The following is a 72,089-nucleotide window of genomic DNA, read 5'->3' on the forward strand; positions in this document are numbered from 1 at the left end:
AGCACTGTTAGTAGGGGCACGGTGGGAGTGAGATCAGCCTTTTAGATTGCATGGGAGCCAGGTGAGGCCTGTGATTGCAGGCTTTCCCCCTGCTTCCCTGAAAACCTGCATAACTCGGCAGAGCAGCCATAATCCTCCTAGGTACACAACTCCATTGACCTGGGAACCTCACCCTCATCCCCTACAGCAGCTGCAGCAAGACCAGCCCAAGGAAAGTCTGAGCTCAGACACTCCTAGCCCTGCCCGCACCTGATGGGCCTTCCCTAGCCACCCTGGTCGCTAAAGACAAAGGGCATATACTCTTGGGAGTTTTAGGGCCCCACCCACCACCAGTTCCTCTCCATACTACCACAGCTGATGCTCTCTGGAAAGCGCCAACTCCCGGCAGGAGGTCAATCAACACAAAAATAGAACATTAAACCACCAAATCTAAGAACACTCACAGAGTCCACTGCACCCCCCTGCCACCTCCACCAGCACAAGTGCTGGTATCCATGGCTGAGAGACCCATAGACGGTTCACCTCACAGGACTCTGTGCAGACAACCCCCAGTACCAGCCTGGAGCTGGATAGACTTGCTGGGTGGCTAGATCCAGAAGAGAGATAATAGTAACTACAGCTCAGCTCTCAGGAAGCCATATCCATAGGAAAAGAGAGAGTACTACATCAAGGGAACACCCTGAGGAACAAAGGATTCTGAAGAACAGCCTTCAGCCCTAGACATTCCCTCTGATACAGCCTACCCAAATGAGAAGAAACCAGAAAACCAACTCTGGTAATATGACAAAACAAGGCTTTTTAACACCCTCCAAAAAATCACACGAAGTCACCAGCAATGGATCCAGACCAAGAAGAAATCCCTGATTTACCTGAAAAAGAATTCAGGAGATTAGTTATTAAGCTAATCAGGGAGGCTATGCAAGGAAATCCAAAAACCGATACAAGAAGTGAAGGGAGAAATATTCAAGGTTTGATGGTTAATACTGAGCATCAACTTGATTGGATCGAAGGATACAAAGTATTGATCCTGGGTGTGTCTGTGAGAGTGTTGCCAAAAGAGTTTGAGTCAGTAGGCTGGGGAAGGCAGATCCATCCTTAATCTAGTAGGCACAATCCAATCAGCTGCCAGAAAGGCTAGAATGTAAGTAGGCAGAAAAATGTGAAAAAGAGAGATGGGCCTATCCTCCCAGCCTACATCTTTCTCCCGTGCTGGATGCTTCCTGCACTCAAGCATCAGACTCCAAGTTCTTCAGTTTTGGGACTCAGACTAGCTCTCCTTGCTTCTCAGCTTGTAGACAGCCTATTGTGGGAGTTTGTGATCATGTAAGTTAATACTTAATAAACTCCCCTCCTTAATAGGATATATATAACCTGTTAGTTTTGTCCCTCTAAGAGAGCCCTGACTAATACAGATTTTGGTATCAGGAGTGATTCTAGAGGAACAGAATATTAAGGATGGAGTGCTTTAATTGGTTTTGGGGTTTCTGGAATTGGCTGCTTAATATGATTAGACCCAAAAATGCTAAGGACTCTACTTCTAATAATATGGAGAACGCTGATAGTCCTTGGCATGAACTTTTTAGTGAGTTATGCAAAATAAATACATTTGACACTCCTGATTCATCACTCATGAGAGGCAAGGAGTTTATTGACTCTATACATAATGCCTTTGACCATATGTGGAGAACCAAGGAACATAATGAAGCTGGTTGGTTGCTTCTAAGGTCAGTGGTCAAAGTGGTGAAAGAAAATGATGAACTCAGGGATTCTGTCTCCTGGCTTCAGAAGCAGATACTGAGCCTCAAATCTGCTAAGATTGCCCTAAGTGAGAACATTATCTCCTATAGAGAAAGAGCTGAAACTGTGGAAAAACAGACATGAGCTTTTATCATGCAAGTGACTGATCTGCAATGAAAGGTACATGCACAGCCTCACCAAGTGTCTACTATTAAAGTGAGGGCGTCAATTTGAAAAGAATGAGACCCTACAACTTGGAATGGGGAAATGTGGGAGGACCCTGATGAAGCTGGAGATGCTGAGTTTGTAAACTCTGCTGAATCTGAATCTTTTTCATCAGAAGGAAGAGCTTCTCCATCCCCAGTAGTGGCAACATCCCCTCTCTGACCCATGCTGCCATTAGCCTTTCCACCTTCGTCTGAAGAGATAAACCCTGCACTGCCTGAGGCAACAATGTTGGCCTCCCCTGAGGCAGTTGCCAGGCAAGGTAATATTGATTCTCCTCAGAAGCCACCCCCAATACCTTTGTTTGCTTCTAGACTTATAACTAGACTAAGTCCCAGTGGGACCATACAGGTGAGGTTGAGAGTATGACCTATGAGGAGATGTGCTACACTTGAAAAGAACTGCTTTAGTTCTCTAATTTATATAAACAGCGACCTGAAGAGCATGCATGGGAATGAATATTAGGGGTATGGGATAACTGTGGAAGGAAATAGAGTTGGATCAGGCTGAACTTATTGATTTGGGCCCACTAAGTAAGGACTCTGCATTTAATGTTGCAGCTTGGGGAGTTAAAAAAAAAAAAAGGTTCTAATAGTTTATTTGCTTGGTTAGCTGAAATATGGATTAAAAGATGACCCACTGTGAGCAAGCTGGAAATGCCTGATCTCCCTTGGTTTAATGTGGAGGAAGGGATCCAAAGGATTAGGGTGACTGGGATGGTGGAGTGGATGTGGGCTTACTCATCCCACCGGGGAGGGTCCAGAAGATATACCCTTGACCGATGCCTTGTGAAACAGATTTGTGAGGGCAGCACCTGCATCTTTGAAGAGCCCTGCAATTGCTCTTCTCTGTAAGTCAGAGCTAACAGAGGGAGATGCAGTCACTCAACTATGAAATTTAAATACAATGGGAATAGTTGGATCCTGAGGTGTCAAAGGCCAAGTGACAGCACTCAACTGTCAAAGGCAAGGTGGGCATAGCTACCATAATGTACAGCAGAGACAAAGTGGCAATTAGAATAGTATGACTCATGTACAGTTCTGGCATTGGTTAATTAATCATGGTGTTCCTAGAAGTGAAATTGATAGGAAGCCTACTGTGTTCCTACTTAAATTACACAAACAAAAAACTTCCAGATTTAATGGATGAAAGACTAATTTGAATTACAAAAACAGAGAATCATGGCCTCTCAATCAATTTCCAGACCTGAGCCAGTTTTCAGACCCAGAACCCCTTGAATGAAGGAGACGCCTGGTGCCCTTAAGGAAGGACCCACTACATTACTGACAATTTATGCAGTGAATCTTTCTCCCATCCTTCCCTAAGGAGACCTCTGGCCTTTTATCAGGGTAACTGCATTGGGGAAAGGGAAATGATCATACATTTGGGGACTATTGGACACTGGCTCTGAACTGACTTTGATTCCAGGGGACCCAAAACCTCATTGTGATCCTCCAGTTAAGCTAGAGGCTTATGGAGGTCAGGTAATTAATGGATTTTTAGCTCAGGTCTGACTTACAGTGGGTCCAGTGGGTCCCCAGACTCATCCTGTGGTCATTTCCCCAGTTTCAGAAAGCATAATTGGCATAGAAATACTTAGTAGCTGGCAGGAGCCCCACATTGGTTCCCTGACTGGCACGATGAGAGTTATTATGGTGGGAAAGGCCAAATGGAAGCCATTAGAACTGCCTCTACATATAAAAATAGTAAATCAAAAACAATATCACATTCCTGAAGGAATTATGGTGATTAGTGCCACCATCAAGGACTTGAAAGACACACAGGTGGTGATTCCCACCACATCCCCATACAACTTTCCCATTTGGCCTGTGCAGAAGACAGGTGGATTTTGGAGAATGACAGTGGATGATTGTAAGTCACCAAGTGGTGACTCCAATTGCACCTGCTGTACCAGATGTGGTTTCATTGCTTGAGCAAATTAACACATCTCCTGGCAACTGGTATGTGGCCATTGACTTGGCAAATGCCTTCTTCTCCATTCCTGTCTGTAAGGCCCACCAGAAGCAATTTGTCTTCAGCTGGCAAGGCCAGGAATATACCTTTACTGTCCTACCTCACGGATATATCAACTCTCTGGCTTTGTATCATAATCATATTCACAGAGATTTTGATCACTTTTTGCTTTGGCAAGATATCACACTGGTCCATTACATTGATGACATTATGCTGATTGCATCCAGTGAGCAAGAAGTAGCGAACACACACTGGACTTATTGGTGAGACATTTGCATGCCAGAGGTTGGGAAATAAATCTGACTAAAATTCAGTGACCTTCTACCTCAGTAAAATTTCTAGGGGTCCACTGGTGTGGGGTCTGTTGAGATATTCCTTCTAAGATAAAGGATACATTGCTGCATTTGATCCCTCCTACAACCAAGAAAGAGGCACAATGCCTAGTGGGCCTATTTGGATTTTGGAGACAACACATTCCTCATTTGGGTGTGTTATTCCAGCCCATTTATCAAGTGACCCAAAATGCTGCCAATTTTGAGTGGGATCCAGAACAGGAGAAGACTCTGCAATAGGTCCAGCCTGCTGTGCAAGCTGCTCTGCCACTTGGGGCATATGACCCAGGAGATCCAATGGTGATTGAGGTGTCAGTGGCAGATACGGATGCTGTTTGGAGCCTTTGGCAGGCTCTCATAGGTGAATCACAGCAGAGGCCTCTAGGATTTTGTGCAAGGCCCTGCTTTCTTCTGCAAATAACTACTCTCCTTTTGAGAGACAGCTTTTGGCCTGTTATTGGGCTTTGGTAGAAACTGAATGTTTGACTATGGGCCATCAAGTCACCATGCAACCTGAATTGCCTTTCATGAACTGGGTGCTTTCTAACCCATCTAGACATAAAGTAGGTCATGCACAGCAGCATTCCGTCATCAAATGAAAGTGGTATATACGTGATCAGGCTCGAGCAGGTCCTGAAGACACAAGTAAGTTACATGAGAAAGTGGCTCAAAAGCCCATGGTCTCCACTCCTGCCCCCCTGCTTTCTCTTCCCCAGCCTGCACTGATGGCCTCATGGGGAGTTCTCTATGATCAGTTGACAGAGGAAGAGAAGACTAGGACTTGGTTTGCAGATGGTTCTGCATGATATGCAGGCACCACCCAAAAATGAACAGCTGCAGCCCTATAGCCCCTTTCTAGGACATCCCTAAAGGACAGCAGTGAAGGGAAATCTTCCCAGTGGGCAAAACTTTGAGCAATGCACCTGGGTGTGCACTTTGCATGGAAGGAGAAATGGCTAGAGGTGTGATTATATACTGATTCATGGGCTGTAGCCAATGGTTTGGCTGGATGGTCAGAGACTTGGAAGAAGCATGATTGGAAAATTGGTGACAAAGAAATTTGGGGAAGAAGTATGTAGATAGACCTCTCTGAGTGGTCAAAAACTGAAGATATTTGTATCCCATGTGCATGCTTACCAATGGGTGACCTCAGTGGAGGAGGAGTTTAGTAATCAAATGGATAGGATGACCTGTTCTGTGGACACCACTCAGTCTCTTTCTATAGCCCCCCCTTCATCGCCCAATGGGTCCATGAACAAAGTGGCCATGGTGGCAGAGATGGAGGTTACACTTGGGCTCAGCAACATGGACTTCCACTCACCAAGACTGACCTGGCTACAGCCACTGCTGATAGCCCAATTTGCCAGCAGCAAAGACCAACACTGAGCCCTCAATATGGCACCATTCCTCAGCGTGATCAGCCAGCTACCTGGTGGTAGGTTGATTATATTGGACCTCTTCCATCATGGAAAGGGCAGAAGTTTGTCCTCACTGGAATAGACACTTACTCCAGATATGGATTTTCCTATCCTCCACGAAATGCTTCAGCCAAGACTACCAACTGTGGGCTCACGGAATGCTTTATCCACCACTGTGGTATTCCACATAGCATTGCCTCTGACCAAGACACTCACTGCATGTGGCAGTGGACTCATGCTCATAGAATTCACTGGTCTCACCATGTTCCCCTTCATCCTGAAGTAGCAGGATTGATAGCTGGAATGGGCTTTTGAAGTCATAATTACAACACCAACTAGGTGACAATACTTTGCAGGGCTAGGGCAAAGTCCTCCAGAAGGCTATGCATGCTCTGAATCAGTGTCTAATATATGGTACTGTTTCTCCCATAGCCAGGATTTGTGGGTCCAGGAATCAAGGGGTGGAAGTGGAAGTGGCACCACTCACCATCACCCCTAGTGATTCACTAGCAAAATTTTTGTTTCCTGTTCCTGCGACATTACATTCTACTGGCCTAGAGGTCTTAGTTCCAGAGGGAGGAATGCTGCCACCAGGAGACACAACAATTCAATTAAACTGGAAGTTAATATTGCCACTTTGGGCTCCTCCTACCTTTAAGTCAACAGGCTAAGATGGGAGTTACAGTGTTGGCTGGGGTGATTGACCCAGACTATCAATATGAAATCAGTCTACTATCCACAATGGAGGTAAGGAATAGTACACATGGAATACAGGAGATCCTTTAGGGCATCTTTTCATATTACCATGCCCTGTGATTAAGACCAATGGGAGGCTACAACAGCCCAATCCAGGCAGGACTACAAATGACCCAGATCCTTCAGGAATGAAGGTTTGGTCCACTCTACCAGGAAAAAACCTCAACCTGCTGAGGTGCTTGCTGAAAGCAAAGGGAATACAGAATGGGTGGTAGAAGAAGGTAGTTATCAATACCAGCTACGACCACGTGACCAGATACAGAAATGAGGGCTGTAATTGTCATGAGTATTTTATCCTTCTTTGGTTAAACACGTGTTTGTGCATGTATACACTTGTACTAAGAAAATATCTTAATTTTATTTCCTTTCTCTTTTATCATGTGATATAAGATTTATTGACTTCATATCAGCATTTAAGTGTTGCTAACTTCATGAAATAGTGTTTGGGTTGAGGACTGATGGGTTTCTGGTTGTACAAAGGATAGTTGTCTTATGTTAGGCATAATTACATTGTCTTTATTTGAAGATTATGTATTATCTCAGGAGATGTATATGGGTTCAAGTTGACAAGGGGTGGACTTGTGATGGTTAATACTGAGTGTCAACTTGATTGGATTGAAGGGTACAAAGTATTGATCCTGGGTGTGTCTGTGAGGGTGTTGCCAAAAGAGATTAACATTTGAGTCAGTGGGCTGGGGAAGGCAGATCCATGCTTAATCTGGTAGGCACAATCTAATCAGCTGCCAGTGAATATAAAGTGGGCAGAAAAATGTGAAAAAGAGAAACAGGTCTAGGCTCCTTGCCTACATATTTCTCCCAAGCTGGATTCTTCCTACCCACAAGTCTGATATATATATTCTGTTAATTCTGTCCCTCTAAGAGAACACTAATATACAAGGAAATAGATAGCATAAAGAAAAAACAATGAAAACTTCGGGAAACACTGGACGCACTTATAGAAATTCAAAATGATCAGGAAAGTCTCAGCAATAGAATTGAACAGGTAGAAGAAAGAAATTCAGAGCTCGGAAACAAGGTCTTTGAATTAACCCAATCCAACAACGACAAAGAAAATAGAATAAGAAAATATGAACAAAGCCTCCAAGAAGTCTGAGATTATGTTAAAAGACCAAACCTAAGGATAATTGGTGTTCCTTAAGTCTGGGATTATGTTAAAAGACCAAACCTAAGAATAATCCATGTTCCTGAGGAAGAAGAGTAATCTAAAAGTTTGGAAAACATATTTGGGGGAATAATAGAGGAAAACTTCCCCAGCCTTGCTACAGACCTACACATCCAAGTATAAGAAGCACAAAGAACACCTGGGAAAGTCATCACAAAATGATCATTGCCTAGGCACATTGTCATCAGGTTATCTAAAGTTAAGATGAAGGAAAGAATCTTAAGAGCTCTGAGACAAAAACTCCAGGTAACCTATAAAGGAAAATCTATCAGATTAGCAGCAGATTTCTCAGCAGAAACCTTGCAAGCTAAAAGGGATTGGGGCCCTATCTTCAGCCTCCTTAAACAAAACAATTTTATCAGTCAAGAATTTTGTATTCAGCGAAACTAAGTATCATATATGAAGGAAAGATACAGTCTTTTTCAGACAAATGAATACTGAGAGAATTCACCACTACCAAGCCACCACTACAAGAACTGCTAAAAGGAGCTCTAAGTCTTGAAACAAATCCTGGGAACACATCAAAACAGAACCTCTTTAAAGCATAAATCACACAGGACCTATAAAACAAAAATACAATTTAAAAAGCAAAAACAAAAAACAAAGAAATCAAGATACACAGGCAGCGAACAGCACAATAAATGCAATAATACTTCACATCTCAATACTAATGTTGAATGTAAATGGCCTAAATGCTCCACTTAAAAGAACTGCAGAATGGATGAGAACTCACCAACCAACCGTCTGCTGCCTTCAGGAGACTCACCTAACACATAAGGACTCACATAAGCTTAAAGTAAAGGGTGGAAAAATGCATTTCATGCAAATGGACACCAAAAGCGAGAAGGGGTAGCTATTCTTATATCAGACAAAGCAAACTGTAAAGCAAAAGTAGTCAAAAGAGACAAAGAGGGACATTATATATAATGGTAACAGCCTTGTCCAACAGGAAAATATCACAATCTTAAACGCATATGCACCTAATGCTGGAGCTCCCAAATTTATAAAACAATTACTACTAGACCTACAAAATGAGGTAGACAGCAACACAATAATAGTGGGGGACTTCAATACTCCACTGACAGCACTAGACAGGTTATCAAGACAGAAAGTCAATAAAGAAACAATGTATTTAAACTACACCTTGGAACAAATCAACTTAAAAGATATATACAAAACATTTCATTGAACAACTGCAGAATGCACATTCTATTAGTGCATAAAACTTTCTCCAAGATAGACCATATGATAGGCCACAAAACGAGCCTCAATAAATTGAAGAAACTTGAAATTGTGTCAAGCATTCTCTCAGACCACAGTGGAATAAAACTGGAAATCAACTCCAAAAGGAACCCTCAAAACCATGCAAATACATGGAAATTAAATAACCTCCTCCTGAATGATCATTAGGTCAAAAATGAAATCAAGATGGAAATTAAAAATTTCTTCGAACTGAACGACAATAATGACACAACCTATCAAAACCTCTGGGATACAGCAAAGGCGGTGCTAAGAGGAAAGTTCATAGCCCTAAATGCCTACATCAAAGAGACTGAAAGAGCACAAACTGACAATCTAAGGTCACACCTCAAGCAACGAGAGAAATAAGAAGAAATCAAACCCAAACCCAGCAGCAAAAGGGAAATAACAAAGATCAGAGCAGAACTAAATGGAATTCAAACAAACAAACAAACAAAAATACAAAAGATGAATGAAACAAAAAGCTGGTTATTTGAAAAGATAAATAAATAAAATTGACAGACCATTAGCAAGATTAATCAAGAAAAGAAGAGAGAAAATCCAAATAACTTCATTAAGAAATGAAATGGGAGATGTTACAACTGACACCACTGAAATACAGAAGATCATTCAAAGCCACTATGAAAACCTTTATGCACATAAACTAGAAAACCTAGAAAAGATAGATAAATTCCTGGAAAAATACAAGCCTCCTAGCTTAAGTCAGGAAGAATTAGATACCCTGAACAGACCAATAACAAGCAGCAAGATTGAAATGGTAATATAAAAATTACCAAAAAAAAAAAAAAAAAAAAAAAAAATCCAGGACCAGGCAGATTCACAGCAGAATTCTACCAGACATTCAAAGAAGAATTGGTACCAATCATTTTCACACTATTACACAAGATAGAGAAGAGGGAACCCTCAGTGATTCATTCCATAAGCCAGCATCATCCTAATACCAAAACCAGGAAAGGACATAATCAAGAAAGAAAACTACAGACCGATATCCCTGATGAACATAGATGCTAAAATCCTTAACAAAATACTAGCTAACTGAATCCAACAGCATATCAAAAAGATAATCCACCATGACCAAGTGGGTTTCATACCAGGGATGTGGGGATAATTTAACACATGCAAGTCAATAAATGTGATACACCACATAAACAGAATTAAAAACAAAAATTACAGCAACATCTCAATAGATGCAGAAAAAGCATTGGACAAAATCTAGCATCTCGTTATAATTAAAACTCTCAGCCAAACTGGCACACAACGGACATTGAGCTCAATGTAATAAAAGCCTTCTGTGACAAACCCACATCCCACATAATACTGAATGGGAAAAAGTCGAAAACATCCCTTTTGAGAACTGGAACAAGACGAGGATGCCCACTCTCACCACTCCTCTTCAACGTAGTACTGGAAGTCCTAGTCAGAGCAATCAGACAAGAGAAAGAAATAAAGGGCATCCAAACTGGTGAAAAGGAAGTCAAACATTGTTACTCTTTGCTAACAACATGATCATTTACCTTGAAAACCCTAAAGACTCCTCCAGAAAGCTTCTAGAACTCATAAAAGAATTCAACAAAGTTTCTGGATACGAGATTGATGTACACAAATCAGCTCTTCTATACACCAACAGTGACCAACAGAGAATCAAATCAAGAACTTAATCCCTTTTACAATAGCTGCAAAAACAAACAAACAAGCAAGCAAGCAAAACAAACAACAACAAACAAAAGCACTTAAAAATATACCTAAGGAAGGAGGCGAAAGACCACTACAGGGAAAACTACAAAACTCTGCTCAAAGAAATCATAGATGACACAAACAAATGGAAATACAACCCATGCTCAAGGATGGATAGAATCAATATTGTGAAAATGACCATACTGCCAAAAGTGATCTGCAAATTCAACACAATCCCCACCAAAATACCACCATTATTTTTCACAGAATTAGAGAAAACACTTATAAAATTCATATGGAACCAAAAAAGAGCACTGATAGCTAAAGCAAGTCTAAGCTAAAGGAACAAATCTAGAGGCATCATAATACCTGATTTCAAACTATACTATAAGGCCATAGTCACCAAAACAGGATGGTACTAAAAATTGGCACACAGACCAATGGAACGAAACAGAGAACCCAGAAATAAGCCCAAATACTTACAGCCAACTGATCTTCGGCAAAGCAAACAAAACATAAAGTGGGAAAAGGATACCCTTTTCAACAAATGGTGCTGGAATAACTGGCTAGCTACACGTAGGAGAATGAAACTGGATCCTCATCTCTCACCTTATACAAAAATTGAATCAAGATGAATTAAGGACTTAAACCTAAGACCTGAAACTACAAAAATTTTAGAAGATAATTTTGGAAAAATCCTTCTAGACATTGGCTTGGCCAAGGATTTCATGACCAAAAACCCAAAAGCAAGTGCAATAGAAACAAAGATAAATAGGTGGGATTTAAACTAAAGAGCTTTTGCATGGCAAAAGGGACAGTCAGCAGAGTATACAGACAACCCACAGAGTGGGAGAAAATATTCACGATCTGTACATCTGACAAAGGACTAATATCCAGAATCTACAATGAACTCAAACAAATCAGTAAGAAAAAAACAATCTCATCAAAAAGCAGGCAAAGGACATGAATAGATAATTCTCAAAAGAAGATAGACAAATGGCTAACAAACATATGAAAAAATGCTCAACATCACTAATGATCAGGGAAATGCAAATCAAAACCACAATGCGGTACCACCTTACTCCTGCAGGAAAGACCATAATGAAAAAACAGTAGATGTTGGCGTGGATGTGGTGATCAAAGAACACCTCTACACTGCTGGTGGGAATGTAAACTAGTACGGCTGCTATGGAAAACAGTGTGAAGATTCCTTAAACAACTAAAAGTAGAACTAGCATTTGATCCAGCAATCCCACTCCTGGGTATCTACCCAGAGGAAAAAAAGTCGTTATACAAAAAAGATACTTGCACATGCATGTTTATAGCAGCACAATTTGCAATTTCAAAATCGTGGGACCAACCCAAGTTCCCATCAATCCGCGAGTGGATGGATAAAGAAATTGTGGTGTGTGTATATACATATATGATGGAATATTACTCAGCCATAAAAAGGAATGAATTAACAGCATTTGTAGCCACCTAACTGAGATTGGAGACTATTATTCTAAGTCAAGTAACTTAGGAACGGAAAACCAAACATCATATGTTCTCATTGATATGTGAGAGCTAAGCTAAGATGAAGCAAAGGCATAAGAATGATAGAATGAATATTGGGGACTTGTGGGGAAGGGTGGCAGGGAGTACTACAAATAGGGTACAGTGTATACTGCTCGGGTGATGGATGCACCAAAATCTCACAAATAACCACTAAAGAATTTACTCATGTAACAAAATGCCATCTGTACCCCAACAACCTCTGGAAAAATAAAAAAGATATAAAGAAGCTTTTGGATTGAATTGATGGGGTTTTCTAGATATAGGATCATGTCATCTGCAAACAAAGATAATTTGACTTCCTCTCTTATGTGGATGCCCTTTATTTTTTTCTCTTCCCTGATTCCTCTGGCCAGAACTTCCAATACTATGTTGAATAGGAGTGGTGAGAGAGGGCATTCTTGTCTTGTGCCTGTTTTCAAGAGAAATGGTCACAGCTTTTGCCCATTCAGTATGATGTTGGCTGTGTACCACATTTTTTTTAATCCAGTCTTCCATTGATGGGCATTTAGGTTGATTCCATGTCTTTGTTATTGCAATTAGTGCTGCAGTGAATATACATGTGCATGTGTCTTTACGATAGAATGATTTATATTCCTTTGGGTATATACTCAGTAATGTCACTGCTAGGTTGAATGGTAGTTCTGTTTTTAGCTCTTTGAGGAATTGCCACCCTGCTTTCCACAACAGTTAAACTAGTTTACACTCCCAACAACAGTGTATAAGCATTTCCTTTTCTCTGCAACCTTGCCAGCATGTTATTTTTGACTTTTTAGTAATAGCCATTCTGACTGGTAAGAGATGGTATCCCATTTTGTTTTTGATTTGCATTTCTCTAATAATCAGTAGTATTGAGCTTTTTTCTTTTGAAAAGTGCCTGTTCATATCCTTTGTCCACTTTTTAATGGGGTCATTTGTTTTACTTGTAAATTTGTTTAAGTTCCTTATAGATGCCAGATATTAGACTTTTGTCAGATGCATGGTTTGCAAATGTTTTCTTTTATTTTGTAAGTTGTCTATTTACTCTCTTGATAGTTTTGTTTGTTCTGCAGGAGCTCTTTAATTAGATCCCATTTATCGATTTTTGCTTTTGTTGCAATTGCTTTGGGCATCTTTGTCATGAAATCTTTGCTAGTTCCTATGTCTCGAATGGTATTGCCTAGGTTGTCTTCAATTTTTTTTTTTATAGTTTTGGGTTTTACATTTAAGTCTTTAGTCTATCTTGAGTTGATTTTTGTGTACGGTATAAAGAAGGGGTCCACTTTCAAACTTCCACATGTGACTAGTCAGTTATCTCAGTACCATTTACTAAATATGGAATCCTTTCCCTATTGCTTGTTTTTGTCAGCTTTTTAAAAGATCAGATGGTTGTAGATGTGCAACATTGTTTCGGGGGTCTTTATTTTGTTCTCTTGACCTATGTTTCTGTTTTTGTACCACTACCATGCTATTTTGGTTACTGTAGTTCTGTAGTATAGTTTGAAGTTGGGTACTGTGATGTTTCCTATGTTGGTGTTGGAAGCAATGTATAAAATGTACAAACATTGCCAGCATTCCTATACACTGACAACAGCCTTCCTTGGATGTTGTCAATATGTAGGAATGCTGGCAATTTCTGTTCATTGATTTTGAATCCTGAAATATTGCTAAAGTTGTTTATCAGCTTAAGGAGACTTTGGGCTGAGACTATGGGGTCTTCTAGATATAGAATTATGTCATGTGCAAACAGGAATTTTTTGACTTCCTCTTCTCCTATTTGGATGCTTTTTATCTCTTGCCTGATTGCTCTGGCCAGGGCTTCCAATACTATGTTGAATAAGAGTGGTGAGATAGGGCACCCTTGTCTTGTGCCGGTTTTCAAGAGAAATGCTTCCAGCTTTTGCCTATTTAGTATGACGTTGGCTGTGGGTTTGTCATAGATGGCTCTTATTATTTTGAGATATCTTCCTTCAATTCTCTGTTTGTTAAGCGTTTTTAACATAAAGGGATGTTGAATTTAATGAAAGTCTTTTCCCACATCTATTGAGATAATCATATGGTTTTTGTCTTTAGTTTTGTTTATCTGATGAATCACGTTTATTGATTTGCATATGTTGAACCAACTTTGCATCCCAGTGATAAAGCCTACTTTCATGGTGGATTAACTTTTTGATGTACTGCTGGATTCAGTTTGCCAGTATTTTGTTGACTTAACATAGACTTTTGCATCTGTGTTAATCAAGGATATTGGCCTGAAGTTTTCTTTTTTGTTGTGTTTCTGCCATGTTCGGTATCAGGATAATGCTGATCTCATAGAATCAGCTGGAGAGGAGTCCCTCCTCCTCAACTTTCTCAAATAGTTTTGAGAGGAATGGTACCAGTTCTTCTTTGTACAACTGATGGAATTCAGCTGTGAATCTGTCTGGTCCAGGGTTTTTTTGGCTGGTAGGCTATTTATTACTGATTCAATTTCAGAGCTCATTATTGGTCTGTTCAGGGATTCAATTTCTTTTTAGTTCAGTCCTGAGAGGTGTTATGTGTTTAAGAATTTATCCATTTCTTCTATATTCTCTAGTTTGTGTGCATAGAGTTGTTCATAGTAGTCTCTAATGGCAATTTGTATTTCTGTGGGGTCAGTGGTAATATCCCTTCTGTTGTTTCTGACTGTGTTTACTTGAATCTTCTCTCTTTTCTTCTTTGTTAGTCTAGCTAGCAGTTTATCTATCTTATTATTTTTTTCAAAACCCCACTCCTGGCTTCATTGATCTTTTAGATGGTTTTTTGCATCGCAAAAGCTGTCTTCAGTTCAGTTCTGATTTTGGTTATTTCTTGGCTTCTGTTAGCTTTGTGGTTGGTTTGCTCTTGCTTCCCTAGTTCTTTTTGTTGTGATGTTAGGTTGTTAATTTGAGATCTTTCCAACTTTATGATGTGGGTATTTAGCACTATAAATTTCCCTCTTAACACTGTCTTAGCTGTGGCCCAGAGATTCTGGGTATGTTGTAGCTTTGTTTTCATTAGTTTTAAATAACTTATTTATTTCTGTCTTAATTTTAGTATTTACACAAAAGTCATTCTGGAGTAGGTTGTTTAATTTCCATGTAATCATATGGTTTTCAGCAATTTTTTAAGCCTTGAATTCTACTTTTTTGCACTGTGGTCTGAGAGAGTGATTAGTATGATTTTTAGTTCCTTTGCATTTTCTGAGGATTGTTTTATGTCCAATTGTGTGGCCAATTTTTGAGTATGTACCAGGTGCAGATGAGAAGAATATATAATCTGTTATTCTGGGGTAGAGTCTTCTGCAGAGGTATATCAGGTCCATTTGGTCCAGTGTTGAGTCCAGGTCCTAAATATCTTTGCTAATTTTCTGCCTCAATGATCTAATACCATCAGTGGGGTTGTAAAGTCTCCTGCTACTATCATTTGAAAGTTTACGTCTCTTTGTAGGTCTCTAAGAACTTGTTTTATGAATCTGAGTGCTCCTGTATTGGGTACATATATATTTAAGATGGTTAAGTCTTCTTGTTGAAACTGAGTGCTCCTGTATTGGGTACATATATATTTAAGATGGTTAAGTCTTCTTGTTGAAACTGAGTGCTCCTGTATTGGGTACATATATATTTAAGATGGTTAAGTCTTCTTGTTGAAACTGAGTGCTCCTGTATTGGGTACATATATATTTAAGATGGTTAAGTCTTCTTGTTGAAACGAACCCTTTACTAGTATGCAATGCCCTTCTTTGTCTTTTTTGATCTTTGTTGGTTTAAAGTCTGTTTTGTCTGAAAGTAGGATTGCAACCCCTGCTTTTTTTCTGTTTTCTATTTGCCTGGTAGATTTTTCTCCATCCCTTTATTTTGAGCCTGTGGGTGTCACTGCATGTGAAATGAGTCTCTGAAGACCGCATACCATAGAGTCTTGCTCCTTTATCCAGTTTGCAAGTCTGTGCCTTTTCATTGGAACCATTTAGCCTGTTTACATTTATGGTTAGTATTGGTATGTGTAGATTTGATCCTGTCACCACGTTGTTAGTTGTTTTTAGTGCCAACTTGTTTGTGTGGTTGCTTTATAGTGTCACTGTCCTATGTATTAGGTGTGTGTTTTGTAGTGGCTAGTAATGGTCTTTTCTTTCTATATTTAGTGCTTCTTTCAGGAGCTCTGTAACACAGGTCTGGTGGTAATAAATTCTCTCAGCATTTGCTTGTCCTTCATTTAGGAAGCTTAGTTTGGCTGGATATGACATTCTTGGTGGGAATTTCTTTTCTTTAAGAATGTTGAATATAGGCCCCTATATATTCTGGCTTGTAGTGTTTCTGCTGAGAGGTCCACTGCTAGTCCAATGGACTTCCCTTTGTAGGTGACCTGTCCTTTCTCTCCAGCTGCCTTTAATATTTTTTCTTTCATTTTGACCTTGAAAATCTGATGATTACGTGTCTTGGGCATCATTGTCTTGTCAAGTATTTTGTGGAGGTTGTCCATATTTCTGGAATTTGAATGTTTGCCTCTCTAGTTGGGTTGGGGAAGTTGTCATGAGTGATATCCTTAAATATGCTTTCCAAGTTGCTTCCATTCTCCCCATCCCTTTCAGAGATGCCTATGAGTCATATATTTGGTCTCTTTACATAATCCCATATTTCTCAGAAGTTTTGTTTGTTCCTTTTTTTCCCTTTTATTTATTATTGTCTGACTATCTTATTTCAAAAAGCCATTTTTCAAGCTTGAGATTCTTTCCTCAGCTTGATCTCTTCTGCTGTTAATATTTGTGATTGCATTATGAAATTCTTGTAGAGGGTTTTTCAGCTCTCTCAGGTTTGTTATATTCTTTTCTATACAGGCTATCATGTCTTTTAGCTCCTGTATCATTTTACTGTGATTCTCAGCTTCCTTAAATTGGGCTTCAATGTTCTCCTGAATCTCAATGATCTTCATTACTATCCACATTCTGAATTTTATTTCTGTCATTTCAGTCATTTCAGCCCAGTTAAGAACCCTTGCTGGAGAACTAGTGCAGTCACAGGTGGGAGAGGGGCTATGCTACTGGCATCTAGTGGGTAGAGGCCAGAAATACTTCTATTATCTGACCCAAAATGTCAGTGCTAAGGCTGAAAAGCCTGGGGTCAAAGAAATGGGGGTGTTTAAGCAAGGAAAAAAAAAGTTCAAAAGGGTCCTAAATTCTATATGCAAATGTTCTCTTTATAGCATTTTTGCTTATTTCACAGATGTGATGGCCTCTCAAAACTCTCAAATAATAGTGTGTGTGTATATATATATTTTAATATATATATTAAATTTTAAATATAGAAAGAAAAGACCATTACTAGCCACTGCAAAACACACACCTAATACATAGGACAGTGACACTATAAAGCAACCACACAAACAAGTTGGCATAAAAACAACTAACAACGTGGTGACAGGATCAAATCTACACATATCAATACTAATCATAAATGCAAACGGGCTAATTGCTTCCAATGAAAAGGCACATATATGTATGTATATATACATAATTATTTTATACTATGTATATATTATAAAATAATTTTGGTAACAAATACTTATTTGTAACAAATAAGGTAACAAACATATTATCATTGTATGTTATATTATTGTCATATACTATTGTTTGATTCTATACACACACACACACACACACACACACACGTTTCTGTTCCTAAAATTATTTGTTTCCTCAGGGCATTCTCATTTGTCTGTTTATGTTTATACATGAGGATCTACATAGTCACCTCAACCCTGACTGCACATTAGACCAGTGAATCCCAAGCTCTGGGAGTAAGGCCTAAGCATCTGTAGTTTTCTAAAGTTCCCAGGTGATTTGGAGACACAGCTAGTGTCTACATGAACAAGTATCAGAAGCTTAAATGGTTTTCTTTGGTACAAATGAAGCTCTCTGCCTCACCACACTTCCTTAGGCGAATACAGATTTTGATTTTGGAACCCTTGAGAAGAGTTGCATTGGAAGAAAAGGATGGGATTGGGATAAAAGCTGCTGCCATGAAGAACTTAGTCTTCAAAAATTAAAGAAACTGTTGATGCCCTGAGTGGGTGCAGCAGAAAGACCCACAGAGGCTCATGGGATGGGTGCTAAGCCTCAGGATGGTAGGGAGAGGCATAAGAATAATAGAAATACTGGACAAAGAGCCAGATATAGAACAGATCCAGCTTTATCAGTCCACTTCCTCTGCTCAAGGGCCACTACCTTCTGCACCTGCTCTCTATAGAACCAAGTTGCTGAACCCTGCCAACTTAGCTCTGTATTTCCTTTGGTGCGTGGGAAGTATTGAGTTTCTCCCTAAAAAAATGTCAATTTATAGTCTCCATCTATCTTTCGGAATCAATGTACACTGCCAATCATTTTTAAGGCACATAGCCACTATTTTACACAGCATATTCAACAAAAAACTGAAAGCCAGTAAAGTCACAAACATGGAAAAGGAAATGTAGGTGTCCTATCCTACAGAACTGACGAGGTGACCTACAATGTGAATTGGTTATGTCAAAGTCCTCCAAGGTCTCCATTACTTTTTCACGTTAACTTAAGTCTCTGAGGTTTCTACATGGCCACACAGCACCTCTAGGTTGCAAACCTCCTCCATCCTCTGCTTCATCCCTGTCCTCCTACAGGTAAGTGCAGACAAGTAACCACAGTCCTGACTTCTATTGGTGTTGTATGAGACCAGCTAATTTCAGAGACCCTGCTCAGACAGTATTAAGAAGGCGTATAGCTGGGGTGTGATCACCATGTTTGCGGTGTGTTTCTTTTGTGTTCATGTGAAGAAAGGCCTCCTCCAGTCTCTCAGCAATGTCAAGGTGCATCAGGGGAAAGAAATAGATCAGTGTTCCCTCCTCAGGATTGGTCAGTGTGGAAAAAAGGGCTCATGCATGAGGCAACCACAAAGTCAGGGAGAATACAGCCTTACTTAGCTATACAGACACTTGGGTGAGAGCTTCTAGGAACTCAGAATCACAATGAACTAACACACATCTGAAATAAGGAGCTTTTCAATGAGGATGAAGGGTAACAGATTACAGTTTAGCCCAGAACATACATACTAATTTTGCTTTTATTATATTATATAGAGACATAGGTCCTCCTCCCAAAACAATCTTCCCCATGGGCTGAAATTCATTCACCTTATATTAATTGAGTAGCTAGGAAGAGTTCTGAGCACTGAGGATGCAACAATGAACAAATTAGAACAATTCCCTGTATTATAGAGCCTCACTGTCCAATACAGTCGCATCGATGAGCATGTAGCTATTTAAATTTAAATTAATTAAAATCAAACAAGGCCGGGCGCAGTGGTTCATGCCTGGAATCCCAGCACTTTGGGAGGCCAAGGTGGGTGTATCACTTGAGGCCAAGAGTTCAAGATTAGCCTGGCCAACATGGTGAAACTCCGTGTCTACTAAACATACAAAAATTAGCTGGGCATGGTGGCAAGTGCCTGTAATCCCAGTTACTCGGGAGGTTGAAGGAGGAGAATTGCTTGAACCTGGGAAGCAGAGGTTGCAGTGAGCCAAGATCGTGCCCCTGCACTCCAACCAGGCGACAGAGTGAGATTCTGTCTCAAAAACAACAACAAAATAAAAAACAAAAAACAAAAACAAAACCAAAAACAAACAAATCTAAACTTCAGTTCCTTGATTGCACTAGCCGTATTTTAAGTCCTCAAAAGTCCTCAATATGTGGCTACTTGTTACTGTACTGGCCAGCACAGATGTACATTTCCTTCAGTGCAGAAAGTAATACTGAACAGCACTGTCAAGAGATGGCTTCTGAAACAGTACGGATCTGTGTCCCCAACCACATTTCATGTCAAATTATAATCCCCAAAGCTGGAGGTGGAGGTGATTGGATCATGGGAGTGATTTCTCATGGTTTAACACCATTCCCCTAATGCCGTTCTCATGGTAGAGTTCTCGTGAGATCTGGTTGTTTAAAAGTGTGTGGCACCTCTCCTTTCACTCTGTTCCTCCTGCTCTGGCCATGTGATGTGTCTCTTCCCGCTTTGCCTTCTGCCATGAGTAAAAGTTTCCTGAGGCTGCCTCAGAAGTTGAGCAGAAGTCACTATGCTTCCTGTAAAGTCGGTAGCACTGTAAGACAATTAAAACTCTTTTCTTTATAAATTACCCAGTCTTGGGTATTTCTTTATAGCAATATGAGACTAGAGTAACAAAGCTTCCAACCTAGAGAAGTATCCACCTTTAGTCTCCCACTTTGGTTACAATTCTGAATGATCCCATTGATATGATTTGGTTCTTTGTCCCCTGCCCCTAACAAATTTCATGTTGAATTGTAATCCCCAGTGTTGGGGAAGGGACCTGGTAGGAAGTGCTTGGATCATGGGGATGGATTTCCCCCTTGCTGTTCTCATGGTAATGAGTGAGTTCTCCTGAGATCTGGTTGTTTACATGTGTGTGGCACTTCCCTTTCGTTCCCTCTTCCTCCTGCTCTGGTGATGTGAAAACCTGCCTTGCTTCTCCTTCCCCTTCTGCCATGATTGTACATTTCCTGAGGCCTTCCCAACCATGCTTTCTGTACACCCTGTGAAACTGTGAATCAATTAAACCTCTTTTCTTCATAAATTACCCAGTCTCAGGTATGTCTTTATAGCAATGTCAGAATGGACTAATACACCCATTATGTAAATGGTTTGTTGAGAAGGGCAGGGCCACAAACCATTATCAGTTCTTAATGGAGTAGTAGAAAAAGCATTGCTGCTGGAATTCAAATCTCTGTCTTGCACTAAGCGAGCTAAGAAAATTCTGCCAGGAGTCAATCATTTTATGAAAACAACAATAGTAATTGTATTCATAGTAATTAAATGAGATGATAGTATATAATGTTGCTAACTCCTGGGTCTGAACACATAGAGGCACTAAACAAGTAACTGTCATGGAGTAGTCTATTATGAAATGGGTCACAGGACAAATAGGTTTTCATGAATGTAATAACTAGCCAATTAGCTAGGCACTGTTCTAAGTGTTTTACAAATGCAGACTCAGAGCTGGGTGCAGGGACTCATGCCTATAATCCCAGCATTTTGGGAGGCCAAGGCAGTAGGATCACTTGAACCCAGGAGGTTGAGGCTGCAGTGAGCTATGATTGTGCCACTGTACTCCAGCCTGAGTGACGGAGCAAGGCCCTCTGTCTTAAAAAAATTGCAGGCTCATTCAGTCCTCATAAAAACCTATGAAGTAGGTGCTATCATTATTTCTATTTAATAGATGGGGAAATTAGGATAAAGAGATTAATTTGCCCAATATTCTGGCTTATATTAGTCAAAGGTTATTTTATTATTATTATTCTATAGCTTCATAAATGACTCTGAAATCTCAGTGACTTAACAAAGTGCAAGTTTTCTTCCTTGCCCAAGTCACAGGCCAATTAGATATTCAGTGAAGGCCATTATGTAGGGATTCAGAGTCCCAGTCTGAATCAACAAAGGTGGTAATTACCAACTTTTAGGTTCTCAGAATCCTTGTGTGGACCCTCTGCATCCAGGCTGGAGAAAGAGTAAGGAAGAGCTTAAAGCAATCTTTCTCAACCTCAGTATTTGTATGGTTGATTTTATGTGTCAATTTGGTTGGGTTAAGGGATGCCCAAATAGCTGGTAAAATATTATTTCTGGGTATGTGTATGAGAGTATTTCTGGAAGAGACTGGAATTTGAATAAACAGACTGAGTAAGGAAGATCTGCCCTCAGCAATGAGTGTGGCAACATCCAATTCATTGATGGCCTCAATAATACAATAGAAAAAGGACAAATTCTCTCTCTTCTTGAGCTGGAACATCCATCTTCTCCTGCCATTGGGCATCAGAGCTCCTGGTTCTCGGGTCTTCCAACTCTGGGACTTTCACCAGTTGCCCCTCAGTTCTCTGGCTTCTGCCTCTGAGTGTCAGGGCTTCAGACCCAGACTGAATTATATCATTGGTTTTTCCGGGTCTCCAGCTGGCAAATGTAGGACTTCTAGGACTCCATCATTGTGTGAGCCAATTCTCATAATAAATCTCCCGTTATATGTATGTGTGTATATCCTATTGGTTCTGTTTCTCTGAAGAACCTTAATACTGTATTATTGACATTTTGGACTGGATCATCTCTCATTTGTTGTTCTGTGCATTATAAGATGTTTAGCAGTATCCCTGGCCACCAGTGACCACCTGCCAGTTGTGCCGAGGGGTGGGAGAGTAGATGTGTGTGTACAAGAGTGTGTGCTCCCTGGTTGAGAATAATGGCTTAAAGGATCACTCCAAGGTTTTAGAGGTTAAGCTAGAAAGTGGTCATATTTCTTTTACCCAAATTTTATTGCCTAGAACTCAAATGTCCAAAGATAACTTCTTGAGGGTTGGAAAATGTAATCCAGCAATGTGTCCAGGAAGAAGAGGAAGTCTGGGAAGATCAGATGAGCAATGTTGGATTCGCCTGAGATATATAGACCTTCAAAAACGTAATAAAAGCTTCAGAGAAACTAGCAGAGATATGTGGGATATTCTGAACAGTATTGGAGACAAAACCACACAATTTTTTTTTTTTTTTTTGAAAGAGGAAGTCTCGTTCTGTCTCCCAGGCTGGAGTGCAGTAGCACAATCTCAGCTCACTACAACCTCCACCTTCCAGGTTCAAGTGATTCTCCTGTCTCAGCCTCTGGAGTAGCTGGGATTACAGGAACCTGCCATCACGACTTGTTCGTTTTTGTATTTTTAGTAGAGACGGGGTTTCACCATGTTGGCCAGGCTGGCCTTTAACTCCTGACCTCAGGTGATCTGCCTGCCTTGGCCTCCCCAAAGTGCTGGAATTACAGGTGTGAGTCACTGCGTCTGGCCAAAAACACATGACTATTTTTTCATGAGTGATATCATTACCCCATATAGTTTTGCCAGAAACCAAAGTTAATGCAACAGAGCACTAGATGCTATGTTTCCTGGGTAGATATATTTGTCAGATAATGCAAAAAAGCAATAAACATTTCCCAATGATCTGTGGGAAAACTCAACTTGGTAATAAAGCTGGGATGATAGGAATATTTTCATGAGGCTGTCCAGACCCAATCACATTCCAGAAAGATGAGCATCTACAATATGTATGGCCAGGAGTGCAAGAGAGCTAGAACTGCATTTCTGGGAGAGGAAGAAGTGGAGAATCTTTGGATACATGTTACAAATAATGAAGAGTCAAAAACAGGGAGAGGTAGAAGCAAGAGTAAAGTTGCCATTCATTTACTATCAATAGTTTCAAATAAATATTTTGGCCTACCATAAAGGCATGTTTTAAAGTTGATTAATAAGTGACATTTTCTAGAATCCCACTTGAAGCACTAGCATTTTTGTATTTTGAAGCAGGTTAGGTCATTTTTTTCTGTACAGAAAAAAACGTGTCTTTTGTAAGGATCATCTAAATTGCAGTTGGCGTCCCGATGATGTATTAAAAACCTTTAAATAGGCTGGGCGCAGTGGCTCATGCCTGTATTCCTAGCACTTTGGGAGGCTGAAGTGGGCAGATCACCTGAGGCCAGGAGTTCAAGACCAGCCTGGCCAACAAGGTGAAACCTCGTCTCAATAAAAATACAAAAATCAGCTGGGCGTGGTGGCACGTGCCTATAGTCCCACCAACAAGGGAGGCTGAGGCAGGAGAATCACTTGAACCCAGGAGATGGAGGTTGCAGCGAGCTGAGATCGAGTCACTGCACTCCAGCCTGGGTGTCAAAGTGACTCTGTCCAAAAAAAAAAAAAACCCTTGATTTTCCCTGCTTTATAGCAGCCAAATTAAAATCAAAATGCTTCTTGAGTTTTTTATTATATGGTTTGAGGAAAATTATTTCTCAGCTGCCTAGTTTGAACATTTTTTCTCTTTACTATGTAGTCATATTGAAAAGAACTAGAAACTTTCAAATTTCTACCAACTGGCATCAAATCAAATTCTAGGAGCCAAGGCTGGCTTCTCCAACCAACTTAGCTTCATCCCACCCAATCCCTGCCCTAAGTAAAAGACAACAACAGTACATCTTTATGCCAATAAAATCAATCTAATTCAGCCTAGGCCAATGGATTAAAGAAAAAACAATTAAAGTTATTGATATAAAAATAAATTAAAGTTATTGATAGCCTAAGTCTCACTAAAATTAATAATTTTATTTTTTGAAAAAAACTACAAAAGATAATATTAAATGAAGCAAAGGGAAAAAGGATGGGAAAAAGAAGAAAGGAGAAGAGTAAGATACTCTGAACTGTAGATAAGTCTTGGGAAGATAATTTATTTCTAGTCTCATACAATGCAAATGGTCCTCAACTAAAATGATTTAACATTTTTCAACTTTATGACAGGCTTATCAAGATATAACCTGATGCATTTCAACTTACGATATTTTCAACTTACCATAAATGTATGGAGATGTAAGCCCATCAAAAAGAGCATCTGTAGACCTCATCAGTTACATTTTCCAGAAAGTGGAAGAAAAGGTCAGAGTCATGAAATGACATCCACTGAGAACTAGAGATAATGACTTTTCCCTAGATGCTTCTAGTAAGAAACAAATTAGTAACCACAACTAATAGATGCATGCATATGTACATTAATCCACCAAATAGTTACTGAGAAATGCTATATGCAAAACGCTCTCCTAAATTGGCAGGTGAGGGATGGAAACGGTGAGAAAATGTAATATGTTTCCTCAACAAATTTGAAATGTAATAGGGATGTCAGATAAGTAAGCAAAAAACAAGTACACAAAATACTTGTCAGATACAAGTAAACAAAATACAAAAAATAAAAAAGAGAGGGGAGGGGAGAGACATGGAGTGGAGAAGAGAAGGGGAGGGGAGGCAAGGAGGAGACTGAAGGATTGAAATTTCCTGACTGAACGAAGAAATGTGGTATAGCTTTTAAAAACAAGAGATCTGGAGAAGTGTAGTGAGGCTGCCAACATGAAAAATATCTCTCCTTTCTGGGCAAGATTAGACTTGGTTCTTTGGATTATGAAGAAATGGAAATTTCAGGGCACTAAGAGAAACCATAAGGTTTTACATGTCCTTTATTATCCATCAAATGTAGTGCCAAGCCATCCTCAGCAATTACTCACATGGATGTCTGGCCTCTGCCTCCAAGTGGGATTCTTCATTTCTCCAAAGGTTCTGGGCCCCAGGTCTGGCATTGCTCCCTCAGTGATCTGAGGCTGAGAGCAGGAGGGTGTGCCTTGCGTAGCGTAGTGTCATCCTATTGCTACTCTTCTGTCAAATTTGAAATATTATGAGCAGGTTTCTCTTTCTTCTTTTAGAGATACAAAAGGCAAGCAAGCACTGAAGAAAACTGAGTGAACTGGAGAAATGGATTGCTTTAGCCAAGTGCCTGTTCTCAGGTGTACAAAGGCTTCTGATAAAAGGATCATCATCTACTACTGTTAAGCCCTGCAGGCTTGGCATGAGAGAGTCAAGAATCAAGCTGACTGTGCAAACTTGCAAACCTAGTGCATAACAGAAAATGAAGACATTATTTGCTGATTGTAAAACAAACAAACAAACAAACAAAAAACAAAACCCAAAAAACTAAAAAGCAAGCAGGCACCTTCCAATCTAAAAGGGCCTTTTATTAGTGAATTTGGCAATATTACATGTCCTCTTTCCTTGACGCAATACACAGCTCAACTCTTGGAGAGCTACAGTGTAATGGTTAAAGGAATAGATTTTGGAATCAGATAGTTCGGGTATGAATTTTGGTTCTAGTACCTATTGCTGTGTGACCTTGGACACATTTCTTAACTCTTCTTCAGTTTCCTTCCAAACCTATAAATGTAGGATAATGGTAGTATTACTTTATAGAGTCATTAAAAGAAATTCTTTAAAAAATGTATAATAGCACTAGAGTCACAATATGAGTTTAGTAAATGGTAGTAGTACTTTATAGAGTCATTGTAAAGTGATTAAAAGAAATTATTTAAAGAATTTAAAGTAGTACTAGAGTCACAATATGAGTTTAGTAAATGCTGGTTATTAATAACATTACTTTAGAAAAACAGGAAATAATGATATAATATTAATTCCTTATGTTTTTCATAAGAAGGAAAAATTATGGGTATCAGGGCAGCTCAGGTCCCATGGTGTATGTAGGGGGGCTCTTCCTGAGTGTCTCCCATTGCAGTAAAAAAAACTGAGTCAGTAATGGCCCATAGATGTAGAGTTACAGCTCTGTTTTCTCTAGAAGTCTGGTTGCCTATCATTAGATTCCTCTTTGCCAACGAAAGTATCTTATACATCACCATCAGAGAAAGACAGTGGCACCAAACTTGGGAGCCACCACTTATCTGGTTACTCCTGAGATGTTATTTCTGATGTTCATCGCCCAACATAGTAACCAATTATTCCAGGTTTATGTCACATCAAACGTTTTTAAGTATTACATTTACATCTTTCTTCTAGTTATTGATAACACATCATACAAGATTTTGTCAAGAACAAAGACATACGCACGGGTTTCTCTACAAGTGTAATTCAGTACTTTTTTTCTACAGAGATCCTACTGCTGCTTTCTTTCTACTAAAACATTCTCTCTCCCTCTCTTTCTTGCTCACACTTGCTCTCTCTCTCTCACCCCTCCCCTCTCTATCTTTCTCACTCTTCCTTCCTTCATACTGTTTAGTTCATGATATACTATTATATGAGTCTGCCCAAGTTCTTTCTATCACCATACCCCAACCTCTCCAAATCATTCTCATATGTCTAATGAATTCATGTGTTAATAAATGTACTTTCAAAATGTGCATGATTTTTCTATGTGAATGCATTTTAGAACATATAATTGATAATCTATTTCATATATATCATTGTATTTCTTACTTTTTTTACTCAGTACCATCTTTTTTAGTTTCATACATGGGGCTATATCTACTTCTAGTCTGCTGGTTCTAACTGCTGCATGATGCTTTCTGGCATTCACCTACCACATGTGGTTATCCACTTCCCCGATGGACACCCCAATTGCTTCCAATTCCCTATCACCACCAAAACGGCTGCAGTAAATTATGACCCTGCCTAAGTTCATAATTATGAACCTGAGAGATATGCCCAAAGGCCAAATTGCTGGGTTGCTGACATACATATAGTAAATCTGACCAAGAGCTGCCACTTTGCTCTTTGATGTAGCTGCACCAACTACAGTAGTCTTAATTATCACCCTTCATACAGCATGTCACAATTGTAAGCCCCATCTCTTTATGTCTTCACAGAGATGTCCTGAAGTCGCATTGACCACCTGTGTTAAATGTCAAGTTCTATTAGCTTGTAGCCATTCTCTGTGCATTGGAATATATAGTAAGACAGGGTCATAAATTTACTTGTTGATTCTCTTCCTTGATATTTTCTTGTTAGAATAACTGAGCACTTTCTTGGCAATGGTTCTTCCAATGTTGTATCAGTTAATCACCGGACTTATTTTAGAGCTTTATCTATGGTTTCTTTTCCCCTCATCCTGCTTCATATTTCAGGTTAAATCCCTTTTGAACAGGTTAGAAGTTCTCCTATCAAACACAGTTTTCCTATTCTCATGGGGTGCACATCATCCCTTGCCAAAGCTCAGATGTTCTAGCATGAAAAATCATGGCCTACAACACTTTAAAATCATTTCTGTTGCCAATGGTTCCCTTCCCTGATGCCTTTTCCTCTTCCAAATGCTCCAGCTGCTTTGATTTGTAGCCTGGACTTCAAAGTCACCAACAATACGTTCCAGATTCCTTTGGCTGCTGTATTACTAATTCCCAAAGAGATCAGCAAAACAGCCAGGAGTTAGCGGGCTTGAGGGGAGATTCAATTGCTGCTACTTTCAGAAGATTCAATCCCGCCTTCCTCTGAGTTACTTTCTCTACACATTAACTTCTAGACAGTGGTTTCAATTCCATTGTTCTTTGGGGATATTGTTCCTCCTGACTTATCTCCTGGATTATTTTCTCCATCTTGATAAAACCAGTATGGTATTTTCCCATTACAACTGTCCACCCAACTCAGGAGCACAAAAACAGTCTGTTCCATAACTTAGCATAAATCTTCTATTTGTAATGATGGCAAAAAATTAACCCAGTCACTTTCAGATACTTAGTCTCATCCAGTCAAATTCAAACATATTATACTAACCATTCAATTCACATAAATATTTCTTTCTTTTCTTCTCCAAGCCAGTTTGGGATCAATGGCCCTGGAGAGAATAAAGGAGAATGCCCCCACTTTCTAATATTTGTCCTGCACTATCTCTGCATTCCTAAGGAGCTCATTAAGTCTGGTCTCAGGCTCAGCAGCTGACATTGACTAGTAGCTGAAAATTGGCTAAAATATGACAACCATTTTCTCCCTAGGAAGATTTGTGACTTCAGTTGATTTCAGGAAACTATAGCCACTTCTACCTCTTCCCCCAGGCAGAAGTGAGCATCTATTTATTTGCCAACTCTAAGAGGCCACTTGGTAATCAAGGGGACAGAGAGACACAAAGGATGCTTGTGCCTCTCTGTCCCCTTGATTACCAAGTGGCCTCTTAGAGTTGGCAAATAAATGTGCACTACCAACTGACATCCAGAGTTCTATAGAGCAAAAAGAAAATTACAAAGTCCCACAAATTGCGAACCAGGGAAGAAAACTGGGTGTGGCATGCAGGGAAATCTTTACTTTCTTTGAGCCTTGCTGCCCTGTTTCCATATAGCCGTATGGTGCTGGCTGCAATTCTAAAGCCGTGCTCAGTAAAATTCATCCAAGGTATAGAATGACTTTATGTCCTACTCTTTGACTTCCCAAACTTTGCAGGGAGACCTATCCAGCTAACCTCTCTCCTCACACACAAACATACAAACACTATGTTCCTATGCATGCAAAAATGCATACACACATGCACAAATGCATACGTGCATGCACACACATCACCACCAACACCAACACCAACACAAATACCCTCTGTTTTTTCATTTTCAAGTACTTTTTCTTCAGCTGTCTCCTGAAGCTTGTCATTGTCACCTCCCAGGGCAAGGAATAGGAGTACATAAGTTTCCTCAACAACATCCTTTTAATTTGGTAATTTGGATTCCGGGTCATTATTTTCAAGGTGGCTTGTATCCACAACAACCATTTCCAATTAAACTTCCCAGTGGGAAAGGGAGCAGTAGGGGTACATTCCATTGCTACCGTTGACTCTTGAACAACAAGGTGGCTAGGAGCACTGACTCTCATGCAGTGGAAAATCCACGTATAACTTTTGACTACCTCAAAACTTAACTACTAATGGCCTACTGTTGACCAAAAGCCTTAGCCATAACATAAAGTTGATAACACATACTTTGCATGTTATATGTATTATATACTGTATTCTTACAATAAAGCAAACTAGAGAAAAGAAAATATTACTAGGAAAATCACAAGGAAGAGAAAATACATTTACAGTACTATAATGTATTTATGGATATCATAAATTTATGTGTCTGTTTACAAGTTGAACCACCTGTCTAAAATGGTGAGCAACTGCAGCTGCAGACCTCAACCTGTGGTACATATCAAGTAATTCAACTTTTTCGTGTAATGTCATAACTTTTCTTGGCTTCTTGGGAGCACTTTCAGCATCACTAGTGGTACTTCGTATGGGTCTCATGGTGTAATTCAAGGTTTGCAGTATTGCACTACACACAATGAAAGATACGTGACAACCATGAGACATCACTTCTTACCTCCATATGCAATTCACTGGAGAGAAAAACTGCTCACACAGAGATGATTCGCTTAACAAGATGTTTTGAGTGGATATTCATGACTCTTGAGCTCACTGCAATAACGGCAGGTTATTTCATGCAGTGATGATTTCATACAGCATCTTTACATTTGTCTACATTTCTCTGCACTGAAAATGGTGAATGGCACCATTTATGTTTGTGTGCTTAAGTTTTGATAAATTTAACTTTTATAATAGATTTGTGTATATTTGATACTAGTAAATAATAAAATAGACTAATATCTACATATACTTAGGGCATTCTTGGCATAACTAAGTTTTCTTAATTTTTTTATATTTCCAGGCTACACGGTTCATCTATGAATTTTTTCAAATTTCCTCTGGGCCTTTGGGTCTTCATTTCTGAAGTTTCCTGCATCATATAAAACTTTAATTAGACAAATGTGTTATGCTTTTCTCTTGCTAACCTGTCTTTTGTTATAGGAATATCCACTTTGACCCTTACGGTGGGCGAGGAAATTGATTTTTTGTTGCAAATCTCCAAAACATTTTCTAATATATTTATTGAAAAAAAAATTGCATTAAGAGGGCCCACACAGTTCAAACCTGTGTTACTCAAGAATCAACTGTACTTTACATACCACTCTGCTATACAATCATTATAAGAAGCCTTTCTTTCCATTAAGCCAGCTGGAAGAATGACATTTCTCAAGCAATGGATGCCACAACTATTACTATTTGCAAAGTGAGCCCTTGAAGAATTCACAGTTAGCTAATTTCCCTTTGGTAAAAAAATTCACTTGTTCCTAAAATATGATGATTTGCAAAACAACAAACTCCTCACCTAGTTGTAGGCAGAGGATATTGAATTCAGAGCAGTACCTACATGACTACCTAATCTAGGCAAAAAGCCTCAAATATAGGATCTATCTCAATCTCTAGGGAAGGCTCTTTAGCAGACATTTATAGTATGATCACAGTGTTACTAATTCTATAAGAAACGATTAAAACCTCATCTCTGTTAAAAGTCTGAAGAGACTTCTAGATTGTTTCATAATCTTAGCCAAATATTTTTAATTACTTCTTTTAACTGTGCTTGTAATTTTCCTATTTGATAAATTATTTAAGTCCTTTTATCTATAGTATCATGCACTATTTTACATTATAAATTTTAAGTATTTAAAGAAGTTTTATAAGTTTTAAAATTCACTTTTACAAAGTTTGGTACTTTTATTAGGAAAGTTTATAAAATACTTTGAAATGGGCACAGAGATTACTTGGTGTCTCTATTGGTTTTCTCTTAACTACTATGACAAATTACCACTGTAGAGGTGTGAAGATGTGATACTTTTCCTCATCCATCATAAGGGTCAAGTTGGATCCTCCTATAACAAAAGAAAGCTTAGCAAGAGAAAAGCATAACAAATTACTTAATCAAAGTTTAATATGATACAGGAGCCTTCAGAAATGAAGACCCAGGGGCCAAGTGCAGTGGCTCATGCCTGTAATCCCAACACTTAGGAGGCAAAGGCAAGCAGATTGCTTGAGGACAGGAGTTCGAGACCAGCCTGGCTAACATGGTGAAATCCTGTCTCTAACAAAATTACAAAAATTAGCCGGGCATGCTGGTGCATGCCTGTAATTCCAGCTATGTTGGGAGGCTGAGGCATGATAATTGCTTGAACCCAGGAGACACAGGTTGCAGCGAGCCAAGATCAAGCCACTGCACTCCAGCCTGGGCAACAAAGTAAGACTCTGTCTCAAAAAAAAAAAAAAAAGAAAAGAAAAAAGAAAAAGAAAAAGAAGTGAAGACCCAAACACCCAGAGGAAACAGTCTATTTTTATGCTTAGGTTTGCTGAAGAATGGACAGCTGTGTAGAAATGTGACTGGACAAAAGGGTATGATCTAATGATAATAGACTGAGAGGGGAAACCTGGCAAGACCTGCCTGCTCAGATTCTTCTTGGCCTCTCTCTATAGCATTTCTTTCCTCCAGGTATGGGGCAGGACCCCTCTAGAATGAGCATCTTATGAAATATTTTCAGGCAAGTTAGGTTAGACAATTTCTTTTTTGATCAATTCTCAAGCAGAAAAGTAGGCGAAGGTCACAAGGACCTTCTTGCTTCTGAGGTCCTCCCAAACTCTGTCATTTCTTAATACTTTTGGGTAGTGTTTTCCGCCCCAACACCATAAACCTAGTGGATCAAAACAACACAAATTTATTATTTTATACCTTTGGAGGTGAGAAGTCTGAAATGGGTTTCACTAAGCTAAAATCAAGGTGTTGGTAGAGCGTCATTTCTTCCGAAGGCTGTAGAGGAAAATCCATTTTCTTGTCTCTTCAGCTTCTAGAGGTTGCTTGTATTCCTTGGTTTGTGGCCTCGTCTTCTATCTTCAAAGCCAGCTATCTTCAAGTCTCTCTCTGACTATGACCTCTCCCTCTACCCCTCTTTTCTATCTTATAGGACACTTACTTGTGGTTACACTGAGTCCACCTGGATAAACCAGGACAATTTCCTTATTTTAAAGTCACTAGATTAGCACTGAATTTCATCTACAACCTTCATTCCCCTTTTCCATGTAACATAATGAAAGGTGACAACATGCTAGCAGCCCTAGCTCTTGGCGTCTCCTCGGACTTGGCGTCCACTCTGGCGGTGCTTGAGGAGCCCTTCAGCCCACCATGACACTGTGGGAGCCCCTCTCTGGGCTGGCAGAGGCCAGAGCCAGCTCCCTCTGCTTGCAGGGAGGTGTGGAGGGAGAGGCGAGGGTGGGAACCGGGGCTGTGTGAGGCACTCGCGTGTCAGCATGAGTTCTAGGTGGGCGTGGGCTCGGTGGACCCCACACTTGGAGCAGCTGGCTGGCACCACTGGCCCTGGGCAGTGAGGGGCTTAGCACCCGGGCCAGCAGCTGCAGAGGGTACACAGGGTCCCCCAGCAGTGCTGGCCCACAGGCGCTGTGCTCAAATTCTCCCCAGGCCTCAGCTGCCTCCCCTTGGGCCAGGGCTCTGGACCTGCAACCCACAGCCCCCCATGCCCGAGCCTCCCCCACCACCGTGGGCTCCTGCGCGGCCTAAGCCTCCCACATAAGCACCACTCCCTGCACTATGGTGCTGGGTCCCATTGATCACCCAAGGGCTGAGGAGTGCAGGCATGGCCCTGGACAGGCTGTCAGCTCCACCTGAGGCCCTGGTGCTGGATCCACTAGGTGAAGCCAGTTGGGCTCCTGAGTCTAGCCGGGACTTGGAGAACCTTTATGTCTAGCCAAGGGATTGTAAATACACCAATCAGCACCCTGGGTCTAGCTCAAGGTTTGTAAATACACCAATCAGTGCTCTGTATCTAGCTAACCTAGTGGGGACTTGGAGAACTTTTATGTCTAGCTAGAGGATTGTAAATGCACCAATCAGCACTCTGTGCCTAGCTCAGGAATTGTAAATACACCAATAAGCACCCTGTGTCTAGCTGAAGGTTTGTAAATATACCAATCAGTTCACCTAGTTGTGACTTGGAGAACTTTTCTATCTAGCACTCTGTATCTACCTCAGGGATTGTAAACACACCAATCAGCACTCTGTCAAAATGGACCAATCAGTTCTCTGTAAAACGGACCAATAAGCTCTCTGAAAAATGGACCAATCAGCAGGATGTGGGTGGGGTCAGATAAAAGGGAATAAAAGCAGGTTGCCGGAGCCAGCCATGGCAACCTGGTTGGGTACCGTGCTACACTGTGGAAGCTTTGCTTTTTTGCTCTTTACAATAAATTTTTTTGCTGCTTACTCTTTGGGTCAACGCCACCTTTATGAGCTGTAACACTCACCGCAAGAGTCTGCAGTTTCACTCCTGAAGCCAGCAAGACCTCGAACCCACTGGGAAGAATGAACAACTCCAGATGCACTGACCTTAAGAGCTGTAACACTCACTGCCAAGGTCTGAAGCTTCACTCCTGTCAAGTGAGACCCACCAGAAGGAAGCAGCTCCAGACACATCTGAACGTCTGAAGGAACAAACTCCGGACACACCATCTTTAAGAACTGTAACACTCACTGCAAGGGTCTGCGGCTGCCAGCGAGGCCAAGAACCCACCAATTCTGGACACAATAACATATTAATAGATTTTGGGAAAAGGACATAGATACCTTGGGGTGTGGGGCTGGAGGGGCACTAGTCTGCCTACTGCAGTGTGCAGTTCACTGGAATGCTCCTTATCTAGTGGACAACTAGGGAGTTGTCTGATTCTAAAGGAATATTCTCCTTGCTTTGAGAAGGCTGTTTATTATTTCCCAGGCCCTGGGCTGAACACTGTGCATAATCTCACTTAATATCTAAACTACTGGTATCCACATCTTACTAAAGAAGGTGAGCCTTAGAACCAGTGAGTCACTTGTTCAAAGTCACATGATACATTATCTCTTTCTATGGATTGTAACCTCATTTGCTGGGATACCTATAACAATACAGATTAACAAGAGAAGAGCATACCAATGTATTTATATATCCCATATGCAAAGGTGCCATATTTTAGGGTAGCATGTCCTGATCCCCATCACTGTTTTATCACTTTATTAATTGGAGAAACAGGGTGATGCAAATAATTCTTCTCTGTAGAAATACAAATGCATTTTGTCTAATTGGTATGTAATTGATTCATGCCTTGTAGGAAAGACTTTATTTTTATATTTGAGATGGAGTCTTGTTTGTCGCCCAGGCTGGAGTGCAGTGGCGCAATCTCAGCTCACTGCAACCTCTGCCTCCCGGGCTCAAGCGATTCTCCTGCCTCAGCCTCCTGAGTAGCTGGGACTACAGGTGCCCATCACCACGACCGACTAATTTGTGTGTTTTTAGTAGAGACGGAGTCACCATATTGGCCAGGCTGGTCTCAAACGCCTGACCTCAAGTGATCCACCCGCTTCGGCCTCCCAAAGTGCTAGGATTACAGGCGTGAGCTACCACGCCTGGCTGGAAAGGTCATTTCAAACGTTAAATTTTATTGTCCTATAGATATTAAATAGTTCTGCATCAATTAGTAAATTCATTTCTGTACTGCGGAGTGCCTGTATATGTCTATTCTTCAGATTATTTTTGAATCAGTTTTAACGTCTTACTGATTTCTTCATTAATGTATTAAATAAAATATTTGATATGTATTCATTTTACATTCAGATGAGAGTGATTATTTCATTTTTTTAATTAAATTTTGACACGCTTGAAATTACCTAATAGCCAAGAATGATCTGCCTGAATTATATACAGAACTTGATACTCTCTGAAACAGTATTTCCCCAGGTACACTATCTAACACAAATTCTGTGGGTGTTAATATTCCCTGAAAGAAGGCTTTCATTTTTAAATAATTTGGGGAAATTTTTTTATTCTTACAGAACTAGTATTTTATGTACAACATTTTAGAAAATTTTATTCTAGGCCAAGTGCAGTGGCTCGCACCTGTAATCCCAGCACTCTGGGAGGCTGAGGCAGGCGAATCACCTGAGGTTAGGAGATTGAGACCAGCCTGGCCAACATGGCAAAACCCCGTCTCTACTAAAAATGCAAAATTTAACTGGGAGTGGTGGCACGCACCTGTAATCCCAGCTACTCAGGGATGCTGAAGCAGGAGCATCGCTTGAACCCAAGAGGCAGAGGTTGCAGTGAACTGAGATCGTGCCAATGCATTTCAGCCTGGGGGACAGAGAGAGACTCCATGTCAAAAACAAATAAACAAACAAAAAAAATTTTATTCTAGATTTTTGGATCATTGTCAACTAATGACAAACCATTTGCCAAGACCCACATACAATTATTGTGCTCATGTCAAAAAAAAATTACTCTATTTCTTTGCCTTAGTTTTGCCACCTTCAAAATGCTCTTGGCTGTCTGGCTGTCTGTAACTAAAGCCTGCTTGCAACCAGTAAGGTTGTAGGTCTATAGGTGTGTCTCAGAACCAAGGGTATCTCTGATTTTTGTTTGGTTTGATTTTTCTAGATACTCAAGAGATTAAGATAAGATCTAGAATATCAAATTATTGATTTATAATGAATCATCAGTGGCCCAAAAGCTCTTGTTCATCATTCAAGATTTCACCTTCCTAGTAACAGTGGACCTTGTGACTGGTAGTCAAATGACTCTTCGGTGACTGTGAATCAGAGTAAAGTGAGGTATGCACTTTCTCAGATCAAGTAATAATAACAAAGTATGATAATAATCACTAACACTGTTAGATGTTTACTATTTGCCAGGTCCTGGGCTGAACACTGCATAAACTCATTTAATATCTAAACTAGTGATATCTCCATCTTACTAAAGAAGAAACTGAGCTTTCCAGCCAGTAAGTCACTTGTTCAAACTCACACGGCACAGGTTGAGCTGTGATTGGGGCCCACACAGTAGTGAGCATTATAATACACAGGCCTATAGTCCTTTGGCTGATTGGGTCCAGATGTAGTTCAGATTTCTGAATTGTTAAGATTTGAGAGAAGTAAATAGTTCATATACTGTACATTAAAACATCCCTAGTGGGAACTCTACCTTTTAACATTCCTAGTAGGAATACGGGCAGCCTCTCATGATTAAACACATTAATATATCTGTCATAAAATATAAAAATACATTAAGATAATAAAGACTATGTCCTCATATTGCAGGTAAACGTTGTTGCCAAATAGGTCTCAAAAGAGTTTCCATTTTCAAAGTTGTTTGAGTTTTAGAACTTCACATAAAGGATTCTGGACCTGCACTGTTCACTAGGTTTAGAATCTCTCCCTTCCCGGGGTAGTGCTGACAATACTGCTGATTCTTACTCTTACTTTAGGTTTGATGAGCCAAGCCTCCAGTCTTCTAGCTCCAGGTTTTCTTGAGTCAGGGTAAAATACATTTGGCCTCTAGGGGGAGCTCCAGACCTCCAGTTTCACGTCACTTCACCACTTCCCCACACCCCAATCTACATCCTCAAAAGCAAAGCGCTCCAACCCCAAAGAGGAGTTGTACACCTGGGCATGTCAAGAAGGACTTACATTGAGCCACCATACAAAGGCTGTGGTCTCTTTTTCCCAGCATTTTCTTCTCTGGGAGTGTGTCTTCCCTCTGCATACGAGGTACAGTAGATGACCAGGAGCTGCTCCTGGCCGTGACTCATCCCTCCCCGAGAAAGCAATGGAGTGGGCAATCTCGACAGAACAGTGTCCCACAGTGCTTAAGAATATGCAGGCCGTCCTCACTTTCCTTGGCAGGCTTTCCTACCGCCCTTCCTTGCCATCAGCGTGATACAATAGAAAAGTCAGAAGCACGGTGGCTCACGCCTGTAATCCCAGCACTTTGGGAGGCTGAGGCTGGCAGATCACGAGGTCAAGAGATCAAGACCATCCTGGCCAATATGCTGAAACCCCGTCTCTACTAAAAATACAAAAATTAGCTGGGTGTAGTGGCGGGCGCCTGTAGTCCCAGGTACTAAGGAAGTTGGGGCAGGAGAATCCCTTGAACCTGGGAGACAGAGGTTGCAGTGAGCCAAGATCGGGCCATTGCACTCCAGCCTGGCGACAGAGCGAGACTCCGTCTTAAAAAATAAATAAATAAATAAAATAAAGGGCAGTAAAAAAAGTTTCTATTGCCATTTAAAAAACATAATTCATGCTGCAGTGGCAAACAAAAACCAGAGCTAGTGTAATCACCCAAGGGGTTCACCTTGCCGGGTGCCTAGACAAAGCCGATTCATCAAGACAGAGGAATTGCAATAGAGAATGAGTAATTTACAGAGAGGGCTGTGTGGGAGACTGGAGTTTTATTATTACTCAAATCAATCTCCCTGAGCATTGAGGGAGCAGAGTTTTTAAGGATAACTTGATGGGTCGGCAGAAGCCAGGGAGCCAGGAGTGCTGGTTGACAGGGATGAAATCATAGGGAGTCGAAGCTGTCTTCTTGTGCTGAGTCAGTTCCTGGATGGGGGCCATAGGATCAGATGAGCCAGTTTATTAATCTGGGCGGTGCCAGCTGATCCATCAAGTGCAGGGTCTGCAAAGTATCTCAAGCCCTGATCTTAGGAGCAGTTTAGGGAGGGTCAGATTCTTGTAGCCTCCAGCTGCATGACTCCTAAATCATAATTTCTAACCTTGTGGCTAATGTTGGTCTAGTCCCCAGGCAGGAAGGAGGTCTTTGAGAAAAGGCTGTAACCATCTTTTTTTTAAAACTATAAACTAAATTTCTCCCAAAGTTAGTTCGTCCTCTGCCCAGGAATGAACAAGGACAGCATGGAGGTTAGAAGCAAGGTGGAGTCAGTTAAGTTAGATCTCTTTCACTGTCTCAGTCATCATTTTGCAACCACGGTTTCAATCGTGCTAATTATTCTCACTATCTACTTATGTGTGGTATGAAAGGAACTATTCCTAGTAGAAACTGATATCTCTATCTGAAAGGCAGGATGTGGCCTCTAAGAACCCGCTCTTCTAAAAGGACAGTTCCTAAGAGACTGCATCAAGTCTTCAGCTCACAAACAATTGCTGCTGGTACGATTCAAATTATTCATTCTAGAAAGCCCAAAAATATATTTCTTAAACCTGCTAACTATAACCTTCCAAAACAGCAGCATAGACTACCAAAAGCCAAAAATATACATTTCATTTAAACAGCTTTGAGCTTTGTGAAGCGTTAAGTACTGAACTGCTCATTGTGCATGACTCAAAGTGTCTAACTCGGGGTGTTTTCTGCACACACTCGTCAATGCCATCTCCTGATAAAATATGACATGCCATTTGCAGCTCTACTAGACATTCTAAATATCAGAAAAAAAGAAGATAACTAAGGTATGAGATTGTTACATGCAGTTGTGAGTAACAGCAAGGGAAAAGCAACAGAACAGAGGTCTCTGGGCAGAAAGTTCCTACCAGAGAAATTCTGCTGGCTTGTTATAATACCCAGGCACTTGGGTTAGCTTCTGATGCAAAAGCACAAAATATTAGAAGGAATATTAATATAACCTCTCACTCTATAGAGGAGAAAGCAAAATCTTTCAACTACGTCTCAATTTTAGTTGAAGCACTTAGAGGAGTTTTCTGATGGATATACATAAAACTTACTTTATACAAATTGGTTTTATGGTGTCCTTGGTTGGAGCATCTCTATTACATAAATCATGAAATGACTGCTTTGGGACAAAGTTTCCCCTTTATGTTTCTCTAGACTAGGGAACCTGATACAGTGTATGAAGAACTTTTTTCTTCTCCCGTTCTCTTTTTTGGGGGGCTGATTTTTTGTTCATATTTGTAGGTTCAAGGACAACTCTGTACAGAATTTTGAAAATTGAAACTTCAACCAGTTTGCAGATATCCTAACCCAGTACTGTTGAAAGTGTGTTCACAGACTACTGACAACTGTTTCTTATCAGTTCATGACAAGATTCATACCGAAATTGAGAATTGCATTTAGAATGTTGCAATAATTTAAAATCCCTTAATGCTAATGACAAAAAAGGAGGTGTTTATATTTTGCGTATTCATCCATGAGGAACTGGGAATTTAAAAGAACTAGCTGGTTTTTAACCCCAGATATTTTGAGAAGCATTGTTCTAACTTGTGGTCTTTTCAACTGCCCATGCCTTGCTTTTGATCCATAGTTGTATAATGATTGATTCTGACCTTCTGATTAGCAAAGCCCAAAGTACAAAAATCAAGCACAAAGTCCAGTAAAAATAATTCATCAACTAATACCAGTATAATGTGGTTTGGTTTTTGCCTTGAAAAGCACTATCACATGTTAGCTCCTTTAAAGTTTTGCAAACATATGAGATAGGAAAGATATTACATATATTTTATATGTGATTCAGCTGAGCTCAGAGATAGTGTGCCCTGTCTGAGATTCCACAGCTAAGCTGACAAGCTGGAGAGGGTTAGGAAAGAGTTGAAAAACTATTCACTGGATGAGTGATCACGAAAAAATTGCTTCATTTCTCTGAGGTTTACTTTCCGTATTTGAAGCAAGCAGATAATAATAATTACCTGGCAGGTTGAATGTTTGATGAAAGGAACAAATAAGAAAATACAGTAGGCCGGGCGCGGTGGCTCAAGCCTGTAATCCCAGCACTTTGGGAGGCCGAGACGGGCGGATCACGAGGTCAGGAGATCGAAACCATCCTGGCTAACACAGTGAAACCCCATCTCTACTAAAAATACAAAAAACTAGCCGGGCGAGGTGGCGGCGCCTGTAGTCCCAGCTACTCGGGAGGCTGAGGCAGGAGAATGGCGTGAACCCGGGAGGTGGAGCTTGCAGTGAGCTGAGATCTGGCCACTGCACTCCAGCCTGGGTGACAGAGCGAGACTCCGTCTCAAAAAAAAAAAAAGAAAATACAGTAAACATTTAAAAACTTGTATTTGTCCTTATTAAGATTTGTTCAACGCATTACAGGTAGAACAACAGTATCTCACAAAAGTAGGTTAGTTTTCCCAGGGCTTGGAACACATACAAAAAAAATGTCAATAAATAGTAGCAGAATGAATGGCTAAATGAATGAGCATGGGTTTTTGTCTGTACCCAGTTCTTTCTGATGCATACAGAACTTAACCAAAAGGAATGTAATCTTGACAATTCTGTTCTTTACTAGTATATTACTTAGGATTTCATGGATTGTATTCAACTGTATACACATTTTTGGATAGTCAACCCAGAGATTTTTCAAACTAATTTTAATTAAAGAACTCTTTTCTCCAAAGTTTTATATAGAGTTTCATTGTTTCAAAAAATATATATATACACACACACAGAGTATATATACATATATACTATAGATGTTGTGTATATACTATATGAGGCATAGTATATATACAACCTCATAGTATATATTATATATACCATATATACATATGGATATATACATACACATGTATTATATATATGCATATATATAATACATATGTATATATAGTATACACAAGGGATTATTTTTATTGGACTTTGTGCCTCATTTTGTACTTGGTATTGTATCTGTGTGTGTGTGTTTGTGTGTGTGTGTGTGTGTGTTTGTATTTGGTGACAGAAACAGTGTGATCTGGTTCCTGACTCACTCAGCCTCTCCCTGGCGCCAAAATAGCTCCTGAAATGCTTTCTCAGGCCCTTAGGGCTCCATGAAGCACAGTCTAAAAAACACTGTTTTTATTAGTGGACAGCATGAACAAGTGACAGTAGAAATGAGTTTAACCAAAATGACCAGAATTGACAAGAATTTATAGTAAGTTAGAAAAAATAAAGGCAAGCATGCAGACTTTCAGAAACATAGGTATCTCTCCTGAAAGATCTCCCAGAAGTGATAGCCATGAGTCAATTATTACATTTACCTTTGAAAGTCCAGACTGTAGTGAGTTACCCATAACCTTCTATGGTTCCAACCAATTTTGTGTTTTGCATGTTTTGAGAGAAATGCAGACTTTCCTATAGGGTGCTGTGGTTTTCATTGTTTGGTTGATGTTGTGAACATCCAGAGCCAGCTTTCCTCAAGTTCAAAGACAGGAAAACACAAGACACCAATGAACAAGTTACAAACCTCCTGATACTCTAGTGACCCTGACTTAGAAGGGCCAGGTAGGTGAAAACACTGGCCTGATCAGTCAGAGGAAGTCGAATGGGACCTCTTTAGCGATAATACTTGAAAGAACATGCTACAGCCTCAGGTCATGTGCTAGACAAGACATTGGAGCTCCCAAAACATCGCCTGGTTACAGCAGTCAATGCAGCACAGGAAGCTTACGCAGTTGAGGACACTGAAAAGGTAGAGGGCCAAGGGGCCCATCTATAGGTTAAAGTGGGCACATGGTGAACTTTCAAGGTGAGGCGCTTAGTTGTAGCTTTGCTGAGTTCATGGAGAAGACAGGACATGCCATTCATTTATTAAAGTGCCAAAAAGTTGAAAGAATCATGGCTTTGTTTTCCTGACTTTCCTGGTCCCATTCTCTCATCTACATAGCAGATGGACTCCCCTCTGTGCTGACAACTTTAGTATGGTTTGAATTAGCAAATGCTACTCCAAGGTATGCCATTCCATCTGTCTTCACCCATAGATTTTTCCTTTTCTTTTTTTCTTTTTGAGACAGAGTATCACTCTGTCACCCAGGCTGGAGTCCAGCGGTGCCATTTCGGCTCACTGCAACCTCCGCCTCTTGGGTTCAAGGAATTCTCCTACCTCAGCCTCCTGAGTAGCTGGGATTACAGGCACCCGCCACCACACCCAGCTGACTTTTGTATTTTTAGTAGAGATGGGGTTTTGCTATGTTGGCCAGGCGGGTCTCAAACTCCTGACCTCAGGTGATCCACCTGCCTCAGCCTCCCAAAGTGCTGGGATTACAGGCATGAGCCACGGTGCCTGCCTGATTTCTCTTTTTCCTTAATTGCAGAAGCACTAATATGTAAGTTGGAGGATTCTTATCTCACTATAAACTTATCTTTTTGAGTCCTGCAGACAACAGAGGAGGTGGGTAGGAGAACAGGAAATACTTTAAAGAAACAGAGAGGACATCTCTTCAATCTGAGGTAGCAGCTATGTTTGATTTCATTTTTCCACTGCTCCGAATGATCTTCTCTTCAAATCATGTGACTTATGAGATAGTGACAGGTAATACAGGAGTTCATGATTGCTGGATCATTTTCATCTAGAAAGACCTCAGTGCAACTTGTAAGATTTATATTGCTTTCTAGCTATGAGTTGCAAATTCAACAATATACTTTCGCAACAGCACTTTAAAGACAGATAACCTCAACATTTCGCAGAATAATTTTGAAATAATATGTTTGAACATCAACTCTGATGCTGGTAAAGGAACCTAGCAGATGTGTCTTTAATTTAAAGCAATAGACTATTTCATTAAAACTCTGGAAGGGGCTGGAGACCACTTTTTTCTACTTTACATACAGGTGAAATTTAGGTCCAGTAATGTTAGAGGGTTTTGTAAATTCCGTGACTACACTCCAGTTTTCTAGGTTGCTGACCTTTCACCTGTCCATTAAATTAGGGTTCATTCAAATGGAGTTTTTTTCAGAGGTAAGATCTTTCATAGTTTTTCATACCACAAAATTTTCTATCCTTACTTTGAGAATTAAAACAAACAAACAAACAAAAAACAGGTAAAACTTGACATGGGGTAAGAAAATTAAACCACCTTTTGTTATCTTTGGATTTCCAAACCAAGTTTGTGCTGTCCAAAAAAGTACTACCACCTACAATATTAAATTTTAGGGGAAAGACCTTTTTAAATATTAGTTGTCCTTCTAGATTTTCTTCTTTCAACCAGAAGACCTAAAAACTGAATATGGACTTAATGAGGACGTCAGATGCTATTTACCTTAGAGTTGGGAGTGCCAGAATCTTAAAATCATTTCATTTTGATTGCCTCCCTGGGAGAGATGATAGGGAGTGAGAGAGAGGGAGCTCTGTAGGTCATACGGTCATAATGAAATGTTCATTTCCATATGCACAGCCCGAAGACTGAGATGGGAGGAAGTAGTGAATTGCTTGATAGAACATCTTGCAGTTGACGTATTTGTTGGGCAGTTGGTAACCTAAGAGGACGCACATCCAGGTGGGATGAAGAGAAAATTGGTGAAGATGATGTGAGATTTATTTTCATTCTCTCAGGTCAGGGAAAAGGATCCAGGAAGGGAAAAAGCATTCAAGTAAAGCAACCTATGTTGCAAATTATGCTACAAACTCCTCATTACACCATGTAAAAAATTTATGTACTTTTGATGAAAGCTTAGGCTTGGCTTGGCATCAAAGGAAGGTGAAAAGTTTGGGATTCCAGTCAACACTTATGCTCCCCTTCTTTGATGTCACAAAGATGGATCACAGTCTCTAAAGCCAAGAAGATGCATTTTGCCAAAACTAACTTATCTTGAACCATGATGGGTATGAAACCTCAAAATTATGATTTTATAATGAGTTTACACAGTCATTATGAAAAATATGATAGTTTTACCACATAGGCCAGCCAGGGTTTATTCCATTGGATTTCAGTTAGTAATGCAAACATTGTGATCAGGAGTATTTTCACAAGAGACTCAATGTTCTTCCTTTTTAAGGCTTTTGAAGTATTCAAATATCACAATTGTCTATGTCTAGTTACCACAGTGGTTTAGGGTCCTGGATTAAATAGGGCAAGGTCAAAAGTTTGATCTCTTTAGGTCAGCTGGCCTTTCTCAGTTCCATGTCACTGCCAGAATGAATAAGAGCTGCCTGGTCCTAAAATATATGTAGTTTTTACCTTCGTATACATGCTGACTACTACGATTAGCCTCATAATCAATACCCATAATGCTTGCTGGAAGTTTTGTTTACAAATTCATTCAACAAATATTTATTGAGCAATGCATTAGGCATCACCCCACTTTATCTTCAACTGGACAACTCTTCATCTTCCTTTAAAGTCTAAGAAAATATCATTTCCTCTGGGGGGTCTTCCCTAACACTCCTCTCATACAGTCACTGACTAATTAGTTTCCCCGTTCTACACTCCTGAGACACAGTGACTTCTCCTATGTAACACTATTATAATTTTAACAAAATAATCAGCTATTATTTATTTAATGTCAGTTTCTCCCACAATTGGGTGGAGAGGTTGAACAGGGCGCTTCCCTTTTATTTATAACACATCTAGCAAAATGTCTGGCATATAAAATATTTTTTGGATTAGATGAATGAATGAAAGGTTATGATATAAAGACCAAAGACTCAATAGGCATTCTGCGGGGACCAGAGACTGTGAAAATGGGCTAGAAGCTGCTGCTCTAAACCCTGGGGTGTATGTGGTTGGGGCAAAGGAGTGGGAGAACAGTACACCAGGAGGAGGGGCAATATGACACAGAAACAGTGAGGAATCTTAGGGAAGACACTAAGGAATATGCTGCTAATTTGCACAGTAGATAAATTTATGAAATTTTACTTTTTTGAGAAATTAATCCATTTTCCTCTACATACACTATGAATTCTAAGACATGGATGCGCACACACACATTTTAAAACTATTTAAGAGTGCATAGGAGAGGCGCGGTGGCTAACGCCTGTAATCCCAGCACTTTGGGAGACCAAGGTGGGTGGATCACGAGGTGGATCACAAAAAAATTAGCCAGGCGTGGTGGTGGGTGCTTGTAATCCCAGCTACTCGGGAGGCTGAGGCAGGAGAATGGTGTGAACCCGGAAGGGGAAGCCTGCAGTGAGCCGAGATGGCGCCACTGCACTCCAGCCTGGGCGACAGAGCGAAACTCCGTCTCCAAAAAAAAAAAAAAAAAAAAAAAAAAAAGAGTGTGCCTAAAGATTTTCAGATATAAGAAATATCCAAAAATAGCTCTCTCATAGTCATTATCCCATGCAATAAGTCAAATACTTTACCAAATGTTCTGCAACACAGAGAACTTAGAAACTTCCTGGAATCAGAGATGTGGGAAAGAAAAAATCTCTTATTTCTGGAGAAACACTTAGAGCAATTTTTTAAAAAAAGAAATTCATTAAAAGAAGCAGTTTTGGCCGGGCGCGGTGGCTCAAGCCTGTAATCCCAGCACTTTGGGAGGCCGAGACGGGCGGATCACGAGGTCAGGAGATCGAGACCATTCTGGCTAACACGGTGAAACCCCGTCTCCACTAAAAAAAAAAAAAATACAAAAAACTAGCCGGGCGAGGTGGCGGACGCCTGTAGTCCCAGCTACTCGGGAGGCTGAGGCAGGAGAATGGCGTAAAACCCGGGAGGCGGAGCTTGCAGGGAGCTGAGATCTGGCCACTGCACTCCAGCCTGGGCGACGGAGCCACACTCCGTCTCAAAAAAAAAAAAAAAAAAGCAGTTTTAAACAAGTGTTTCTTATATCTTTTACTTTCTGATTTCTTTCCAAACCAGATGAAAAGTACCAACTGAGAAGTCTAAGTCTGCTGCTTCCAATTTTCTTACATTTGCAATGAGGAGATGCAGTCTCTTTATGAGTTCTGCCCTCCCTATTGTTTTTGCCTGAGTATTCTCCAGGCTTAATGGATTTAAGCCATGTCATAGCTGGCAGAGCCTTATTGATGACCTATTCCAGCTTTATCACTTTGCAGTTGAAGAAAACAAAGGAGTGGAGAGAATTGTCTATGCTAGTTGCTGACAACTAGAACCCAGGCCTCTATACTCCCTGTCTGTCCAGTTATTCTTTCCCTGGACCACACAGTCTCCCAGGATGAGCTATGTTTGTATGTGTTTTGGAAAAGGGTGGATAACAGGATGGGACAATGCTCAAGATTTGAGACTGACCAATCACTTATGCGATTTAGGCCAGAGGGATCCAGACTCCCATGCAGCCTAAGGAGCCAAAGGACGTAATAATGTTTTAGCATAGAAATGAGAAGACTTGAAATGCTGCCTGATGTCTGCAAAAGAGCTTCTGACATCCTAAAGGAACTCAGATCTGGAATGACTATCCTAAGAAAACAAAAGTGGCAGGAAAAGGATTTGGAATATTTATTTGTTATTTATTGAATTTATAGAATTAGGTCTGCATCAAATCAACATTTGGAGAGTATATTTTCTATCATCCTTAAAGTGTATTTTGAGAATATGATCAATAACAGATCAAAGTAATACCAGACAGAAAATTGAATACCTCCCCAGACCTCCTCATCTGTATATCATTCCCATTTAATTAAATAAAGAAGATGATAAGATATAGAAGCCAGATTAGAAAAGAGACAGCCAGGGCCATTTTCCCACTTCAGTGACATGATAGAAGTCTTGTAAAACATGCAAATGAGCGTAGGCCCACCAAACATCACCTAATGAAGATGAGTGTACATGAAACCACCTAAGCAAAGGTGGCATATAATGAACGGCAAACATCGAACCAAGTTCTTCTGTGCTAAGGAGCTGCAGAGAGCTGACTTTCATCTCCTTGTAAAGTAAATAAAGAGTTGAGACCTGGCAATGTGCTTGGTCAGCTCATCCTGGAGCTCAGCACATCTGGGCCCTGACTTTACAAAGAAAAGCAAAGAACAATTTAATCCTCATAGTCTTTTGGCCCCAAAGATTCTTCAACCCATTCCCAATCTGTCAGGGTGCTAATCTGTTTTGAACATTTGGTCCTTCTTTCCAGAATGTCTTCCCAGAGTAACCCAACCCTTCCTCTAAACTGCCAGTACAGCCTGACTTCTGTGCTTCTCTCAGCTGGAATTCTACTGCACACACATCTGGCTGGTTGGCTTGCTTCCCTAGTAATTTAGAAGCTACTTGAAAAAATCTGACTTAAACATGCATATTGGTCAGTGGTCTGCAATGCTTTGTCTTGTGAGTGTTCATTTTAAAAATGTGGCTTCATGTATATAATACCTATGAAAAAATGCTGGTATCTACTGGGCAAGAAATTATTGTGCTCTCTCTAAACCCTCTCAAAACTATGGCTGTCATACAGACTTGGAGGTAGTAAGGCTTGTGGGGAACAGAAGGTAAAAGAGAAAAAGATCCTTTATCATTTAAATGATACTGAGAAACTAATTTACATGTTCTGTTTTTAATCTCTCATATAACTGTAACCTGTATACAACTAGGCCTGGTCACTCTTGCTTTGAAGCCAGGTGCAGCTAAGGGTAACAGTTAAATCGCATCACTCTGACTCAGAAAGCTTTCAAGAATTTACAAGATCTTTGTTGTAATTTCCTTAAAACTTTCTAAAAATCCTCTTTAGATATGTTTTCTTCAGCCTAAATTTTATGTTGCCATCGGCACCTTTCCTCAAATTTTAGCAGATAAAGTCCCTCCATCTAGTTATATATCAAAGAACACGTTGAAGTAATGAAAGGGAGCCATGTAAATTATTTCATTGTTTAGCTTAATGAACATTTATTGAGCATCAGCTGTGTACCACTCACTGTTTTAAGCTTCCTGGTTACAAAGATAAATAAGACATAAGACACAATCCCTGCTTATTGATGATGAAATAGCAGGGCAGGCAACATCACTGTCTCCATTTTATAGGAAAGAATCTACACTCAGAGGTTAAGGGAGACATACAGCTGGTGGTGGTGACATCTGAACTAGACCAAGGACTGCCTGGTTTTTGGATTATTACACTCAAGTGGTGCATGTAAGAATCTTTTTTTTTTCTTTTTTTTTTTTTTTTTGCAGATTGAAAGACATGAGGCTGGGTACGGTGCCTCATGCCTGTAATCCCAGCACTTTGGGAGGCTGAGGTGGGCAGATCACTTGAGGTCAGGAGTCAAGACCAGCCTGGCCAACGTAGTGAAACACCATCTCTACTAAAAATACAAAAATTAGCCGGGTGTGGTGGCAGGTGCCTGTAGTCCCAGTTACTTGGGAGACTGAGGCATGAGCCTGGGAGGTGGAAGTTGCAGTGAGTTGAGGCTGCGCCATTGCCTCCAGCCTGGGCAATGGAGTGAGACTCCATCTCAAAAAAAAAAAAAAAAAGAAAAAGAAAAACAAAGAAAAAAGAAAAGAAAAACATGAACTATTTGACAAAAAACAAAAAAAAAAAACCCCGCAAAACCGTTTGACAAAAAAACCCCACAAAACTTATAGTTAGTTAAACATCATGAACTGTCATAAAAATAATAGTCATAGTTAACTTGGAATTTGCAATGGCTGTCTATATACCATGTGAGACAAAGTAGCAGAGAAGCCATGTTTGCTCATTTCCCTTTGCTATTCTAATTTCACAAAGCCTCTGACTCTGTGATGATGTGCAGCTCTTTTGAAAGATGTTTTGGAGACAAAACACAGAGAGCACACACCTCCCTCCCACCTCACGTCTTTTGCCTGAGTCACTACATTTCGTAAAAGATAAATGACCCTTGTCCTTGCCTTTCCCTGGACATAAGATAACGTCTGACAGTGTTAGTGATTATGCTTCTATAATCTACAACCAGATGTATTTTTACACCCAAACTTCGAGGTGATTCTGCTTTAATATAACTTCTGAGCAAGTTTTATGTGGTTTTGCAAGTACAGAACCCCTACCACATGTACATAAGCTGTGGGCTAAAATATTGTGCTGAAACAGTCTGACAGAACTGCCCTGGGGCTATAGACCATAGTCTATAGACCTCAGTAAGACTTCTGAATAAAATTAACTTTAATTCTCTAAAAGCTTGATTTTTTTTTCTTTAGTCAACAGATATATTTACTCAGTAGAGCTTCCATAGCAGTACTGTCTAATAGAACTTTCTGAAACAATTGAAATATCTGTGCCACGTAGTAGAGTAGTCACTAGCCACATGCAACTATTGAGCCCTTGAAATGTGGTTGGTGCAACTGAGAAACTGAATTATTTTACTTTAATAAATGTAAATGTAAATGTAAATCTTCACATGACCAGCAGCTGCTGTATTAGACAGCACAGCTCTATAATGTGCAGATAATGCTAACGTTGGGATGACCAAGGATCGCCTCTTACTGGAGGATAATCTTCCTCTTAACAGATATAGGGCTATTTAACAGATATTTAACGTGTTTTAATAAGGGGGGGGTGGGTTGCAGGTTCAAGTAGGGTTGAAAGAGAAACAGACAAATGTGCTAACAGGTAGCCTTTCATGAAAAAAAAATTAAGTCACAATGACCATCATTTCACAAGCTCGTCACTGGAAGGAGATGGATGATCTATCTGCATAGACAGGCAGTTATACGTGCAGCGATAGAGAAAATAAGCTTGTGCTTACAGAAGTCTGTTTCTAAATGAAAGGCTTGGCTATTTTTATCTGTTTAAGCCTAGACATATCACTGAATATTAATAAGCTCTGTGGTCTGAAATGAAGTGGTTAAAGGTGGGAGGGAGAGAAATATTTTTCTTCCTTTTAGTAAGAGACAAGCAAACCTGAAACTTTAAGTCTTTATCTATGCACACCAGAAAAATATTTCAGTCCTTAAAGCTTCAAGAGTTGGCTCAACAAAGGACAAGATGGGTTTTTTTTCTGGTATGACTTCTTGCCATAATCCTCTGACTTGCACATTGTAGTATCTAAGGATTTTTCTAATAAAAGCACATCTGATTTTTCTTATTCATTTTGCATTTCCACACTACAAGAATATCCAAGCTGCTCAGTGTAACAATATTCCACCTAAGCCAAGGATGCTGAGGAGATTTGGTGACCAGGGCCCAGACAATTTAACAATAAAAGAGAAATTTATAATGAAATCACTTTCACCAGATCCTTTCCACCAGCCCACTGGGGCATGATCAAACAGAGGAAGAACAGAAGCCAACACACATGAAGCTCTAAGGGCATCATAATTTTCTTCCCTTAATTATAAGAAATTATTCTGAACATACAAGACACAACATATGGTAATATAAAGGTAACAGGATAAGAGTTTTTAACCAGTTTTGATATGGTGACATCACTACCTGTTTTCTGTTTCTCTTTGCTTCTTTGCAATGGAAGGAGTGATTAAACCCATTCTAGGAGGGAGGGAACTTTCTCTGCCCCTACTCCCCACACCCAGGAGGGAAGGCAAACATTTCTTCTTCCCTTCTAGGAAGTATATGATGACTAAGCATCCCTAGCCTGGAAAGAGAAGTTAGCTTTTAGTTGTCAGTGATTTGAGCCCTGGATTTCACAGTTATTGAGGATAATTGCACCAAAGAAAATGAAACAGTACAGGGCTTTGAGCCTGAAGGATAGAGGGTCCAGAGCTGGCCCCCTGGAAAGTACTAAAAGTTGGGGATAATGAGCAAAAGGAAAGGGGAGTTACTAGACCGGGAGAATTATCTGGAAAAACAGGATGGGGCAGAGAAGGTGGGTAAAGGAGCATTGAATAGGAAATATAGGGTGAACAACCGGAAAACAGTCTTGAACATGAGAATCATAGTTTTCTCAATTTACCACTCAGTGTTCCCACAAGTGAGAATCATCTTAAAATCTGTGCGCAACACGCCTATAATCCCAGCACTTTGGGAGGCTGAGGTGGGTGGATCACAATGTCAGAAGATCGAGACCATCCCGGCTAACACAGTGAAACCCCGTCTCTACTAAAAATAAAAAAATTAGCTGGGTGTGGTGTTGGGCACCTGTAGTCCCAGCTAGGGAGGCTGAGGCAGGAGAATGGTGTGAACCCAGGAGGTGGAGCTTGCAGTGAGCCGAAATCACACCACTACATTCCACCCTGGGCAAGAGAGTGAGACTCCGTCTCAAAAAAAAAATCTGTGCGCAAGACCTCTGGGGACTATTTCTTCCTCTGTATCATGACTTCACTAAATTGGCTGCCTGAAGGGGACAGTAATCATTCTCGCCACAGATGTTGTCATGCTATTTGTGGTGGTACTCTCTGGGCCACCTTGCCACTATATTCCAAAACACTTTAAGCCTGAGGGGCTCCCTGGACTCTTCCACAGGTCACAGGGAAGAGCCTCTCCAACTGTATGTGGAAACATTCGGTGGCAGAAATTTCCGTGCAAGCTGGGATAGAAACCTTTAAATGGAAAGCTCCCTACCGTTAAGTCTGTCAACCACTGATCTCTTCTCTGGTATCTATTCCCTTTTCCATCTTTTCCAAACAGATCCCAAATATTTTTAGGGGTCCACTACCCCTTTTCTTTGTAGTCCTTGTTACCTAGGGGAAGTTGACCCTATTCCCAGTTTGGGGGTGGCTTCTTATTGATTCATGCGTGGTTATCTCATCCCCCTTGTCAGTGATTGGTCCAGGACACAGGCTTAAGCCGATTAGCTCATGGTATTCCTTCTTGATTCAGCTACTGGTCCAGGGCTGGGGAGTGTGAATTACTTGGGGCACTGGCCCACTTAGTCAAAAGGAAAGGACTTTTATTTCAAGTTTGGAAGAGATGTGATTGCTCTATCCTGCTGGACACTAAAAAAAAAAAAAAAAAAAAAAAAAAAAGCATATTTCCTTGATTCCTAATGGCAGCTATCTTACAATCCCATATAACCCAATAATCTTACACCATATTATAATCCCCTAAAATTGAGGAGCCAACCTTAAGATGTTCAAAAGCTGTGAGACAGAGAGAGATGGAAAATATCATCACGTCTGAAAACTTTGTTGAGTCATGAACTCAGCCATTTTTGCAGCCCACCCTACCTAAGAATTTATTCATTTCCTTGTTTAAATTAATTTTCTTGGAAGTTTTCTACTACTTGTAGCCGAAAACTGGCTTAAAATCTTTATTACAAACACCCAGGAAGCTGGTAGGGAAAATTACTTTTCTATTAGAATAAAATCCAGAACTTTCAATGATTATCCAGAAAGGAAAATCCAGTGTAGAAGTAGGGAGCTTATTAAACAGCTCCAATTTTATCCCTCCAAATCTCACACTTCTACATGGGGTTCTCCGAAGTTAAACACTGTAGCCACCACATTTGGACCCAAAGGTGTGTAAATTCCCTTTTAAAGTCCAGTGTACGGCCGAGCGTGGTGGCTCAAGCATGTAATCCCAGCACTTTGGGAGGCCGAGACGGGCGGATCACGAGGTCAGGAGTTCGAGACCATCCTGGCTAACACAGTGAAACCCCGTCTCTACTAAAAAATACAAAAAGGTAGCCGGGCGAGATGGCTGGCGCCTGTAGTCCCAGCTACTCTGGAGGCTGAGGCAGGAGAATGGCGTAAACCCGGGAGGCGGAGCTTGCAGTGAGCTGAGATCTGGCCACTGCACTCCAGCCTGGGTGACAGAGCGAGACTCTGTCTCAAAAAATAAATAAATAAAAATAAATAAATAAATAAATAAATAAATAAATAAATAAAGTCCAGTGTAGATACAATCAAGCTGTAACTTCCAAGACGACTTTGTTACATGCCAAGAGAGAATATGGACATGAGCAAAGAACATACCAGTGGATGAAATTTGTCTGCCTTTCGAAGTACTACATAATTGTTCCATAGCTAGCTGGGGCCTGGGTTTACAGACCTTGTCCTAATATCTGAGATATTTACCAAAAGTTGACCCAGCTCACGTGGGATCCTACTCAGGTTTCTAACTTCCTCCTAATTGACCTCAACATAGAGAGCACCATTTTAAAATGTGTCCTTCCGGAGTTCCCTCTTAAAACTTTGATAAATTTTAATGTAAGATTTCCACTTGAGTTCTAGTCAACAGAGTCTATCTCTAGCTGTGTTTCTCAGTCTGACTCAAGAATCATCCACAGTAGGATCACTTAAAATGCAGATTCCTGTGCCCCAGTCTAAGGATTATGATTCTATAAGTCTTGAGTGGCACCCAGGAATCTACATTTTAGTCAGTTTCTTCAATGATTGTTCCCAAGACAAAAATTTTAAACTTTGTTTTAAGAATAGCTTTAACTTTTCCAAAACTAGCAGTAGAGGTAGCCTGTATATCATGCTATCATGAAACAAACATACAAATACAATTCTCCACAAATGTACATATAGTAGTTATTTTGGACTTTTAAATCTGGCTTATAGCCGCAGTTGTATAAGTCATTTTCTATATCCTTTTTTTTTTTTCTTAACCAATCCAAATATATGCTTTTTTTTTTAACCAGAAGAATGAGTACAACATGACAAAATGTTTGTTCTCTCCTGCATTTAAAGAATTATAGTGAAAGTCCATATACATTTCTTTGTAAAATGGGAATTTCACAAGAAACATATGGGACGATATATCTAAGGCTGATCATAGAGTTTTGATGGAAATAATTTGATTTACAATAAATTTTATAGAGTGCTAAACACATATTGGAAACAGAATGCTAACACATTAGAATGCAAGGGTGATGAAAAAGAAAAAGTAGTTCAAGAAGTGACCAGTCTGCAGGCCAAGCTCACTCCTACCCATAACATAATAAGAAGGGCTCTCCTATGGCAACATATCTCCTCACCCATCCACCCACCCATTGTTTTCTGTTTCCACATCACATTAATTTATTGTGTTTCAGGCTGCTATAATCTTACATCATTATTTGGAAGAACATGATTTAAGTATCACATAAATCTACTGTAAACAGTTTATTTCAGTGCATATAATTGTTACTTAGGTGGAATACCTCTGCTGTAATGACACCCAGATCAGATAAGTTTCACTGGGTTCTCCCAGAAGCAGTTGCCAAGACAAAGATTTAAGTACTAGTAATTTATTTGATGTCATAGCCAAGGAATCAAGGGTCAGGGAGAGGTGAAGTGAAATAGAAAAAAGTAAAAAGAATAACGGGGTGTGATAATGAGCCATTTACTTCTGTGGCAACTGGGACTTATCCCACAAGGGACCTCTAGGACACTACACATAACACACCTCAGAGTTTTCCCAACCAAGGTGTAAGGAACCAGGATATTTATCCACCAACTGCCTTTCATCATTGGTTGAGGGATGCTCCAGGGACATCTGTAGGAGATTGGTCAGAGTGGTGGGAGAAGCTACAGGGAAAGGAGCAGGCTTTCTGAATAGTCAGAAGGTTCTGCATAGCTTTGGGGGAGAAGAGCTGAAGGCAGCTGTTCTCTACCCTTGAGGTAGAGGGTAAGGAGTAGGTACAAGGAAGTGTAGGGGAATTTATCTTAAACAGACCTGTTTACTTATGTTGACCAGGAACCGAACTTTGATCATCCGTGGGTGTGACACAGGGGGAACAATAATGTTAATTACCCACAGATTGTGTTTGCTACAAGCTTTGGCATTATGTCTGTACTGAATAAAAGCAAGTAGCTCCAGCTGTTAGAGACTGCTACCTCTTCGGCCACTAGTGCCGGGCAGTCCCCCAGCTGCTTTTACACTGTATACCTGTGTCTGAGTACTCCTTTCATCCGTTGCTCTGCTAGGGTCTGTGGGACAGACCTGGCAGTGTCTGCTGCAGTCCAGCCTTTGCATCACTCAGATTCCTTTGGGTCCCATGTTAAATGGACACAGTCCTGACACTGATTTTTCAGGAGATGATTGGTCAGAATTTCAAAAGAGGAAAAAAAAAAAAGAAGAAAAACAACAGAAAGTTTAATAGGGAAAGATACAATCTAGACAGCTGCAGTTGATCCCAAAGTCACTCTTGATAATTATTATCTCCCTCCTCTACCCTTTGTTTAGCAGTCCTGCTAGTTGAGGTTGTTTGCTTCATGTGATAACATAGACTTTCATTCCTGAGGGATCTGAGTCCCTGATTCCATGCTCTTATTAAACTATGACTGCTTGAATTACCTGGTCATAAGGATCACAATGTATGAACTCAATAAAAAGTGCCTCAATAAATTTCCTGAGTTCTAGACATCTTTCCTGCTCGCATTTTGTATGAACAATCCTATTTCTTCTTTTTTTTTTTTTTTGACAGAGTCTTGCTCTGTCACCAGGCTGGAGTGCACTGGTACAATCTCAGCTCACTACAACCTCCACCTCCTGGGTTCAGGTGATTCTCCTGCCTCAGCCTCCTGAGTAACTCGGACTACAGGCACATGCCACCATGCCCGGCTAATTTTTGTATTTTTAGTAGAGACGGAGTTTCACCATGTTGGCCAGGATGGTCTTGATCTCTTGACCTTGTGATACGCCTGCTTCAGCCTCCCAAATTGCTAGGATTACAGGCGTGAACCACTGCACCCGGCTGAGCAATCTGATTTCTTTACAGTAATCAGGACCAATGACCACTCCCACTACAGTAATTCTCGTCTTTACTGTTGATCTATTAGTATGTGGAATCCAAAATGACTAGGTGGAAGTTATATCTTTATGTAAGAAGATCTCAAAGAGAGGTCTAAAGAGCCCTGAGAGTTCCCAACACTGTTTTAGGGGGTGATAGAGGTCCACTATTTTCAACTGCATATCTGCAAGAGATCAAATTTTCTTCATATAATTAAACCAAAACATATCACAACAGAGTGAATACTGAAGCAGATATGAGACTGTATCTCCTATTAAACCACGTATTAAAAAGATTTGTGAAAATATAAAATAATAGCATTCTCTCATCAAACCTTTTGGTTTGGAAATAATTTATTTTTTCATTAAAATGTGTTATTTACAATAACATGTAATGGGTTTACTATGGTTACTTTTAAATAACCATATTTACTTACATTTTAAATAGTAAAATTTATTTACATTTTAAAATACAAAATTTTTTAGTTTTAATTATGAATACGGCATTTAGTGGTAGAGAAAAACCCTCACAAATAAAACTCATTGATCTGCAAAGAGTGTAAAAGATCCCTGAGAGCAAAACATGTGAGACGTCTGCTTTAGTTTTAATGGCACACTGACAGTATTCCTTGATAATTGTGACCCTTCCCTGTGTTAAAAGAAAACTTCAGACAAATTAAATTGTATGGAGTTTAAATGAGCAAGAAAACAAAATGATACACTAATCAGGCAGCCTCCAGAATCACAGCAGATTCAGAGAGACTCCAGTGATGCCTCATGGTCAGAACAAATTTATAGGCAAAAAAAGGAAGGTGACGTACAGAAATTGGAAGTGACGTACAAAACAGCTGGACTGGTTACAGGTTGGTGTTTGCCTTACTGGAACACAGTTTGAACACTCAGCAGTGTATGAGTGGTTGAAGTACTACTGCTGGGATTGACCAAGACTCAGCTATTGTTACAGGCGCACACTCCTGTTAGATTTTAATCATGTTTGCCTATTATGTTTCGGTTGGTCCACAAGGACTCAAATATAGAAGTACGGAGTCCTTCTCAGGCCATATTTAGTTCACTTTAACACCTGTGAACTAGTACCTCCACTGCAGCAGAGCCTAAAAGTGCTAGAATGGAAAGTACAAATGTCTTGAGAGGGTCACTGGGAGTGACAGTGAGAGGAATCACTCCTTCTACCACTGGTTTCTTTACCTACGTATTATAACTTTTGAGTCACCAAACCATGTAATGCCTGTAGATTTGAAGTTTAGGCTGGGCACGGTGACTCATGCCTGTTATTCTGGCATTTTGGGAGGCTGAGGTGGGCAGATCACTTGAGGTCAGGAGCTCGAGACCAGCCTGGCCAACATGGCCAAAACCTGTATCCACTATAAATACAAAAATTAGCCACGTGCAGTAGCTCACGCCTGTAATCCCAGCTACTTGAAAGGCTGAGGCAGGAGAATCCCTTAAACCCAGGAGGCAGATGTTGCAGTGAGCCAAGATTGCGCCACTGCACTCCAGCCTGGCAACAGAGCGAAACCCTGTCTTTAAAAAAAAAAAAAAAAAAGGTTATATCTCTCCAACTCTGCAGGGTGTCATTCCCAGATAGGCATGTTAGTTGAATTTTTAAAAATGATATTATGAAAATTTTCTAACATGCACAAAAGTAGATCGTATAGTATAATGAACCTCTCTGTATCTAGCATCCATATTCAACATTTGTCAAAATTATGTCACATGGTTTATCGTTATTCCTTTAATTTTTCCTCTTTTGCTCTGCCTATGTTATTTTAAAATTGTTTTACATTTTTTGAGATATAATTGAAGTACACTTCACACATTATAAATGTATAACTTGATGAGTTTTGACATATTATACACTCTTAAAGTCATCGCGAAAGTCAAGATAACAAACATTTCCATTACTTTCCAAAAGTTTCCTTCATGCCTGTTTGTGATCCATTCCTCCATCCACCACTGTCCCTGGGCAACCACTGATCTGTTTTGTCACTGTAGATTGTTAAATTTTTCTATAATTTTATGTAAATGTGTTAAAAATATTAATTACAAGACCATTAGGATGAGGTAGCTCCAGGGCTCTGGGTCCCTTCATAAGCAAACCAAAACCAACTCACTGTAAATAAAACAAAGCTTAACCAGTCAGAAAGTAGCAACTAACTTCTTATTAGGGACTTTCCACTGGAATGATCCAAACAGGGTTACTCCTCCACTTTGACCAATTTTTAAAAATTGTTTTGCCTTGCTTCCTCATTTAGTCTATAAAAGTGTTCCCTTATACCCCTTTGGGGAAGCCTCCAAGCCACTTGCAGTCTGGAGTTGCCTGATTCATGACTCCCTGTTTGCTGAAGTAAACTCTTGAATATTTGAATGTGCCTCAGTTTATTTTTAACAAATTAAATTATATTAATATGTGCTCTGTTTTTTGCTTGGATTCCTTTACTCAGCATAACTATTTTGAGATTTATGCACTGATTGGGTTGGCTGTGTCCCCACCCAAATCTCATCTTGAATTGTAGTTCCCTTAATCCCCATGTGCCACAAGGGGTCCTGGTTGGAGGTAATTTAATCACAGGAGTGTTTACCCTCATGTTGTTCTCGTGATAGTGAGTGAGTTCTCATGAGATCTGATGGCTATATAAGGGGCTTTTCCCCCCTTTTTGTTTAACACTTCTGTTTTCTTTATAAATTACCAAGTCTCAGGCAGTTCTTTACAGCAGCATGAGAACGGACTAATACATGCACATTGTTACATATCTCAATAAATTATCCATTTTACCATTGAGTAGTTTCCCACTGTATGAATATAAAGTTGTGCTGAATTATAATGCTTTGGTCAAGAACAGACCACATATATGACAGTGGTCTTATAAGATTATAATACTGTTCTTTTACTGTACCTTTTCTATGGTTAGATACACAAATACTTACCATTGTGCTAAAATTGCTCACAGTATTTAGTATAGTAATATACTGTACAGGTATGTAGCCTAGGCGCAATGGATTATAGCATATAGCCTAGGTGTGTAGTAGGCTATACCATGCAGGGTTTTGTAAGTGCATTCTATGATGTTTGCACAAAGGTAAAGTTGCCTAATGACACATTTCTTGGAATGTATCAATTTCATTAAGTGATACATGCCTGTACCAGAATTTGTTTACCCTTTCACCTGTTGATATACATTTGTTTACCCTTTCACCTGTTGATATACATCTGAGCTGTTTCCAGGTTTTGGTTATTAAAAATAAAGCAGCTATGAGCATTTGTATACAAATGGGAATGTAAGTCTTCTATTTTCTAGGAGAAAAATGGCCTGGTCTGTGATAGGTGGTTGTTTTTTGTTTGTTTGTTTTTTGGTTATTGTTTTTAGTTTTGTAAGGAACTGTCAAACTTTTTTTCAAAATAGCTGTACCATTTTACATTTCCACTAGTAGCCCAGAAGAGTTCCAGTTGCTCCATATCCTCACCAAAACTTGATTGGTCACTTATTTTAGTTATTGTATTAGGTGTGTACTGATATCCCATCGTGGTTTTAGTTCACATTTCCCTAATGACTAATGATGTTAAGCGTGTTTTCATGTTAATTTGTCATGCATATATCTTCTTACTTGAAGTGTCTGAATAAGACTTATGCTTATCTTCTTATATTTAAGAGTTTTTATATGCTTTAGAAACAAGTTCTTTGGTAGATATACATGTTCCAAACATTTTATCCAAGTTTGTGGTTTGCCCTTTCGCTTTCTTTTGAAGAACAAATGGTTTTATTTTGATGAAGTCCAATTTTATAATTCTTTTTATTTTATGGTTTCTGCTTTTTATGGTCTGAGAAATCTTTGCCTACCCCATGGTAGCAAAGATTTTCTCTTGTGTTTCTTCCTGATGTTTTATAATTTTACATTTTACATTTAGGCCCTTCATTCATTTCAGGATAACTTTTGTGTATGCTGTGAGGTAGAGGTTGATATTTTTCACATTCATATCAATCATCAACTTTTTGAAAAGCCGTTTTTGTTTCTCATTAAATTGCTATGGCACCTTTGTAATCAATCAATTGATCATGTATCTGTGGGTCTATTTCTAGACTCTATTCTGTTCCATCGATAGATTAATAGATATATAATTTTTTTACCAATGCCAAAATGTCTCTATTACTGTGACTTTATAATAAGTCTAGAAATCAGGTTGAAGAAGTCCTCCAACTTTGTTCCTTTTTTGAAAAATCATTTAGGTTATTTTAGGTGTTTTTCGCTTTCCAACTTCTACAAAAGAGCTTGCTGGAATTTTTATTGGTATTGCACTGACAAATTTGGTGATAATTGAAATCTCCATTATCTCAAGTCTTCTAATTCATAATCATGTCATGCTTCCCCATTTACTTAGGTTTTCTCAAACTTCTCTAAGCATGTTTTACAATTTTTGAGTGTAGAAGTCTTGGACATTTTTAATTCAGTTATTCCTAAGTATTTTATGTTGTTCAGTTGCTACTGTAAATGGAGTTGTATTTTTTCAATTTAATTTTCCTGTTGTTTGCTAGTAATGTATAAGTAACAACTGATTATTGTATATTAACCTCATAGTTGTGGCATTTCTAAATTCATTCATTAGTTCTAGCAGTTGTTTTGTAGAGTTCTTAATATTTTCTATATGAGCAATCATATCATCTGCAAATTCTTTTCCCTTTCAACTTTTTATGCCTTATTTTTTATTTTTTATTTCTTATCATACTGGCTAAAACCTTCAAAACATATTGAGTAGAAGTGGTGAGGGTAAGCAGGGACCTTTTTCTTGATTTAAGGTGTAGCAATTCAGTCTTTCACCAGAAAGAATGATATTCATTGTAGGGTTTGTTTTGTTTTGTTTTGATCAGTTTAAAGAAGTTTCCTACTCTTCCTAGCTTGATGATAGGATGCTGAATATTTGAAATGCTTTATGTGCACATATTGAAACAATATAATTCTTCACTTTTATTCTGTTAATATAGTGAATGACATTAATTGATTTTTGAATGTTAAACCAAACTTGCATTCCTAAGATAAAACCTACTTGGCCATGCTCTATTATACTTTTGACATATTGTTGGATCCTACTTGTTGACATTTTCTGTTTTATTGAGTTTTCTTCTTAATTATTTCCCTTCTTCTACTTACTTTGTGTTTATTTTGCTCCTGCTCTTCCAGATTCTGCAGGTGGAAACTTATGTCGTTGGTTTTATACCTTGCAGATTTTCTAATATAAGCATTTAAAGCTATAGTTTATTTTTGTATTCTTGTTTTTATTAAGATCAACATGTTTTCTAATTTTCCTTGTGCTTTCATCTTTCACCCATGAATAGAAATGTGTAATGGTCAAAGAATACACTATGTATGATTTTGACCTTTCTAATTTTATTAATTCTGTTAAGAATTATCTGATTATATGTTTGTAACAATACCTTGTGTTAATATTATTTTACAAATGAAGAAACTGAGACGTAGGGAAGTTCTACAGCTGGAAAGGACAGAGTCAAGATTCCAGTCCAAATAATTAGGCTCTAGATCCGGTGCTAGGAAGGGACATGTGATACAAGCTCTGCCTGCCTTCAGGCCTCAGGGTATTAGGCATGTGTGCTCTGCGGCATGGGCCCTTCGGAAAATTAAACTCTGCTAACAAATTCTTCTCAGCTGGATGACCAAACAAGGCATTGCTCAGTCTGCATTAACAACTTCTGGCACCCAGACAAGGGCAAGAACAGGGCTCTCACGGGGACTAAGAATCATCTTCTGCTGTGGGCCCTCCAGGGCAGGTTCCTGCACTCCACCCTCAGCTGATCCATAGCACTAAGCAGACAGGGGACTCCCTGACATGAGCTTTCAGGATGAGGAAAAGGGAGGCTCTGCAGCATCCCAATCATTTTGCGCAGCAGCTGCTTGGGTCCAAGCTAGCTGTGGATCAGCAAGGATGGCTCCGTTTGAAGGGCTGATGAGGAAGGTCTAGCCTCCCATGTGAAAGCTCAAGGCGCCAGGTGGCCTCTCTTGGGACTGATGTTCTTTGAGCATAGACCATTTCTCAGGTGTATAATGTTCTTGGTTACAATTTATATTGACTCAGCTGCAGGCACTCTGCTGACACAGCTGTGTTGTCATCTGAAGATTGTTAATTCCTCATATAAATGTAATGATACACACATATAAGCTTTGGTCTGGGTCTGGCTGGAAAAAAAGCGAGCAGGTGCCCCCTCTCCAAAATTACACAGGAGCCATAAACCCATGGTAGGAGGCTACTACTAAATCTAGACATCTTGTACTAGTTAATGCTTTGCTAGCTAGGCCTTAAATCGTGCCACTCATATTATTCTCTCTCACATATACCCCTTCTACAAATTCACTATCCTTCACCACACCTTTGACACTTCTGTGAGATACATGGGATCCAGCCTGAGAGAGCACCTCTATTTTGTAACAAGGAAACTGAAGTCCAGGAAGAATGAGTAACTCACCCAAGGTGAAGCTGGACCAGAACTCAGAAGCAGGAGGTCTTTGTTCAGTAAACTTTGCGGTAGAGTACAGCACCCTGGGTTAAACACGGTGTCCCACGTTCTGCCTGTCAACCTATACATACTGTGGAATGGAAACTGTCAGTTCCACAGGGGTGTTTGAAAAATAAATACTCTGCTTTCTCTGCATTTCCTATAGATCCTGTGTTAGTTTCCTGTGGCCGCCATAATAAATTACCATAAATGTGGTGGCTTAAAGCAACAGAAATTCATTTTCTCACCATTCTGGAGGCTAGAAGTCTGGAATTCAAGTGTGAGTAGTGCTGGTTCTTTCTGGAAGCTCTGAGGGAGAGTCAGTTCCATGATTCTCTTCTAGCTTCTGCTAGAAATTACTAGTATTCCTTGACTTGTAGATGCACCACTCCAACCTCTGCCTTCATCTTCACTCACCTTCTCCTCTGTGTGTCTTTCCTCTGTGTATCTCTTATAAGGATATTTGTTTTTGAATTTGGGGACCACCTGGATCATCCAGGATGAGCTTATCTCAAAACCCTTAACTTAATTGCATCTGCAAAGAGCCTTTTTCTAAACAAGGTCACATTCACAGGTTCCAGGTGAAAAGACAGGGACATATATTTGGAGTAGGGGCACCATTTGCTACATGCCAAAGCTAAGTAAAATACCAGAGTCCATCATTAATTTAAGTAAGAAAGTATTATTGAGTTTTTAGTATGAGGCAGGAATTCAGCTAGGAGCTGGTGATAAAGAAACAAGTGAGATATACCACTATATACCTAACTGTAATCTAATAACAGGCCCATAGGCAACTGATCTAAACACTAGTAAGGTACAAGTACAGGAGCAGGCATTATGCCATCATCCTATTGGAGACATACTTAGCTTACATGAGTAATTTTAACAACAACAAAAGAAGTCTTTCCTAAAATCCCACTCACAGTTAAAGGAAATGCCACCATTTCCTTTGCTTTTGGTATGAACCAACCATATGGAAGGTGATAGTACAAGAAGCTGACAGAGTTAAGACATATCAAACTGACTCTTTGACAGTACTTCATGTGGTGTACAGCAGAGCTCTGGCCAGTCTCATCTTCTTTGATTTCTGCAGTCAGACTGTCTTAAAGTGAATGTGGAGCTCAAACTACTTTTCACTGTATCAAGTAATAAACATGCTAAATCATTCCCAAAAGGCAATGAAGAATGAAAAGATAGGACTCAATAAACTAGAAGTGCGTTTCCCTATAGAAAAAAAAATACTGCTTCAAGTCTTTTTTTCCTGTGGAAACCCTGGAAACAAGAATTCCCATAGAGATCCACATTCTCTCCTAGTTAAGAGACTGGCCCGCTTTACTAACTTTTTCCATCAATGTAGATTTCATAGCTAATTCACGAAGACAAGACCCCTAAACCACCAGAATTTACAAGTATCAAAGTTACTGAATGAATTTTGTCTCAAATTAAGGGAGTGCCAAAAATGCTTTCAACTTCATCTCCTACTCCATTCCATTACCCCAGGTATGGCATTCAGTAGATTTCTCCTTCTCTGATTCTGACCCCTCAGTTCATTGAGTCGGAGCCAGTTTAGAAGCAGATGCAGTTCAATGCTTTCTTAATGCAGCAATCTCTGAAAGACAGTGGTGGACAGAAAAGAAGAAAGAAAAGTTTATATCTCTATGGATGCATATTCCTCAAGCTTGCCAGAAATATTAGAAAAGTTTTAATCCCCTCTAATTTGAGAAGATTAAAGCTTAAAAGCCATCCTGAGCAAAGCAGTGTGTTCTGCCACTATGCTGCTGGCATGGGCTACAGATGAGATCAGGGCCCAAGACTTCTAGGTTTGGGCTTCTTTTTCCTAAAAGAGAGTGGGAAGGACAGGGAGAGAAAGAGAGACAGACAGAGCCTTTTGACTTAAGTAAATGGCCTGATTCGAAGCCCAGCTTGCCAAAGCACCAGGGCCAGGAGTTTCAGAAAAAGGAATCAGAATGGAGGTGCCCACAAGAAATGCCTTGATTTGGAGTCCAACTTAAAATTGCATTTCCAGACACAGCAGAAGGATACGCTTCTGGTTGAGTCTCCTTGCTGTTGTCATGACCAGGAGAATTCTGGTCCACATCCATTCTTAATTGGTTGATTACATTTGATCCTGAGGCCATGAAATTGGCCAGTTGATTATATCCTTTCAGAATGGTTCTCTCTGGGAACTGCAGTCTGGTGTTACACTGGATGGGGAGTTTCCTTGTGGTTTTTACTCCTTCTACAGAAATGCACTTCTTTCTCCCAAAGCAAGTCTCCTAGGCCCTTCCCATTGTCCCTCATAACTCTTCTTTGGCCTTCTCTCATATAGCAGAAGATTTCCGGGTTGTAACCTAGAAATTTCATTGCTTAGGATTGTTTATCCCCAGTGTCACAAGAACATGAAAGACTTATCCAGACCCTGACCACGTTTCCCTTCTAGGGCACATTCCAGAAATGCAGTCACAGCAATATTTCTTATGTATGTGACCCTGCAACTTTGGTATTTGCTTAAAAATATTTGGCAACACACGGTCCGAAGTGCTTAGTTTTACTGGGGCACTTTCTAGGTGATTTGTGTCCTCTGATTTGATTATTCAGTCCACAAAAATCTGCTCTTCAGACCTGTCTAGAGCATTTGCATTCAGTCTCTTTCGTCTCTGGGGAAACAAGTGAGCCTTAGGCCACAAAAGATGCTCGAATTTGCGCATCCCTTTATGGTAACAAGAATTAGCCAGCCAAAGACTGGAATAAAATAATCACTACTTATTTCCTATTTTACCATGAGGACAAAACGATCACATGCAGAAAAAAAAAAAAAAAAATAGGCAAGGTATACACTGCAAACAAGTTTCAGGGAGAGGCAGAGAGGGGTAAAAGACGATGGTTTCATTTGACAAAATTATTATGCTCATATTTTACAGTTTGCTTAATCCACACTTGCTTTACTTTCCCTGTTACTGGACTGAATAATCAAATCAGAGGACACAAATCACCTAGAAAGTGCCCAATAAAACTAAGCACTTCGGATCATGTGTTGCCAAATTTTATTAAGCAAATATCAAAGTTGCAGTGTCACATACACAAGAAATATTGCTGTAGCTGCATTTCTGGAGTGTGCCCTAGAAGGGAATAACCACATTAGTGGGGTTATTTTCTCAGGGTGCAAGTTATAGATAGTCCATGCAAGTGTTTTCTTGGATAACTTTTGGATCTAAGTAGCATGAGGTCATGATTGCTCAATTCACAAGTGAAGATAATAGGAGTGAGAAGAATGGCCCAGAATTACGACCAGTTAAACAAAAAGTTAATTGTGAAAAGGATAAGCTTCTGCAGTCCCCTTCCTGAACTTTCCTAGATCTGTTTTATTATAGTGTCCTTTTATTATAAAGAGAAAGCTTCCCTGTAGGCTTTCAAAGATCAGAGTTCTTCAGTCCCTGCTATACTGACCATTATTTAACCTTAATAATTAAGAGTCTTTCTCTCCATTCACTTCCTTCCACTGGGGACTTTATGTCAACCTTCACCCCCCCACCAAAAAAAATGAGCTAGAAAGTTTAACTGTGTTTTGACTAATAAAGAGAAGAAAGAAAATGGAATTAAGCCTAAAAATGTGGCCCCAGAATAACCAAATTATTAGAGTAAGGAACATCTCAAATAAGAAATGCATTCTAGTCTGAAAAATGTTTAGGGATAGAATAAACCAGTGGCGGTCAGGCGTGGTGGCTCATGCCTGTAATCCCAGCACTCATGGAGGCCGAGGCAGGCAGATCACGAGGTCAGGAGATCGAGACCATCCTGGTTAACACGGTGAAACCCCGTCTCTACTAAAAAACACAAAAAATTAGCAGGGCATGGTGGCAGGCGCCTGTAGTCCCAGCTACTCGGGAGGCTGAGGCAGGAGAATGGCATGAAACCCGGAGGCGGAGCTTGCAGTGAGCTGAGATCACGCCACTGCACTCCAGCCTGGGCAACAGAGCTAGACCCCATCTCAAAAAAAAATAAATAAATAAATAAAAACTTCTACTCCCCTTTCACCAGGCTCTTATATAATGAAATGTCACTTGTTAAGTCACTATAGCTTTAGGAATTCTTTCATTTTTAAAATATTTATCAAAACCACTAGTGGTATGTATATTCCATGATCAGGTGGTACCGATTATATTTTATTTTAGGTCCTGAGTACATCATTTTGAGCAACCCTTTCCTCGATATGTAAAAATATTTTCAGAAATAATCATGAGATGAAATAAACAATAAAATGGCCAGAAAAGAAATACAGACAATGAAAATAAATAAATAAATAAATAAAAATAAACCAGTGGTGGTGAAACAGTTTGAGATAGATGAAATGCTGTTTCTTTCCTGGACTGGCAATCATTCTCTAGTGGGCAATGTTTTTAAAACACAGAGTATATGGGTTTGCTTTTCATTTAAGAAAAAAGCACTCAAGATAATCAGGAAAAAAAATTGAAAATTATAGAAAAGGAAGGAAGAAAAACAAACCCACAAAAACCATCCACTTATAGTGCTACTAGATTAGAAACAATTTTGGGAGTGTGTGGAATTCTGCGGATTTTGTGAAAAGAACATGACTTTTGGAACAGAGAGATCTGGATTATTTTATTTTATTTTATTTTATTTTGAGATGAAGTCTCACTCTGTCACCCAGGCTGGAGTGCAATGGCACGATCTCAGCTCACTGCAACCTCCACTTCCCAGGTTCAAGCAATTCTCCTGCCCTGAAGTAGCTGGGACTACAGGTGTGTACCACCAGGCCTAACTTCTCAATTTTTAATAGAGACGGAGTTTTACCATGTTGTCCAGGCTGGTCTTGAACTCCTGGCCTCAAGTGATCTAACCGCCTCAGCCTCCCAAAGTGCTAGGATTACAGGCGTGAGCTACTGCACCTGGCCGAGATCTGGATTTAAATCCAGTTCCAAGCTGTGTGAGCTTAGACAAATCCCTTCAATTTGAGCAGATGCTTAATGAATGGAAATTGAACAACAAATCTGATCATTTTTCTATATCAGAGTCACTGTAGAGGGATACTCACTTTTTCTATTAATATACCTCCCTGAGTTTCGGATCGATGTTTAACTATCTTTAATGTTCCTGATTTGGCTTATTTTTCATTGTTATGATCTGAACTCCACATTAGTGGCTTCTTCATTTGGCCAGTAACTGCAACTCCATTGCAGCCTTATTTTAGCTAAGTCTATTGTAGCTCTTGCCTTTCTCCCCACAGGAACTCTTCTTTAGCCTTTTCCAAGGACACTTTCAGTCCCTACCTGCTAGCCTTGGTGTGCCAGTGACGTCCTACTCTTCTTCTTGAAAGAGGGAGCAGCCCATGAACCTGATGCTGCAAGCCCTCCGTCTTAGTTCTCAAAGTAAACAAAGGTTAAAATGAAAATGGTTATGATGAATCATACTGATGCTGTATTTCAAAGAACTTCCTATAGTATTATGTCAACAAGATAAATTAATTCTGAATTCAAATGTTGGGAAAGCTACTGCACCTCTTGCCCACTGCGTTCTCTAGTGTGCTTTGGAGGAGCACCCACTGCTGCAAGTTCTTCCCACACAGCTTGCAGAGCAGCACCCAAGAGTCCTGGGGGCCGCCCTCCCAAGTGGGATGTAAGTGAAAGTCTATGTACAAACTCTCTTCATTACCCAGGCTGCCAAGAGAGCCTTCTGGAGCTCACAAATAGAATTCAAAAAGCTCAAGCAGTAGCAAAACCTTGATGCTTATTGAAAACCAAAGCAAAGCAAAACAATAATCCACCTTGCTTATCAACACCTTTCCTGGGACTGGGTGAAGTCATGCTTTACAAAACACCATGGGTTGTGAAATTAGTTTGACAGATGCAGTTCACAATTTTTAAATAAAAAAAAGTAGAAAGCATTACAGTAGAAGATAGATGGTACAGGTAGATATAATTTCACAAACATTTTTCAGTGTGTGTCTTTGTGAGGCAAATGTTTCTTCCCATGATCACAGTTAGAAAGGTTTAAAAACTTTTTCCATGGTCTGAACATTTGTGTCCCTCAGTTCATAGTTGAAATCGAATCCCCACTGTGATGGTATTAAGAGTTGGGGCCCTTGGGAGCTGATTAGGTCATCAGGGCAGAGCCTTTATGCATGGAATTAGTATTCTTATAAAAGAGGCCCAAGAAGCTTATAAGTCCCTTCCTCCATGTGAGGACACACAGAAGGTGCCGTCTATGAGGAATAGGACCTCGCCAGACACTAGATCTACTGGTGACTTGATCTTGGACTCCCCCATCTCCAGAACCGTAAGCATTACATTTCTGTTTTTTATAAATTACCCAGTCTAAGGCATTTTGCTATAGCAGCCTGGATGGACTGAAACAACCTTTGTGATAGGACTTGGGTCCGGAGTAAGAGCAGGGTAACACGAGGGATTTGAAAGATCCTTGGAGAAAAGAACAGGGCAACGATGGGGACAGGCAGGTGCTTGGGTGGGTACCAGAGAGAATTCTCTTCACAATTCTGCCAGATTCCTACACATATATGCATGTACACCAAACCATACCACACCCTATATACACATTTGCCTATTCCTAACACCACTCTTCTAAATCCCTAATATATTTCCAATTGCTGCCTCCAGCATAAATGCCAGAGACTCCATCCTTGATCTGAGAGAATCTTGGAAAATGTCAGTCCAGGTGGACACCCACAGGAAGAACATTAGGAACAATGAGAGACCTCTGTTGTTTTCTTGAGCTGGGTGTCAACGCTAATGCAAGAGTGATCAACCACCTTGTTTACATATCTTCCTATTTTAGAGTTTCTGCTTTGGAATATTTAGACTGACAAGAATATCATATGTACAAATATCATATGAACAAAGTCTCCAATTTTAGGTTACATTGCTAAGAAGTTGTAATTCAAATATGAGAAAACTTGAAGTTTTATGTTCTTAGCCTCATCATGTGCTCTACAAATGTTGACAGTCTTACCTAAGGAAGGTCCAGTTAAACTGCAGCCTCCTCTCAGTTCTCTCTAAATCCAGCTGGGAGTGTGCGTGTTGTTCCTTCTCCTTGTGCCTTGATCTCAAGAGGTAGGTACCTCAGGAAAGCTGCAGTTGGACAGCTGAGCTAAAGCCGCAAAGACCACATTTAACTGTCCTCATTTGGGTACATTTGACATGTTCTCACATCTTATCACCATGGAAATCCCACAGAGAAAGTGTGAGTGAGGGAGAGGGAAACTGAAAAGGACTCACCCACAAGACATTACCACCACACCCAGAAGCAGATTGGTGGAAGCAGCCTCCCGGGTCTCCTCAGCTGCTGGGTCTACCCAGCCCTCATAGGGTGTGGGATGCTCAGCCCTGTCCCAGTTCCCTCCCTCCCCACCGTGGGGCTAAAAGGCAGCCTCAGCTCCATTCTTCAAGCTTCTTTCCTGACATTCCTCCCCTGACCCTCAGCGCCATGACTCTGTCCCATAATATTTACCTGCAGTAGGCAGATGGTCACATCACCTCACCCAGGAAACCTCCCTCAGAGAACTTTCCTTACCCTCGGAAAATTTTATTTCTATAATTATTTATCTTAATTTTGGTGAGATTTGTTGCATATTTAATCATTAGCATCCTATTGGTTTTTTGTACTATGCTATTTCTTTGTGTTCCTGTTCAAGCTGCCTTACACAAACCGACTGTCCTGCCAGCTTGGCAGGGTGCCTTTATATTTCACAGATGCTGCCTGATTCGTGAATTGCTAACAAAAGCCAATTCGATTATTGAACTACATCTTTTGAAATTTTGTTTCTTGACATTATAAGTATGAAAAAGAGACCCATGAATGTTTGACATAGAACACAAAGGTAGCCCAAGAGTGGGGTATATGAGGATCAAGAGAATGGAAAGGGCTGGGCACGGTGGCTCACGCCTATAATCCCAGCACTTTGAGAGGCCGAGGTGGGTGGATCACGAAGTCAGGAGATCGGGACTATCCTGGCTAACACGGTGAAACCCCATCTCTACTTAAAAAATATAAAAAATTAGCCAGGCTTGATGATACACACCTGTAGTCCCAGGTACTCGGGAGGCTGAGGCAGGAGAATCTCTTGAACCCAGAGGCAGAGGTTGCAGTGAGCCAAGATCGTGCCATGGCACTCCAGCCTGTGTCACAGAGAGAGACTCCATCTCAAAAAAAAAAAAAAAAAAAAGAGAGAGAGAGAGAGAGAGAATGGAAAGGTCAAACAGGGAAAGACCACAGAAAAGACACTGAATCTGAATGTGATATTTGGGGCAGTGGAATGAGCCTTAAAGAATAGAACTTGGGCAGGGTGCGGTGGGTTACCTATAATCCCAGCACTTTGGGAGGCCAAGGCGGGTGGATCACAAGGTCAGGAGATTGAGACCATCCTGGCTAACACAGTGAAACCTTGTCTCTACTAAAAAGACAAAAAATTAGCCAGGCGTGGTGGCGGGTGCCTGTAGTCCCAGCTACTTGGGAGGCTGAGGCAGGAGAATGGTGTGAACCCGGGAGGCGGAGGTTTCGGTGAGCCGAGATGGCACCACTGCACTCCAACCTGGGCAACAGAGCAACACTCCAGCTCAGAAAAAAAAAAAAAAAAAAAGAATAGAACTTACACCATTTAGGGTAGTATAAATGTGTTGTGTCAGGTGGTTTCTCATAAGTCTAATATGGCAAGTCCTAGTTAGTTTTTGGTCTCCAACAGTGATATGGTTGATAAAATTTCCTAACATTAAATAGGCTATATCACATAAGCAAAGATTTCTTAAACAGATTACAAAAATAAAGTGCTTATACAGAAAAAGACTGATAGAGCAGACTTCATTAATTCCAAGAACTTCTCAAAAAAGATACCATTAAGAGAGTAAAAAGATATGCCACAGACTGAGAAAAATATTTGCAACTCATGTATCCAACAAAGATTCAGTATTTAATGTACTTAAAGAAATCACACGTCAATAAGGAAAGGACAGTTGACTCAAATACAGTGACTTCTTGAACAACGTAGGGGTTAGGGGGCAGCAACCCCTGTGCAGTTGAAAATTTAGGTATAACTTTTGACTCCCCAGAAACTTGACTACTAATAGCCTACTGTTGACCAGAAGCCTTATTGATAGCATAAACAGTCGGTTGACCCACATTTTGTATGTTCTATGTATTATATACTGTCTTATTTCAACAAAGTAAGCTAAAGAAAAGAAAATAATAAGGAAGAGAAGATATATTTACTATTCATCAAGTGGAAATGAAACGTCATAAAAGTCTTTATCCTCATCATCTTCACTTTGAGTAGGCTGAGGAAGAGGAAGAGAAGGAGTTGGTCTTGCTGTCTCAGGGGTGGTGGAAGCAGAAGGAAATCCACACATAAGTGGATTTGCACAGTTCAAACCCGTGTTGTTCAAGGGTCCATTGAAAATACAATTTTATGAGAAGAGAGGCAAGTGGCAAAAGACTTGAACTTCACAAGATATTCAGGGAAATGCAAATTGAAACCATTCCTTGCTCTCAGAATAGGGGGGAAAAGGGTGGTGACAAAGACATGGAACATCTGGAATTCTCATACATTGTTGTGGGGAGCAAAATTGGTATGAACATTTTGGAAATATATTTTTAATAGAAGTATCTACTAATAGCTATATAAACACATACCCCATAATCCAAAATTCCGTTCCTTAGTGCACAAGAATAGTCATAGCAGCAGTTTATGAGTCCCAACTGAAACCAGTCCAAATATTCATTAACAATAGAATGAATAAGCACATTGTGATAAATGTATTAAAATGGGATATTATTCAGCAATGAAAATGAACAGACTAGTACTAACATAGCAATGTGGATGAGTCTCACAAACATAATGTTGAGTAAGAAAAGCCCAACATGAGAATGATTGTGAAACTGCCTTTGAAAATGATGACGAGACAGTGAGAGATCTAACTTAACCAACTCCATCTTGCTTCTAACCTCCAAGCTGTCCTTGTTCATTCCTGGGCATAGGCTGAACTAACTTTGGAAGAAACTTAGCTTGTAGTTTATAATTTAAGCAAAGATGGTAGCAGCTCTTTCCCAAAGCATACCTCCTTCTTGCCTGGGGACTAGACCAACACTAGCCACAGGATTAGAAATTATGGTTTAGGAGTCATGCAGCTGGAGGCTACAAGATTCTGACCCTCCCTAGACTGCTCCTAAGATCAGGGCTTGAGACATTTTGCAGATCCTGCACTTGTTGGATCAGCT

Source organism: Rhinopithecus roxellana, chromosome 1 (genome assembly GCF_007565055.1).
Source record: "Rhinopithecus roxellana isolate Shanxi Qingling chromosome 1, ASM756505v1, whole genome shotgun sequence".
Taxonomy (NCBI): domain Eukaryota; kingdom Metazoa; phylum Chordata; class Mammalia; order Primates; family Cercopithecidae; genus Rhinopithecus; species Rhinopithecus roxellana.